Here is a 60,948-nt window from a genome sequence, read left to right as displayed (position 1 = left end):
ACTCTGTTACTCTGTACAAATAACAACATACTTCTTATAAGCAAGGAAAATGGAATACTTACCTAAACACGAAATTGAAATACCTAATCAATCACATAAACCGATTACACATTTCATTGTGATTTAAGAATCATTAATAAAAATAGCTTATTTGATTTACTTCAAAAGAAAAAGGGCTAAAAAACCATTTCAGCAATCAAAACAAATGCCAAGCCTACAAAAAACTTCTTAACTCACGGTAGAGCAAAACTAGATCGTAGAGCTTCACGATAAAGCAAAACTATGCTGTTAAAGTACTTATACTTCTTCAACCTGTTAGATGTTATCCGATAAAGCCTAATAAACAACTTAATTAACGATCACAATGTCACGGATATTACCCAGTGATTATAAATGGCATCTCCAGTACCATCTGATTATTATCTCTCGTATTGCCCACCTACTAACTATGAAATTACACGCTTTATACGCAAAAACGATCAGGCGTCTGTCATTAAATTCTAATTAACCTTATCATAAGGATCTGCGCGCGCGCAAGGAACCTCCTTCGCAAATCGCGTCATAACGACAATATCAATAACTGTCACTGCGCCCAATCATTATACTTTCGTCTCGTTTACCCGCCGCGTAATTACAACAACGTTACCTACGTCTCCCTCGGACTCATTAATCTGACCGCAAGCTCGTAACGAAACGATCATTCCATTTCTTTCACACGAAACAAAGCGGAAAAACGCTACGAAGAACTATACGACCGTCTCTGTCACACTCTAGCTCATTACGCGGAATGAAGCTGTATTTCAGACTTTTTTTTTATTTATAGCCAGTACTATTTTCAAAATGTCCATTTAAAATTGGAAGTTTTCAAAAATTCTCAAATGTTTTTTTCGTTGAAGGACTGGTCGAAGCGCCGAGCGCATGTTTTCGTCAAAAAAAGAAAACGAGTCTCGCGGGAAAGAGAGGTTTAACGGAGGCTTTTTATAGTCGGTGCTGCGATGCGCTAGCGCACGGAAGTATCGGAGCTTCAGGATCGAGCCTTAATCTCATTCTAATAAAAAGCTCACGCATTGACGCGCTGTCATTAATGTTGAATTTAAACAGTTTTTTTTTATTGCGCGCCGAGGCATCGCGCTGTGAGGTTGTATAGGTGTTGAATATGTGTGACACGTGCGGTTTATTGTTATTTTTATGGCCGACTTATTATGACTGTATTTTGTGATGTGCGGTGTAAAGGGTTGTTTTTCTTATTGACTTATCATTAGAACTTGGCCGGTCGAACTGTGTGGTCGTGTTTGTTTTGTTTTATGATGGATTTTTATCAGGAGTGTTAAGTGATTTATTATTTAGTTTTTTATCTTTGCTGATATTTTGAGTTATCATCAAGATGTTTCTAAGGTATGACTGAATTTATTTTCATCACGCGTTTTTGTTATTAATTATTTTATTTTACTATTTACATTCTAACTTTAATTTAACTGTATTTTTTAATTTTTCATTCTGGTCATTCTACGTAACTCAAACAACTAGTTACCTATATTTCAGCCTCCTCTTATTTGAATAGTGGAATATTTATGCAATTTTTATCATTTTTCAATACAATTAACAAGTCATATTAATTCAAACACTATATTACTTTATACCGAAAAATTGTCTCTCAATGTTAAACACCCTCATGCGCGTACGCTCGATCACTTGAATTTCAGTAAATAGGTACCTACGTCACAAAGACACATGCTGGTACTACATTTGAAAAACATACATATCTGTCGATTTTCAGGAATGAATATGACCTATGATAATTTTGCTTACTTATTATGCTAGTATTTAAGTATAAATAATAGTAGAGTAGGTAAATTGTAGAAATGATATGCGTCTGTTATTCGTTTCAAAAATCTTACCGGTAGTTTTGGTAATTATAACTTATACTTATAAGTACATACGTATCTTAGTACTTAAACTACTAACAAACAAATAGTATAACCACGTTTCTTATTTAAATACAGAATTTCCAGAAATACATACTATACTTAATTGTAATTCATAAATTAAAATTGTAAAATTTATAAAAATAATATTTCTGAATTCTACTGGATTTTCAAATAAGACCTTGGCAGATTTTAGAGGAAAAGTACAGTTTTACGATAATATGAAGTTATTGTTTCCAGTTTGAACTGGTTTGATCTAACTTCCAAATTATTGTTCGATTCACACTTCACCGATCCGGAAACAAAGTACCCACTCAACGAAATTGTATAATAGGTACTAACAAGTAAGTCACTTCTTGACCTTAAAACTCAAGTTACTTATGTTATGTCACATTATTTCCGCAGTTTAAAACGGATGATTTTTTGTAAATAATCCAGCTGAAAAATGAACTGAAATTGTAAAGAAATTCTAAAAAACTTATATTTGGACCTGGTAGTAGATCTTATTCTATGTAATTAATAGGTAAGTAGGTATAAATATTTAAATAACGATGATTGAAATAAAACGAAAATATTTTAATTATAACACGAGGCTAAATTACAAGTTTCATAAGCTTTTTATGGTTTATAAGTTTTGCCAAAAGCGGCTTGTTGCTTATTTATATTATTCACTTAAGTTAATTTTTTTAACATTTCCAATATACATTTTCCTTTTAAAGAAAAAGTTTTAATTATAATAACCTTCTCGTTATTTAAAGTGTAGTATTCAAATGAAGTTTACATAAAATACGGCGTCATCCAAAGCCTTTTACGCGCTAACATTCGCTGAAAAATCAAACTCAATGCTACACAGATAAACACAGACACTACAAAAACATCCAGTACTTGTCTGACAAGCGACTCTAGCTCTTATCACCAAGGGTTAGACATGTTAAAGGTGTTCAGCCGATTCGTGACGGATCGTTTAATATCTTTGACAATTTGTTATGAACTTTACGCAGTTCACTACAGTTTGTACAGTTGAGTGTAGAAATATGTGCACTGTAACAATCAATATGAGTACATTAAGGCTGAGTTGCACCAACTTGCTTTAACCGTAACTATGACAATAACCGGTGTATTTTGTATGGAGTTTGATAGATTTTTGACGTTTGTTAAAGCTAAAGAAAGATGGTGCAACTCAGTCTAAGAATTTTGGTAGAGACGCTGCATACATTTTCTCATCATAAAAATAGTAACATTATTACCTAATTTATTAATAGTAAGTTTAAATAAAGAGTAAATAAAAAAAAATACTCTAAAAATAAATATTTTTATAAGATAAAATAAAAACAAGATTAATAAATTAATGTAAAAATTAATTATTAATAATATGAAAAAATAATTCAAACCATGTTACTTAAAACCATTAGGGATTTTTTCTGATACCTGTATTATATTATCATGATATTTGTTCTGCCACTACCACTCTACCCGACAAGCTTTCATTCGGCATTAGGTTTAAAACATAAGAAAATGCAACATAGGAACGCTATATTGAGTTTTCTTCTAAGTAAGCAATTGACTATAATTTTCGAGTCCGACTGTATGAGAAACGTGTTACTTACAAGCCATATTTGGTTTTATCATTTTAATAAACCTATGAATTCCGATGCGGCAATTTAAGTTGTGAAGTGTCACAAATGAGAGCTCAAAGTCATTTCAATCATTCAAATATCATTTTGCTAAACTTTCCGACGGATCCGAAGAAGTAAATTCGGTTAGTAAAGATAATTTGATCGTAACTTTAGTATTTCTGAATTTAGTATATTCTCTGAATCAAATTTCATAATTACCACAAATAAAAGTTAGCGTATGATAGAAGTGTTAGGTGGTTTTCTGTTTTGTGAGTTTGCTTTGAAACGCTCTACCTACATAAATCTAAACTGAAACATTCGTGTTTGAATTTATAGTTTTTACGTGTAGTCTAAAGTTGTAATTAACTAATGCCCATTTTCACCATCAATCCTTAATTTTAAATTACCCCCATGATAACACATACAAGGAATTTTGTTTTCATAGTCACTTAAAAATTAGGGATTGATGGTGAAAACGGGCATAAATAGTCTAATTTTTAATCAGCGATGCTTTGAAAATTACTGGCCGAATACGCTCTCGTATACTATATGTAATGTAATTGGTAAAATACCTACGTCTACAATAGTCTACGTTATGGTACAATCGTAAGACTAGTCTTTTCCTCTAAAAAACATAAGAAATGACGTTATTTGCTGAATGGAGTTGCAATTATTGGCATCGCGATTGCTACAGGATTCCTTCTTTTTCTAATAAATTGTATAACCAGTACCAATATTGTTACTAACGTGCTTTCTGACAAAATCTCTATCTTTTATTGTACCTACCCTTAAAATAACCAGTCGATTAAAAACCGTCCTCGCCCAAAACATTTCCATCCAAAATGCCCATGCTAATGCATGGAATTTGTACGGCTTACACCGTGAAATGTCCACGTCGGCCCCAGTATGTATGGAATGCGCTTTTTGTACGTAAACGATTACCTATAGAGAATACGGATAATGCTGCTTGATAGGCAAATCGAGGGAAGAATGCTTAGCACATGAGGAAATGATTGTACACAAATGTCTTCTTGATTCGGTATCATTATCTCAATCAGGATTTTATCCATTATGGAATTGAAGGAATGTTTGTACTATGAAGAGAATTGGAAAATTAACTCAAAATATTACACAAGACTTTGTGTAGTTTATAATCCAAGGATTAAAGCAAGCTTTGATCTTCAGTCGGCAGTTTTTAAAGTTAAAAAAATAATCAAATATTAAATAGTTAGTTGTATTAAAAAGCTTTAAATCGCAAAGCTTTCAAGCCACAATTTTTAGCTACAAAAGAGTTACATTCATGGGAATTAGAAACAGTTTTCTTCACCATTGCTTCGGTTAAATGCTCGTTTGCTAATCAAGAGATTCTAACTCACAAACGTGGCTTTGTCTAGTACATGAACCGCAAGCAATTTCAAAAATATTGTACCGATGACATCTCATGAAACTAAATACTTTGGTATGTAATATAGTTGTTATAGGACCTATTTTGCAACAAAAAGTTACAATACAGGGTGTTAGGTAAATGGGTTTAAGAGCCGACACTAGCCCATGTTAACATATGCATATAATTGGTATGGTGAAGTCAAAAAATTTATATCATCATTCTAATTATTCTAATTTTCATACAAATCTGGTTTTATTTTGTATGAAAATTTAAAAAATCAAAATTATGATATCAAACTGACTTCACCATACCATTTATATGCATATGTTAATATGGGCTAGTGTCGGCGCATATATCCATTTACTTAACACCCTGTATAGAGTGCGGTCGACTGTACATAAATAAAAGTCATCGTCACCAAAAAAAAACTAAAATCAATCGTTGTAACCAACATTAATCGTAACAGCCTACGGCCGTGGATTCCCGAATCGTCAGCAATCACTCAACGCACAATCAAATTAACTAAACGTCAGGGAGCAATCATCGGTGGTTCCCACAATCATACTTAAGTTGGGACAAGAATGAGACCAGCCTTTCTCACCGGGTTCCGTATAGGTAGTAATATAGAAATATCGGTTTATACGAGTGGGTCTCCACCAATGGGGACATCGGGAATTTGATTAAATAAAAGTGTGCTTTACTTTACAATTTTGATGAGAGCATGAGAGTAGATTTTTTTGTTAGCGACCTTGTTTAAAAGGTTTTGGTTTTGTAAAGTAAGGGGGCTCCAATTACTTAAATAATATGAATTTCACCTGTATCTATTAACGAATAATTTATTTGACGTTTGCCTATCTCCAAAAAGATTTTGAATTAGCCATTTCTATTTAACGTTTCTATTACGAGTAATTTACTCTCTTACACTAGTTTAAAATTTAAATTAACCCATTTCCCTGTCCGCAACCGTTAAAACTTATTGTAAAAGCATGTTGCGTGTAGCCTATCCACAAAATAACAATTTAACTTTATTACGGAACCACAGAGCCAAATAACAAACAAATAAAAACAAAACGAAGCCGCCAGGACTCCCAAAGAGATGAAAGACGCGCGCGCGCCGGTGCCGGAACGAAACTTCCTTTGTTTTTTGTTACTAATGAATCGGTCTTTGCTTTTTGACAGTTTTCACCGGAAAAAATATTTTAATGCTCAATACGATTGTTTAATCGAACCGATTGATAAATATTTATCATGAATTAGTAGATAGGTGCCCAAGGAATTAATTACTTTTAGTGGGTTAAAAATTAAAATGTTTATCTATTGGATTAATTTCTGGATTATTTGATCTAAGAATGAAAACACAGCGGATTTCTAATTAGGTAGGTATACGTTTATATTCCTTCCTCTAAGTCAGTTTTACTGAGCTCTCATTAATTTCTAAATTAGCTTAGCAGTCAACAGTTTGTAATCTTTACACTTATAATATATTTATTGCGTCATTTAGACATCAGAGAGTTTATGAAAAGTCAAAATTAGTCAATCAACTTACAGTCGAAATAAAGTTTTGAGCTTTCATATGAACCTTTTTTAAACTAATACACCTAACCCACTAGCTAATATTATTTCTGATCTCCGACTTCTAAATCTCTTTCAAAACTCTCAACTAGTTAATTATTATACAATAAAAGTCCAAATTAGCATAATATAGTTCACACTCTCCCCAATAAATCAACACATCCTTCCAAGATCCGCGACTGCGCCGGCGCAACTCAAAGTACATCTGTCCGGAACCCAGTATCCGCGCATTGTCTACGAATCCTAGAAAAACCATCGATTCCATTTGAATATCCTTATTTTAAAGGATATTGTAATGACAGCAATCTGACGTTGGATCTGAATGCGTAAGCGAATGCAATTATGTTGCAATTGACGATGACGTATAAGGAAAGTGTGAGATGATATTGTTTAAATAGGTATCAATGTAGATCGATTCCTGCATTCATGTGAATAAAACTCGTTATGAATGTAATGCAATGCGTTCTACTAATTACTTTAACAGTGACAAAATGTCTAAAACTTTGAAATTTTAATAATATTTACGATTCCAAGAACTCGTAGTTGCAGCTCACACTGCTCAATGCGAAATGTAATGTGCGAAAATATCTCATATTCTGCACTCCTGTAGTGATGGGACGAGTTTCACAAAACCAATGGCACACGTGTTAATGTATGAATAGACTAGCTTTTACCCGCGGCTTCACCCGCGTGCAATTTATTTTGTCGTCGATCGTCATTAATTATAGCCTAATATGTTATTCTTGGTTATAAACTATTGTTTATTATATAAGTATTATTATACTGTAAAGTTTCATCAAAATCCGTTCAGTAGTTTTTGCGTGAAAGAGTAACAAACATCTATCCAGACATCCAAATTTTATTAGGATTCTGCACTCCTGTAGTAATGGGACGACCCTCTTAATTTACCATTGACACATGTGTTTAATGTATGAATAGATAATTAAAGTTACAATTAAGTCTACTAAAGCACAACAACAGACCTAACTCCCAAAATATTCCAGGTTCGAACCCACAAAATCCACCAAAGGCGCGAGCAAGATGCGCCGGGACCTCATCAACGCGGAGATCTCGAACCTCCGGGATCTCCTGCCCCTCCCCCCCTCCACCAGGCAGAGGCTGTCACAGCTGCAACTCATGGCTTTGGTCTGCGTGTACGTTAGGAAGATGAATTATTTCCAGCAAGGTAAGGTTTCCTAAATATCTGGAACCTAAGATCTCAACTTTCATATCTGTTAAAAACATCATTTAAACCCTTGCTTTATTTTCCCTACTATTTTGTATAACAACTGTGCTTACCATGAGTTTACGTTAGGTGTGCTCGCTAGCGACTGCGTAAAAAAATGTCATTTAAATGTATGACATATTGTGCAGCGCCCCTAGCGGCTACTTTCAAGTAATAAAATCTTCATAGATTTTTTGACGTATTCGCTAGCGAGCTCACCTAACGTAAACTCATGGTAAGCACACTGATCATCTGTTAGATTAAACAAGGTACCAAACCGAGGTTTTCTCATTTATGAATATGTATTTATTTATCTCATGTATTTGATGATAATGATAAATAAATAAAAATATTTTTTTCTAAGTACACAGCGCATGACTGTGTTGTTATATAGTTAAGTAAGTTATAATAACTTTCCCTCATAAATAAGGACAACCGATAGACTATTATTAATTTTAATTTTTCCTAACTACACTATTTTCCTGAACTTATGCAACAGTTCAAGGAAATAATCTACTACTCGTAAATAAACCAGATACTGGACCGATAACTGAGTTCCTATGTTTTAATCTTAATACATAGACAAAATGTACTGTATTTCAGATTATATCAGAGCCTTTTCTAAACGTTTAGCGCGCATCTAGATAACATTACATGGACCCATCATTCCCATCCCCGAAAATTTTCCCCGAATCTTTCCCATGCTCCAAATTTTATACCCATCACGTTTTTATCCGTCACATCGGTCTCCCAAACCCTGGCAGTTCACCTTCTGTCACGAATCGTCGTATTAAGACGTTTTAAATGCGTTTAGTTGTTTATCTTATCGCACTTTGCTATTACTCCGGCCATAACAAAGTCTTTCTTTTGTTTTAGTGTTCAAAAGTCACGACTTCAGCTATCAGTATCAAGAACAACCAACACCCACTCCCAATATTGGATTTTCAAAGGTATTTTTTTCAGTTTACGAGCGCCATGATAAACATTTTGTAGTGGAAAGATAAGAAGGGTTTTTCAGTACACTTTTAAAGATATCTGTACTGAACAGATTTTGTGATCTGTTACAATCTGTTTTCTCAAAAGATTTGGGTCCCAAAGTTTTGAAACTATAAGGCTGAGTTGCACCACCTAACTTTAACAGTAACTATAACGATAACCGGTGTTTTTTTGTATGGAGCTTGACAGATTTTTGACGGTTGTTAAAGTCAAAGTAAGATGATGCAACCCAGCCTAAAAGTGTATTCTTATAAATAGAGTGAGAGTGGACTTAGATTAATTTGGTATCTAAAAGATCTAATAACATCATTTACTTACACACATTTATGTAGTTTACACAATTAAATGCAAGGTTACTTGAATGTGTATTATAATGATTTAGGTAAAAAATAGCCTGTAAATCACAATAAGTGAAGCAAGGAAATGTTTTAGAAAAATAACAAACCGTGAAATACAGAAATATTCTATTCTTTGCTGAAAATAGAGTACAGTCAGAAGCAAAAGCATGAAGCATGGGTACATTACGAACATTACAATATTTACCACATTGAGTGTTTGCTTCTGAATTATTAACTCTTTCAGAAGTGTAGACTTTACAAGACCTAAATGATTAATTGACAAAATAATTATGTATTTGAATTACTTTATTTATAAGATCAAGATTTAGTAAAGCTTTAGTATCAAGCTTTTGCAAGTATTATATAGGACCTGATTGAAAAAGATTTCAGTGTCAAGTTTTAGTGCTTTTTCGGATGCTGACTGTCCTACAAACGTAATGGCCGTGTGAATTTGTTTATTTAAGTGCTACGTATTATTTGCATTTTAGTTAGAACTGTATTATATTGCAAATGGAATCACGGTCACAGTTTAATAATATCTACTGTGAAGTTTGCTCTCAGTCAATATTCGAGATTTTCATACTTTTTAACGTAATGCCTAGTACAGAATTAATGTATATTTTTGTGCCAAAATCGCAACAACTACAACTTAGATAAGGGGCCGCACTGCTTAACTTAAAGTTAAAATAAGCTTTACTCTGTATGGAACGGAACTTTGTTAATAAAATATTTGTTGATTAAGATGTCGAGCAAATAGAGTCAAAAGATAATATTTTGATCCGGGCTTACAAACTTAGCGATGAAAAAATTCTACTAGCGCAGTCGTGCTATTATGATTGGCATTGACGCTAACGTATTCAATATTTTGTGACAGTCATTTATTCGCAGAGCATTTTTAATACTTTAGTATTAGCGTACTAGAAAACTTACTAAACTTACTAAATCAATTATATATCTAAGGCTGGGTTGCACCATGTTACTTTAACTTTGACAAACGTCAAAAAATTGTCAAACTCCATACAAAAAACACCGTTAACGTCATAGTTACGGTCAAAGTCAGGTGGTGCAACTCAGCCTAAATGTTTGCTGTTTTGATCTCAATTCAAGTTGATTTATTTAAATAATTACAATGTATGTACTCATTACGCTATAGCAATGATTTTCTTTCAGGCAATGAACGGGTTCATGATGATGATGACACAGAATGGAAAACTATTGTACATATCGGAAAATGCGGCAGAATATTTAGGACACTCTATGGTTTGTATATTGATTTTAACTTGGTTATTTTTATTTATATTAATATTTTTGATGTTGTGTTTATGTAACTTACTTATTATGGTAATGACCTAATGTTCCTCTGAATGATGTTTTAGTGAAATCCATAAGTCAGTCTCCCTAGATAAAAACATTCCTGAAAAGGGCATACAGGGAGTTTGAGATATTTTCCGTTCTTTGTTTCATTAAAATTAATTGAAAATAAAGTGTACCTAAATTAAAACACTTTATGAACATACTAATGGAAAATTAACTAACCCTCTCTTTCCCACGATTGGAACCCAGATTTTCAGTTTGACATAATATAGATTAAATAGCTCGGGGGGACTAGCTACTAGCTTGGAACCCGCGCCCAATTTAATAAGAAAACTATAATTTAAGGAAGTGTACTCATACACCAAAAGTACATATTCAATGCAAATCAGTGACACATGTCGCAGCATTTTCATGCTAACTTCCTTTCCAGGAAGACCTCCTTATCCACGGGGACAGTGTGTACGACATCATCGACCGGCAGGACCACCAGACGGTGCAGATGGAGCTCAACAGAGCTGACAACACCGAGACTGACAACGAACCAAAGAATAGACATTTTTTCTGTAGGATGAACGTCTCTAGGAACGCCAGGAGACAGATGCGATTTGGGGACCAGAAAGTAAGTATAATTCTAAGAATAAATTTGAAACTGAAAAAAAATTTATTCCTGAAAATTGGCAGCGTCTGTAACATCAGGGGAATATTAATATAGATTTACAGAATATTAACAAAACTGATGAAATTTTAATCAATCACATATCGCATTTACATTTAAATTTCTACTTTATTGGATTTATCCTTTTTATTAGTCTGCCTAATTTTAATTTACCTGACGCAGAGCATGTTACTAGCTCCCGCCCAGTCTGTTACATGGTGCCTCTCATTACTTCTACATAACATGTACCACAATCATCATTTCAGTCACAGGACGTCCACTGCTGAACATAGCCCTCCCCCAATGATTTCCACATCGCCCGATTGCTTGTGACCTGCACCCAGTGCCTTCTTGCTTCCTTTATGTGTTCCTCGATCCACCTTGTGGGTGGACGTCAATAAGTCTAGTGACCAAGGCCAAGGGTAAATGTCTAATCTTTAATTTATTTGTAGGTGGTGCTAGTCCGAGGGCACTACGTGTCATACCTGCCGCTGTGCAGCCGCAACGAGCCGGTGTTCCTGGCCGCGTGCACGCCGCTCGCCATGCCCGAGACGCGCGAGTGCGTCGTGCACGGCGCCACCAACGTCTTCACCACCGTGCACGCCGTCGACATGAAGATCCTGCACATCGACGCCAAGTAAGTCGCTCTTGATGACAATGTCTGTGGGTAGTCCTGCTCCGAGGGACTACGTGTCATACCTCCGCTGTGAAGCCGCAACGAGCCTGTGTTCCTGGCCCATGAAGCCAGTCGTGGACATGAAGATCCTGCACATCGACGCCAAGTAAGTCGCTCTTGATCGACAATGTCTGTAGGTAGTCCTGCTCCGAGGGACTACGTGTCATACCTCCACTGTGCAGCCGCAACGAGCCGGTGTTCCTGGCCCATGAAGACAGTCGTGGACAAGAAGATCCTGCACATCGACGCCAAGTAAGTCGCTCTTGATCGACAATGTCTGTGGGTAGTCCTGCTCCGAGGGACTACATGTCATACCTGCATTCATCATCATCATCATCATCGTCATCTCAGCCATAGGACGTCCACTGCTGAACATAGGCCTCCCCCAATGCTTTCCATGTAACCCCGATTGGTAGCGGCTTGCGTCCAGCGCTTTCCTGCTACCTTTATGATGTCGTCGGTCCACTTTGTGGGTGGACGTCCCACGCTGCGTTTTCCGGTACGCGGCCTCCACTCCAGAACCTAGCTATGAGAACCATACCTGCATTATGAGGGGCTATCTGACGGCAAACGCATCCTCATCACGGTCATCTGGATGTAAGCCTCCCTCGATGTAAGCTCCTATCTTTTTTGACGTCAGTCCCCCAAGCAGATTGCTTTCCTACGCTGTTTACTGAGACGTTCTAGAACTCGTTTATTCCACCTGTGCCACTTGACCTTGCTAAATTATTGGACTATGTCCTGGTGTTTTGCCGGTAATCCTGGTTTCGGTTTTAATAAGATTCTCCGATCTGATTTATTTGTACCAGAGTTTTTTTAATGTCAAAAAATTAAGTACTTGGATCAGCCCTGACGGTCCCGTTGCGAAAGTTGTGCAGAAGACTTCATTGAGATCTACCACTGAAGACGGCAAAATCCGACCCGAACTAATAAAGCTTCAGACAATAACCAATGACCTCTACCTGTGCAATTTCTAACTACCTATTAGTTTAACATAAAACATTTCCTACCCATATTTCAGTGCATGACAACTATTACGGCGTATGAAATGCAATAACTCATTCTGAGGCCGCAGGCTCTAACCTCTTAGAGTGGAGTCAAAACGTTTTTAATTCTTGGTATTGGACCCGATACCTGATAGTTGTGAACCGGTAATATTCGAAGGCACAAAGGTCATTCGGGCTATTACTCAGTTTTGATCTCGTTTAAACTCGACTCAGCAATTTCACAAATAGAACAGCCAGTTTTGTAAATGTAAGCGATCATTTGCCGTATCTCTATGTCCGGAATGTACATCAATAACGTCTCTAGAACTATCTTTCTCATTATTTGGGAGTAACTCCAATTTTCAGATACCTTAATACCAATCTTAAGATTCTTATTTATTTACGCTATAGGAAGTTCTAAAACTACATCGCTATCAGACAGTTATAGTTGGATAGTGCATAATAATAAATTTAAAACTTTAAGTAAACAAATTTCAATTAGGTTATTTAGATTGTGACTTAGCACCAATTTGGATAGCTTTCTACGTCTTAATTTAAAAATTTGTATGTAAAATAGCTAGTGAAAACGTGTGGCAACCCTAGGCTTGACTGTATTGTTCAAAATCCTATTCAAAATGACTTAGTCTCGGTTTTATTAAACAGATGTGTTGTTTGTTCTCATTGTCCTATGCTCCTGTGACTTACTTGAACTAGATCTATCAGAAAGCGTTAAAAATATTGATATGTCAAGGATCTTTAAATGTAATGTGAGTTGGACTTCAATTCGATTTTGTAGTTAAAAAACCTGTTACTTTTTGTTACAAAATTACTGGACAATCCAAAGGATAAATGTTAAATAGCAAGGATGTTGTTATAGTTAAGCAAACAGGATCTTACTGCACAATCATGTTAGTAAATGTCGATAGTATCTACTGAGGTGGACCGACGACCTGATAAAGGTAGCAGGAAGGCGCTGGATGCAGGCCGCTACCAACCGTGCGATGTGGAAGTCATTGGGGGAGGCCTATGTTCAGCAGTGGACGTCCTGTGGCTGAAATGATGATGATGATAATGATCTACTGACATAATTTTCGCTAAGACAATTTTAATTTATACAATTTGAATCGAAATTTTTAAAGTTTTGTATTTTTGCACAATTATTCAAATAATTAACGGAGAAATTGCTTTTTGACGCTTTAGTCGTAAATCTCTCCTGTACAATTCCAAAAATCAAATATTGACTCCATAATTTAATCCGAAACATGAAAGTTTGATCTATTCATAGATTCGTGCACCCGGGCTATAAATATAAAAGCGGCCAGTAGCTCGTCCGTCTGTCATTGTATGCAAAGCCAGCTTCCGACCAGGTGACGAGCTGTTACCACAGACGTATTGCCCTCCAGCCGGTGGACATCAGAATATACTCACATTATACATGTGTATAATGACAGCTGCTTCTGATTTTCTGACACTATTTCAAAAAAGCCTTATATCAGTTCTACCTATTCTTAAACTTGTGACCCAGAGTCCACGAATTTACCAGACCAGTAATAGAGTTAATAAAAGCTTGTAAAAGAAGACAAAACCTGGTTGATTAATGCAATCACCCTCCGGATGTATACATATAAAAAAATATAAATTAGACAGGTACGACGAAGAAGTACTGGGGCTGAAACCAAAGTTCACGAACCTTCCATTCGTGCTTCAACCTGATGAAGTGTGACACAAAAATTGATTTAGCACATGTGCTTAGAAAAAAATGAATTAGAAGAATTGATAAGACATTCAAAGCAGCAGCGTGAGGAATGTAAGTCAAAACCTGCACTTGCCTCGCACCTGCAGTGGAAAATAAAGTGATGATGAAGACAATGAAATATATCCAATAAAATAAGAAAATGTTGCTATAGTTAATATAAATTACTGCTTCATACTAAATCATAAAGGACATCATATTAAATCGAATGTCTTCGAGCAACATTGTAACATGATAACCGTTCAGCATTCAGAGACAAACGTATTTTTCTCTTATTACTTATATTAATGACTGTGAAATATATTTCCTCGTGACTCCATAACTTTCAGTTATTTCTTTACAATGAACATCTTATTTTCACTTCGTTAAAGTTCAGAAAATAACTTATGACAGATGATGGGGTTCTGTACCCAACTACCATATTTTTAGACATCAACGTTTAGGTAATAAACGATATTTTAATATTTAGAATTCAGGTTTTTGATTTGAGCGTATTTATCTTCTGATTATCTAAAAAATAAGACAAGTAAGCTCAAGCTGGAAATCTCAATTCAGAAACCAAATCTTAGAGCTTTGTTTTGGTCCTTATTTTCTATTTCGTTTGGCTTTTCGAAACTATTTTCGACCAACAGACAGACATTATTCAAGAAAACAGGGTGGTGGTTCTTGCAATACTACGGAATCCTCTTTCCATTTTGCTGTTTTTTGTCACCTCGCTCGTTGTATGAATATGAAATGGCTCAATAGAGCCGTCCCATCTGCTTTTGATGGACGGGCTCTGGCGACAGCTACAATACCATTGTTTATTGTGACTTCAAATAGTCAGCTCAACGCTTAGATTATACGAGTGACGTGTGTATGTATTATTTTTATTTACGGTGTGTAAGTTTGTTGCAGAATTTTATAATGTTGAGCGACTTTTAAAAAGTAAATGCTAAAGTAATTGCTTACGTAATTGTGTCTTTACTCGAACAATTTGTTGCAGTGTAAGGATTTTGGACTAAATAAAAGGACATCATCCACGTTTCGTATACTTTTGGTCCAAAATCAAAAGTGCCGGCCAACAAAAAAAAAGTGATGTATTCTGACAAAATACGTCTGCCTTAGCATTTGTTACTATGGCACCAAAGCTGTAGCACCACTGTGCGTCGAGTATTTGAGATCTAAAAGTTATCGACGATTCATACTTTTTTGTTCAAAATCAAAAGTGTCGGCCAAAAAATAAAAAGTGCTGTATCCTGACAGAATACGTCCGCCTTAGCATTTGTTACTATAGCACCAAAGCTGTAGCACCACTGTGCGTCGAGTATTTGAGATCTAAAATTCATCGACGATTCATACATTTTTTGTTCAAAATCAAAAGTGTCGGCCAATAAAAAAAAAGTACTGTATTCTGACAGAATACGTCCGTTCTAAAAATATATGAAACGTGGATGACTTTAATCTCAAATACTACGATGCACAGTGGTGCTACAGCTTTGGTGCCATAGTAACAAATGCTAAAATGGACGTAATCTGTCAGAATACAGCACTTTTATTTTTTGGCCGGCACTTTTGATTTTGGACCAAAATGGATGATGTCCTTTCTTTCTTTCAAATGTATTAAAACTTTGATAGGCTTCACCATACGATTAAAATACTATGGTAGATCATGTTGACACCACAGTCAATTGACGTACTTTTTAAAACTGTCAAAACGAAACTCTCCCATAGATTTTGTATGGCACTACAAGCAAGTGACGTCACTATTTTGTCAATCCAATTAAACTACTTTTTTCAATTACAATTCGAACAAAAATCGAAATTTACAGGTAATTTAAAATAAATTAGGTTTTTAAGACCAGAATGAAGAGTCTTTTTAAAACAGTTGTGGTTTCGAATTATTGGGGTATGGTGTCAAACTGTCTATTGATAAAGTTCGTTTTCTTCGTAATTAATTATTGTCACGTTATTCTTTCAGTCCATGTTCCAAACTTTGTTTTAGTACCACATGGCTTTTCAAATCTTAATGTATTCTAATCTTTCGCATCTTGCATTTTTAAATTGTCTCTCATATTGCACCGCATCCATTACTACGAGAAAAACGTTACAGTTATAGTTTATGTCCTGTCGTCTGTCTATCTGTTTTATTTTCCACTAAATATAAATTTACCATAGCAATTTACAAAGTACCATAGATTACCTGACTTATTAGGGGCATCAGGCTCAAATCCGTGGGAGTGGGGCGCTATTAAAATATCTGCACTGTTTATTGCTTTACAAAGCAGCTGGAATTAATGTATTTACTATCTGCCGTGCACAGTCTTTTATTTTGCCTTAGAAGCGGACATCCCTGTTTTATTAATTCAATCGTTAGATATTACTATTATGTATACAATTGATGAAGGAACTAGTAGTTGTATTTGTTTAGTTTCGAAGAAATATTCGATTTTGTGATTTTATAAAAAAAACTGTTTTAGAAGCATATTTTCTAAAAAAAATACATTAAGTCAGAATTTTGTAAATAAATTTACCTATCACTATAACGTCTACCTTTATGTAAAAATAAATGGTTATTGCTGCAGTAATTTAGGAATTATTTAATAATTTATGATTTTCAGAAAACATTTTTTTCTCTGTTGTCCTAGAAAAATGGCAGCTAGACTTACTTTATATTGATGCATGATATAATTATCTATAATACCTGAAAATATTACTTGCCTATCCCGTGGAAGTTCGATGATACGACTAGAAAAATTTGTCAAAAGTAATATTGACTAAGGCCATCGGTCAAAACCACTATTAACTGAAATTTGCAGTCAAAAGTGGTTTTGATCGATTATGAGTTTTGACTGCAACATATATATCGATGTTTCGAAAACGATAGGATTTCCAATAAGCCGCCACAGGGCCAACTCTATAATTATCAAACTCGACCAGACAAATTAATAATGGTAAAAGCAATGAATTTCAATAGTTATCTAACAAAGGCATTAAAACCGTATTGTTACGGACGGCATTTAAAAAACTAAAAAATATTTAGATGACAACCCTATTTACATATAAATCTTCTAAACTCATAGAAATTAAAATATCTTCGAACTTCCACGGGATAGGCAAGTAATATTTTCAGGTATTATAGATAATTATATCATGCATCAATATAAAGTAAGTCTAGCTGCCATTTTTCTAGGACAACAGAGAAAAAAATGTTTTCTGAAAATCATAAATTATTAAATAATTCCTAAATTACTGCAGCAATAACCATTTATTTTCACATAAAGGTAGACGTTATAGTGATAGGTAAATTTATTTACAAAATTCTGACTTAATGTAATTTTTTTAGAAAATATGCTTCTAAAACAGTTTTTTTTATAAAATCACAAAATCGAATATTTCTTCGAAACTAAACAAATACAACTACTAGTTCCTTCATCAATTGTATACATAATAGTAATATCTAACGATTGAATTAATAAAACAGGGATGTCCGCTTCTAAGCCAAAATAAAACACTGTGCCGTGTCACCAAGAAGCCTATGGTGATAGCAGACTCCCACAGGGTGAAAGATCAATGTTTGGGGCCTTTACACGATACGCTAAAAGTACGATTTTTTTCTTGCGCCACTTCTCAGCACTAGACCATTTATTGTGCCAAAACAGTGGTAGCGCTAAACACTAGGAGGTATTAGAGCGCTTTTTAAAAGTGTATTTGTGGAAAATAAATGATTTTTATGAACTTTTTGGGCTTTAGCTAACTTTGAACTTTTATTATTTCGCTCTTAAGAGTAGGCGCACACCGTTGATTTTTCGTCGGTCGATAGTTTAGTCGGGCAGTTGATTAGTATGGGCATGTATGGGAGTGCGCACACTACGCCGATTCGATTTGGCCGATTCTTCATACAATTTAAAATCGGGCACAACTATCGGCCAACTAAAAATCAACGGCATGCGTCTACTCTAAATCTATTTCAGAGTGAATCGATGATCGCTCTCGATTCCCGCTAGGGACAAGTGTAGGTATAATTTATTATCATTGTCATATATGATGGTCGTTTATCTCTTATAAAATGTGTATATTCAAGACAATATTTAATACCTTATATTTGATAGACCTTGGAGATAGGTAATCGCCTATCCTGTGATTTTTCGAAAATACAAGTTTGATTTGCAATTTAAAATGCGCTTTTGCTCAAACAAGTCATGTCGTGTAAAAGCTCGCATCGCTCCCCGATTGATGGATAGTCCAGGAGACCGGCTTTTCGATTAGATGGATAACTTTATGATGACATCAATTCAGCTACCTACAGACGTAACGTCTAAGAGATAGAACGAAAATGCGGAATTCTAAGATCCCGGTCAAAATGGTGTCGTGAGACATTTAACGCAAACTACACCTAGTCAGCTTCAATTTAATAAATTACTACAAGATTTAAAAATCATGCTTTATATTGTTGGTTATCTTTTTAATATTAATAAAATCCGAAGAATCAATCATCATATTATTGAATTAGAAATAATCGACTCTGAACAGTTGTCAGTAATATTTTTTATTAAAAATTATTTCATTCACTCTACAATACCATATGAAAATTAAATTTAATCACATTTATAGTAACAAAGCTTTTACACCACAAAAAATTAAAGCTCAAGTTTAAAAAACAAGCGTCATTTACACACTCAACGGCTGACCCTGGAAGCGTTTACCGGCGCCTAAGTGGTTATTATGTATCGATAAATTGGCTAATCTCCTTGTGATTGTTTTCTTTGCCTCTGTCTTAAGCATTATGACCATGTACAGTCGATAACATATCAGAATATAAATTTTTGTAGCCGAAATAGCCCATATTTTTACAAAAAATGACACTTTATTAACATTAAAAGTAATTCGTGGATACGTTAAAGCCCATATTTATAACACAAAAGATGAAGGAGAAAGTATATAGGTACGAGACTAATGTCCGTTTTCACCATCAATCCCTAATTTTTAAATGACCCCTTTGAAAACAAAATGCCTGTTAGGTATGTGTTACCATAAAGGTCACTTAAAAATTAGGGATTGATGGTGAAAAATAAGCTAATCCCACTTCTCTTTTTCCGCATTTCAACTTCTGTTTAACCAATACCTACAAGTTAGCCTTCATTGAAACCCAACCAATGAAGGTTGAGTACTCCCAAGGATAGGTTACTATCTTGGAACTAGCAACGAACTCGATCAGAAAAATATAGCTGGAGTTCAAAATATAATATCGACTTGCCTCCGTTGCAAGATTTAAGGTTTTAAGCTTTTTTGAGAATGTGATATAGGTAAATTATCGCCAAATGTGATATTAAATTAAGGGGAGTTATCAGGAAGAAGTAGTGATATTTCGATTTAGTTATGATTGCGGATGCAATATTAATAAAAACATTTACCTACTTATTAAAACGATATCAATTATAACCTTACCGAAGCATACGCACGACTAGTTCGATGTACTAGGATGAATCAACAAAACGTATAATAATATTAAGACCACCATTAACAAGGAGTTACCAAACGGTTATTTAATAATCATTTAAATGCTCTATTATTTTTTAAGTGTAAGCACTTTAGTACAGCATAAGAAAAATGATGATTGACGCGCGTGGTATAACAACTGTCTGAGCTAAAACGTAACGTAGTTTTAAGGTATTAATATTATTACACCTTAATTGTAAAATTGATTGAGAACAAACCAATGCTCTCTAACAATTTAAAGAAAAAACGTTTAAAGAAAAAGAGAGAAAAAACAATGATGGTTTTAGTAAAACATAGCTATATAATCAAAAATATTATTCATAACAGTTAAGTTAACAGTAAGCTGGACTAGTACAAAATCCTATACCTATCAAGTATGCGGTTATAAGTATAGATAAGTTAATAGGTACATACTTATAGGAAGTAGGTAGGTACATTAAATACTTATTTATTACAACTGGCAATGATATCTCCAAACAGGCAAATTTGAGAAACGAGGACCGTACTATGATTAATAGTGTCTGTGGCCCAGTGTTTGTTTATGTCAAGTTCACTATAATTACATCAATCATTTTTGATTATTATGTTCAAAAATAGATCAAGGCTAATTATATTTTAAAATAGCACGTGCTCGAATGCATCTTTGGAATGTGTATCAAAGAAATATATTAGCGACAGCACATCAAGCTCCACACTGAGACACTTTATGTAGTTGACATAAGAGTGTTTTTAGAACAAAAAAGTAGTTTGATGTGCTGGCGACTGATCAGTACCTCAATACTATAACTTTAAGCTTAGCGCTTAATGACGAGGTCTTTTTAACGTGTAATTAAGTAGGTACTAGCTTTAACTGTTACAACTGTAACAATTTAGTTTCTGCCCGCGGGTTCGTTCGTTCTCTTTCCTTGATCTAACAAAAAGTTGTGAGCTATACCGAAACTTGTGTTTAAGACTAATTTTAGAAATTTTACGTTCTCATACTCAGTTGATTACTCATACTCGTACTTCCATTTCTCAATCAAATAGTTATATCCTGCTCTATTTGCCTCTAAAATAAAAATACATTAAAATTAGTTCAGTGTCTTAAATGAGAAAAACAGCAGTCAATCAGTCATTTACTCTTGCATTTATTTCATGAGTGGAATATTTACTTACAACTGGATAAAAATAATAATGACACACATTGCAAAACGTTTGGCTATTTTTAAAAGCTTTTTTATTTAGACAGCCATCAAAAGTTGTCTGCTATGAGCTATTATGACCAACTTGACTGTCAGTTGATATCGTATTGTATAATGCTTAATTGCAGGTTTGTAAGTGTTTAATATATTTCCTGAACAAAAATTAAAAATGAAAACGTTAAAAGCTAAAAACGCTTAGCAAATTAAAGATCGATTATTATTAGGACGGTGCCAACCGGTCAACATGGAAATCATTGGGGGAGGGACAATAAATTCAGCAGTGGACGTCCTATGGCTGAAATGATGATGATGATGAATACTTATTATTAGCAGTCTCTTACTCTCTTATGAAAAGTTGTATCGAAACTATTAAGAGAATCTGTTTTTCTTATGCACCCTGTATTTTTTCAACTTTATGTTTTTGATCAAAATCTAATATGATTTCCATACCTATCATAGATGGTGGTACGAAAACGGCTCACTTTTCAACAAAAGATCTGCCCTAGTAGCCCCCATTCGTAACATTAATAGGTACTAACTTCATGTCTGTTTGTCCAGTAGCGAATGGCACCTGGGCTGGGAGAGGAGTTCGCTTCACGGCGTCAGCTGGTACCACCTGCTGCACCCTGACTGCTGTAAGGAGGCGCAGAGCAAGCATCGACTAAGTAAGTCACTTACATTCTTACAACTAAGAGCGCTTTCACTTTTAGGCGATTTAGCAGCGCGACAAACGCGCGATAAACGCGCGACAGACGCGATCCCGAAAATTTCATACTATGTGACAGCGGATGCATGCCTTCACATTATAAAAACGCGCTGCAGTCGCGCTACTAACGCCCTAATGTGAAAGCGCTCTAAGGCTGGGTTGCACCATCTTACTTTAACTTTGACAAACGTTAAAATTCTGTCAAATTCCATACAAAACTGGAACTGGTTATCGTTATAAATACGGTCAAAGTTAGGTGGTGCAACTCAGCCTTAGTGTTAAGTCCTAATTTAATTACTAGTGCAGGTGCCTGAAAGTAGAGCTTAGAAAAAAGTAGAAAAAAAAAATCGAAAATATTTATTCAGTTTAGACCACAAGTGGCACTTATGAACGATGGGGTAATAAAGCTCATGAAAAGTCAGATAATTTTGCAAGGAAAATTTATCAAAAAGTACTAAAGTTACTAGAAGTAGGATTAGAGAGTAGAGTAGGTTTAATCCGCGAAAATAGACTTGGCCAATGTCTAACAAGATGGCAATGACTGGTCGTGAGTTCGATTCCCGCCTTGGATAGTTCGATTTTTTCAAGTTATTTATAATTAAAATGACTTCAGACTTTACCAAAGACTTTGGGAGATAGGCTTTCTCAGATCATTAGAGACATACATAGAGCGAATGAATTTGGTGTTATAGCTACTACATATTTTGTAAGATTTAGTACCTAATTCTCACGTTGATATGCATCTACACTCTACCGCCATAACTTATCTATAGAACATACCACAATGTTTTAACCATAAACAATCATGTCAAACATTGCAAAATTACAAAGGTACTGCAAATAAAGCACGTTCAGATTAAGCCATCAACACTTACGATCATCTCGATAACCTGCGACAGAGTTTCCCAAACTTAGTCTAAAAGGGAAAATAATAAGATCATTTATATGGGTAGGATTATGTCCAAAACGCCCACTGTTTTAGTAGCAGATAAAAGATGAGGAAAAAACATACATTTTCCAAGAAAATACTGCAGCTGATTTTTTTATCTCAAGACAGGAGTTGCACTCACAGTTTTTTGCAAACCTGAAAATGCTCTTTATTATAATTCCGTGTATTCTAAATCCCTGGATAGATCTAATATGACTAGGAGTATAATGATAGTGGTGAGCAGTCAAAGTATTTCTAGGAAAGCGTTTAAAAACAACTACGGAGAAAATTACCAAGTAAAGTCTCTTACTAAAATTGGTCTTTATTAAAAAAGGTTGGGAATATCTGACCTACGACAACATAAACGCTTTTAAGTCACACGTTAGAGAAAGTTAACATGATGATCAAACGTGACGTCCGCGTGTAGACGCTTTACCAACTACGTGAGCGATTAAATCGGGCGAATCGAGTACTCGCAGTTCGCAACACTAACTGTCAAACCATAGACAAACAATTCTAAACTTACGTCGAGGGCGCGAAATTCTAAATTTGAAATTCAAAACGTGACTCGTGACTCGGTGTGGCGGGAATTTAGTGCTTTGGACAAATTCAAAATTGGAACACTTTCGAATGAAGCCGTGTGAAGATGGCACGAGTGACGGGTGACATGGAGATTGCATGTGTGATACTACCCACAGCGGGATAAAGCGCTGTCAGACCGTAATGGCGGATATTTATTTGTCACGTTTGCGATTTCAGAATACCTGATAAATTAATTACAGAAACACAAAGCGGAGACTATAATGATGCTGAAATTGAGCAATTGGATGAGAAATAAATTAACTGCCTTCTCATTATTGTCAACTGCTATTTCGTTGTCATTATTTTGAATTACGACATCTTAAATATTCATGACTTTAAAGCATTGTGAAATGAGAATTAAACTCGCCGAATGCTAAAATGTTTTGGTGTTTTAAAATTGTTTGTGAATGCGATATCAGGCCAATTTGAGCCATTACATTTCACACGAGAATTAATTATTTCTATTTACATTGGTATCATTATATCATTCGTTTAAGCCGAGCGTAGGCAGAGCACAGTAAACGCGCTCACAAATCAAACCCACTTTACACACGGACAAACAAAATAACCGCTCTACGATAAACGTACGGGGCTGTTAGCATGGCGCAAAGAGTACCGCCAGGTCTTTTAACAGATGAAACAAATGTTGCTGAGGAACGTGTAATATTTTAATATTTTGAAAAGCTCATAAGAATCAAGAGAGGATAGGATTACGACTTGGTGATTGACTAGATACTGACTTTGCTGTTATTTTTCTAATTATAATTATTGCTATGATTTTTGTCATAGTAGAGAAGAGTAATGAAAAATAACAAAAACTGAAAACTTAGGCTTTTCTGAAAATTCTACTTCAAACTCGAACATTAATCTTATAAAACTATCAATTTGTTAGTATTTGTCTTCAAAACTACAAAGAATTAAGCTTTTTTGAGCTGGTTGTTTCCTTTATGCTGTCCCGTTAGCCAGTCTCAGCACAATCACAGCGTCGTCAATCTCCCGACTCTAAAACCAACAGTCGAGAACGAAATTGCACGAATAATCGACCAACATTAACCCCCATTACTCTCGGCAACGTATTTCAACGATTCCGAATGTCAATCCATCGACTTCATACGTCGGCATAAGACGGATATTCCTTTGCCTGTCTTTTTAAAAAGTAAAAATTGTCGATGGCAAATCGAGACCGAGTTCGAGTCATCATTCGAATGATTCGATAATCGGAAAGGCAAGGACGAGGCCACGTGCGTTGACCTTTAGTGATGTGACTAGGATTGTCTAAGAAATAGAACAGTACAATAACATTGATAGACGATCTGCTATTTTTATGAAGGCCATGTTTCATTATATCCCAGTTTTTGCAATATTCTTTTGAAAGGCTCGTACTGTTCAACTGCAAAATGTTTTCTTAGAACGTGTTATCGTTATTTAAGAATTACATATTGATTGGTATCGTACCTAGTTTCGGACGACCTCATATTATAAAGCTGAAACAGAGTGGCATCTTGTGCAGTTGTAATAATTATGCTATTTTACTACAAAATTGTAAGTATAAGATTATATGATTTCTATTTTTACAAAAAGTGTCCAGGCAATTATTAAAATTAATCTCGAAGGTTATTTCTATGATTCATCATACGTGAAGAAACTCATCTTTTGGGTTCCTAATAGTCATGAGATCGCTCCTGATTACATTACATTACATCATACTTTAATAAATGACTTATTAGTAACTTGCAAGAAAACACGTAGTTCACATTATTACGGTAAATTCAATAAGTAAGTAAACTATCAGCGCGGATCATAAAGAGTATTAGCCGCCATTTCTGAAGTAATTTAATAGATTATGTTAAACTAATTGCAATTATCATTGAGATCGTTAGCATTTTCCATTCTTTGTCTATCAAGTGTCAAACGTCGTTGGATTTATTTCATCTCCTAATCTGATATAAGATAAAGCAAATATAATATTATTCAAACAGTAATATGCAAAAGTAATAAGGATTTGAGAGTAATATGGCCATAATATTTCAATGTTTTTATGACTGAGACCGCTACCAACCGGGCGATGTGGAAATCATTGGGAGAGGCCTATGTTCAGCTGTGGACGTTCTGTAGTTCTGTGGCCGAAAAAGGGCCGAAATTATGATGATGACCGACACTAACTACAAAACAAAACTGAAATATTAGGTTTTTTGAGTTATTTTACCTACATTTGACAGTCACTATCCTGTTTCGTGACTCTCCTAAGTCGGTTTAGTATTATAAATAAAGAAATATCTAACCTAATTCAAATATTTTTATTGCAAAATGTAAGCACACAAGGGACCTAAAGTGCAGCTACATTCAGGCACTAATATGGCATGTTCGTACAACATGCAGTGTTTGTAATACATACTAGAACATTAAAAGATTAAGAACATTATCTTCTATATCTATATATATAAAAGAAAGTCGTGTTAGTTACTTCGCTTATAACTCAAGAACGGCTGAACCGATTTAGCTGAAAATTGTCAGGGAGGTAGTTTAGAGCCAGGAGAAGGACATAGGATACTTTTTATCCCGTTCGAAATTAAAAAAAAAAGTCTGCTTATTTATTGCCATTAAGGCGGAACAAAGTTCGCCGGGTCAGCTAGTCTATTATATAAAAGAAAGTCGTGTTAGTTACTCCACTTATAACTCAAGAACGGCTGAACCGATTTAGCTGAAAATTGTTAGAGAGATAGTTTAGAGCCAGGAGAAGGACATAGGATACTTTTTATCCCGTTATTTATTGCCATTAAGGCGGAACAAAGTTCGCCGGGTCAGCTAGTATATATATAAAAGAAAGTCGTGTTAGTTACTCCACTTATAATTCAAGAACGGCTGAACCGATTTAGCTGAAAATTGTCAGGGAGGTAGTTTAGAGCCAGGAGAAGGACATAGGATACTTTTTATCCCAATCGAAATTTATAAAAAAAAGTCTGCTTATTTATTGCCATTAAGGCGGAACAAAGTTCGCCGGGTCAGCTAGTTTATTATACATTAAACTTTTTTGCTAATATTAGTTTCCCATCCATGACTCATCATTACAATCACTTACGATACATCTGGTAAGTGGTAGCATTATCTCGATATGAGCATGCATATTTGACATTAATTAGAATCACCTTTAGATCTCGTTCTATTCAACGTCGATCGATCTACGTAAAAGATCGGTGTGTACCTTTTCAGCTAACCAAACTTAACTGACAGATTGGTATTTATGGGTTCATTAGCCTTTCCATTTGCCTGTATAGTATTTTTATTGATGCACCTAAGGAGGACAGACTTCAAGGCAAAAACGATGACATCTTATGTATTTGTCATGTGCTATCTTGCAATTTACATATTTAATCTAATATACAGGGTGTTAGGTAAATGGGTANACTTACCGTTCTGCAAAGACCCATCTGTATTGGGAGATTCCCGTTCCGTAGCTTATAGACGTTTTCAAATGCTTGAACGAAAGTTTGACAAAGTGGATGGCTTACGTCAAAACTATAATAAAACCATAAATGAATATATTCAACAAGGTTATTTATCTGAAGCCCCCGAGGCAGACTCAGATGAGGGTTACTACATTCCGCACCACGCTGTATTTAAAGCTGGAAAGGACAGCGCTCGCGCCGTGTTGGACGCCAGCTGTAAAACTCAATCTGGTTTGTCACTTAACGATATTCTTTACGTTGGGCCGAACTTACAGTCTGACCTATTCTTACTGCTAATAGACTTCAGAATATTTCCTGTTGCAGTCACTGCTGATGTAAAACAAATGTTTCTTCGCGTAAGTGTGAATGAACACCATCGCAAATATTTGAAAATTCTCTTCCGTTTCGATCCTCAAGAACCTATACGCACTTATCAATTTAGTAGTCTACCCTTTGGACTCAAACCAAGTCCTTATATAGCTATGCGTACGATACGCAAGTTAGCGCACGACCATAGCGACCGCTTCCCTGATGCTGCTAAAGTAGTAAATACTCAATTTTTCATGGACGACTTTGTCTATTCGTTACCCGATGTACCGACCGCAATTAATTTATCCCGCGATTTAATTGATTTGTTCAAGTTAGGGTCCTTTGATCTTATCAAATGGACAAGTAATTCTCCCGCACTGCTTGAGGCTCTTCCAGACTCACACCGCTCACCTGTCAGTTTCTCTGATACAGGTAATAATAATTTTAAAATACTGGGATTGTCCTGGGAACCTGCTGATGACAATTTTTCCTTCACTACTGTCGCAGTCGACAGTAAATGTACAAAACGCAGTATTCTTTCTCTGGTTGCTCGCTTATTTGACGTTCTCGGCTTAGTTGCTCCCGTCGTCCTGTTTGCCAAGATTTTGGTTAAGGAACTTTGGTTAAGCAAGATAGACTGGGATGAAGTGCCTCCGGAATCCATTCAAAATCGTTTTGCTGCTTTTCTATTAGATTTGCCCGCTCTTTCGACCATGAGTATTCCGCGTCATATAGGTGTTAACTTGGATTGCGCAGTAAACATTGTTGCTTTCTGCGATGCTAGTCTCAATGGCTATGGTTCCTGTATTTATTTACACATAACTGACCCTGCAGGTAATATTGTTGTCAGGCTTCTATGTGCTAAATCTAAAGTCTCACCAAGTAAAATCCAAACGCTAGCACGCTTGGAACTCGTCGCTGCTTTACTTCTTTCGAAACTTGTGCGAGTAGTCCGAGAGAGAATATCCGAGCGCATTCCAATTGTAGGAATCTATGCTTTTTCTGACTCCACGATAGCACTTTCTTGGATACATTCGTCTCCTCATAGATGGTCTATTTTCGTTAGTAACAGAGTAGCCAAAATCCAAGAAAATCTACCGCCTCATTGTTTTCATCACGTGTCGGGCAAAGAGAACCCCAGTGATTGTATATCTAGAGGGATGTTACCTTCTCAGCTGATTTCTCATTCATTATGGTGGGATGGTCCAGTCTGGCTTCAAAGACCTGTCAATGAATGGCCTATCGATATATTTACTCCATTAGAGAGTGAAACTCTGCCAGAGTTTAAAGATAAAAGCAATACGCTTATTGTTGCTGCTCCTTCTGAGCCTTCTTTAATTGATGAAATATCGAACCACGTTAATTCCTGGAATAAGCTTCTAAACACGTTTTATTATATTCTGAAATTCACAAAAAGGTTGCCGAGTAATGAGCTCGTAGCCAATAGAAATGCGTCGGAGATTTTTATACTCAAAAGCATTCAGAGCGTTCATTTTAACAAAGAAATTGAATTGTTAAAGGCTGGTGAGTTGCCTTCGAAGCATCTCCGTGGCTTATCACTTTTCTTAGACCCTCACGGTGTAATTCGCATTGGAGGAAGACTGTCTAAATCAGACCTTCCCTATGAAGCCAAACATCCTGCGCTTCTACCCAAACGTGACCGCGTCGTCGAACTTCTTATCGATCATTATCATACCGCTAATTGTCATACTGGACCTGGATTGCTCATGTCTATTCTTCGTCAACGCTATTGGATATTAAATGCCAGATCTACTATACGCGCCCGCTATAGACAATGTAATGTTTGTTTCCGCTTGAACCCGCATCATCCATCTCCCAAAATGGCAGATTTACCCGCATTTCGCATTCAAGCTTTCGTACATACTGGTACTGATTTTGCAGGTCCTATTAGCTTCATTCCCACTAGACGAAGGGGACAACATTCTCAAAAGGCATACATATGTCTTTTTATTTGTCTAGTTACGAAAGCTATTCATATAGAATTAGTTTCTAATCTTAGCACAGATGCGTTCCTTTCCGCCTTTAAAAGATTTATATCTCGCCGCGGTCCAGTATCTGTTATGTATTCAGATAATGGCACCAATTTCGTCGGTGCTAAAGCCCAGCTCGACGAAATATATAACGTATTAAATAATAAACAGCGCCCCCTATATTATAGCCGCCCTAGGGGGCGCTGTTTAATTTTTCATACAAAATTTTTCGATGACACTTTGAATACGCAACGAAACGAACTCGAAAGTTTTTCGTACTAGAGGTACTGAACGTTCAATCGAACTAGGTACGGTTGTAATAATAGGCAATGATAATGTACCGCCTTTGCATTGGGTACTTGGTGTAATTACCGAAGTTTTTCCCGGTTCCGATGGTGTGGTCAGAGTCGCTTCTGTTAGATCCAGTACTGGTGTCTATAAGCGCCCAGTAACTAAATTATATCCGTTACCTACACAATAACAACTTATAACGCATGTATTTATTACATTAACTACTCATTTATTGCCTTGTTTCAATTTATTCGCATTATTATTATGCATTAATTTAAATACTTTAAAGCTCTTCGATGTGAGGACTTTATACATTTTGTTTTCTTTAGGGAATTGATTCTTTACGATTTCCTGGATGTATTTTGAAGTTTTTTNAAGTTTTTTCCGGTTCCGATGGTGTGGTCAGAGTCGCTTCTGTTAGAACCAGTACTGGTGTCTATAAGCGGCCAGTAACTAAATTATATCCGTTACCTACACAATAACAACTTATAACGCATGTATTTATTACATTAATTATTATTTTATTTCTTGAATATTATTCGCATTTTTATTATGCATTAATTTAAATACTTTAAAGCTCTTCGATGTGAGGACTTTATACATTTTGTTTTCTTTAGGGAATTGATTCTTTACGGTTTCCTGGATGTATTTTGAAGTTTTTGTTTATACCTATACTTAGCAAATTGCAATAATACGTCATGTTCCCCCTTTTCTTTCTCTTCTTATTATAATTTCTTTATTGAAGTCCTAATGAACTTCAAGGCGGGGAGCATGGTTGGGCCTATGTCCAACTTTCTTATCTTTCTTATCTTCCTTTTCTTCGGTGGCTCCAACTCTCAAAATTATCTAGCTGCATGAGATGGTTTCCCACTAATCTGTTTATCGGATTCGGGGCCAGCACCTTCGCAGGAGCCAACCTTCGCGAAAAACCTCTATGGAAAATTAAGAAGAAAAACTCTATGTTGTCTTGGAACGTCTGTCAAATGAAGTCAATGTGAAAAATCCTAAGAAAAATCCGCTGAATATTTGCTGAAGATATTGAAATAATCAAAACCGCAAGAAATATCGACGGGTCGACCCTCGAAGCCTGGTCTCCGTCTTCTGATCCGCAGGTTGGTGGTTTCCGTTTTATGCAGCTGTATTTTTGAGTTGTTTGGAGTCACCAGCCGACCCCCGCATCATCTTTCTTCCCCGCAATTTTTTTATTTCCTGGTGTGGCTATTTACACGCCACACCAGGTATATACACTAGCCCATGTTAACATATGCATATAAATGGTATGGTGAAGTCAGAAAATTTATATCATCATTTTAATTATTTTAATTTCCATACAAATCTGATTTTATAAATTTTATTTTGTATAAACATTTAAAAAATTAAAATGATGATATGAAATTTCTGACTTCACCATACCATTTATATGCGTATGTTAACATGGGCTAATGTCGGCTCATATACCCATTTACCTAACGCGCTGTACTGTTGAATTTTAAGTAAAGTATCAGATGAAATTAAGTTACACGAAACTACGATAGCCAAACGGGTCGGATTAGCCGACTCGAGATTCGAGGAACGCGGGTTCGAATCCCACTGCTCGACTATTGTGGTGAGCCCACTCGTAACACAAGCATATTTAGCTTATCAAGAGGGGCTCACGGGAATATTAGTAATTTGTGCAATGCAAACTACTAATAATCTTTAAAAAAATGTTCTTAGTTAAAGTTGTTCGTAATCATGAGTAATGTAGTAACAAACCTCTATGTATTTTACACTAATACTTCACCATATATTGTAGATGCTTTTAAAAGCTTTTAACGTACATTAAATTGTGTGCAGTAAATAAAACCTGACCTTGCCCAAGGCCCACGCTATCAAGTGGTGTCACTATGAAATATAAATCACCACTCAATACGGATGTACGACAATTAGTATGCAGTTAATTACAATTTTACAATCTAAGACACGTTAAGGGGTCTACTTCGCAAAGTTATGTCTTACGAGAGTTAAACAAGATAAATTGAGCTTAATAATGACTTTTTAAGGTTCAGGGTTTAAGGGTCTCAGGGAGTATTCGACTTTGAAAATTCAAATTTTGGACGTACCTACTTATTTGTAATCTGTAGGCTTGTAGTGGTAAGAACTAGATATGGGAATTTATATATTTCACCTACATATTTTTATCTGCATCGTAAAAATATGAAGTTACAAGTATAAATGAGTAAGAGGAAAATGAGTTAGGGAATGTGTTACGGTTAAATCCAATTCCAATTTATGCTAAAAGTTCAATACGACTTTGATTATTTTTACGCTTAAAAGAGAAACAAAATGAATAAACATTGCTTCTATGGTTACTATTGACCTACTCGTATCGTTCGTTCGTTTCAGCCGAAAGACGTCCACTGCTGGACAAAGGCCTTCCCCAAAGATATCCACAAAGACGGATCCTGCGCCGCTGGCATCCAGGCACCTCCCGCGACCTTCACCAGATCGTCGGTCCACCTAGTGGGAGGCCTGCCCACGCTATGTCTTCCGAGAACTTTCCTGCCCCAGCGGCCATCAACTCTACGAGCTATGTGCCCCGCCTACTGCCACATGATTTTAGCGATTCTGCGGGCTATGTCAGTCATTCTGGTTCTCCTACGGACCTACTCGTCCTATCTAAAGCCTTTATATTATTGTAGCATTGACAGAGCGACCTATTTGGATTACCATAATCTTGATTAAGATCAAAATCAAAGTACCTTCAACTAAGCTAATCTGCATTTTGTACAAATTGCTTCGATAAAGCCCTTCTCTCACACCTAAGAGCCTTTTCTTTAATTTATGCATGTAGTATATTAATAGCAGTTACCATACTTGTTAGTAGATCCGCTTACTCCACGCGTAAATCTAAACAAGATAGTATATCTTTTGTTTGTCATCGGATTATAAATATAGATGTGCGCAAGAGCACTCGATCGGTTACTATGTTTCAAACGTGATTAAAAGTTAACACAATGTTTTTTATCCACAATGCGGAAGCTCTCGACCTGCATCTCATCTGGTAGAAAGTGAATCTTATAGGTTTAAAAAACTGTAAGAAGACAGACTTATAATGTTCACAATTCTTTCTAATCCTAAGACTTAATGATGGCTCAACCAGACCATCAGCTTCACCTGCTTACTACAGCAGCCATCAATGATAACCAAATGACAATTATACAGTGATTTTTCGATTATAATGTTTTGAATTGAACCCAATTTGAGATCACCCAATAGGCAGGCTCCCACTATGTAATCACTAAGCCCGGGAGGCGTTGTAGTCTCTTGTATGCACTTATTTAAACATTCTTAACAGACAGGTGTCTCTACAACCAATCATTTTCTATTTACTCCCATGATCACCATAAAGAGAAAAACTAACCATCGCTAATTAAATAACACCTACCAAAAGGCTTATCGTCTAAACGGATCGACAAACTAACAAACTGGCCATTTATGACGGCGATTGAATCGGAATCCGTATTTGGGCATGCGCACGCGCCTATAGCCCATACTTGGAATATGTAAATTAGTATCGAAACATCGTTGTCAAAACTTCAACTTCTATCCAAAAATGAACCCTGAGTTGGAAAAAATTAGACACACAATCAATTGGTAAAGAATTCTCGATAATCTTCCCATTACCACCACCAAGTCGATTGTCCGAAGGTGTCAATGATGATTGGTTGTTAGTAAAATCAATTCGAACAATAGCTTTTTTGTTGACCAAATCAATTGTGGCGACAAAAAACCGTATTACAACGGGTTATTAATATCATTAAGGTCTACCAAAGGTCGGAAAAAACAGTATCTTAAAAGGATGTGCTAAAAAATGACCTTCTGTCATCATGAAGACATGTAACCTAATCTAAGATGACCTTTTTGTTAATTGTAGAGTGTTACAAAAAGTAAGTAGGTAGGCACCTGATAACAATGTATTCTTTTAGAATGACTTAAGTATTTTGAAAATCAGCTTGTTAATGTTTTATAAAACCTTTCAATGCCGATGTTTTCATTGATATTTAATTGGGATTGCCAACTAAAGAGTCTTCTTAAGAATGCCATAAAATAGTAAAAGTATACTATCAGTAAGCATAATATGTAAGCTTCTAAGTTCCGTTTGTATCTGACGCCGCCACACGAAAATGTAGGTAAATATGCCGGTGGCTGCGTTTTGTAGATATGACGTGAAGCCCATGTCATCATCATCATCATTTCAGCCATATAGGACGTCCACTGCTGAACATAGGCCTCCCCCAATGCTTTCCATGTTGATCGATTGGTAGCGGCCAGCGCTTCCCCGCTACCTTAATTTGCGTCCCACGCTGCGTTTTCCGGTATGCGGCCTCCGTTCCAGAACCTTGCTGCCCCATTGGCCGTCAGTTCTACGTACTATGTGCCCTGCCCATTGCCACTTCAGCTTGCTAATCCGTCGGGCTATGTCAACCCCATGTGCCCGCCAATAACACCCTTTTTCGTCGTATTGAATCACTTTTCAAAGTCCTTACTAGTGTCAGTAATTATAACTCATTGTTCTGCTTGATTGATTTATAATCATCATCAAACTTCTCTAACGATATCTTTTGTCAACAGTAACACAATCCGAGCAAGAGAGGTCGTGCATAGCGCTGCTCAGGCTACAGCGAAGGTGTGGCCAGTTCCTATGGGTACACGCGGTATTGCAGCTTAAGGACAACCTGGAGAACTCACAGCGGCCGGTTATCGTGTGCACTAACCAGGTGTTGAGGTAAGTCCTGTCATTTTATGTTTTGATCTGGCATAATAATTATGACTGACGGGATTGCTACCATGAACCTTAATTTTGAGTTTCCGATATTTCGGCACTGTTGCAAGCGCCATGGTCACGGAGTAACTGTACATGGTAGCAATCCCGTCAGTAATAATAATTATGATAGTAACCATGAAACTTTAATCTGGTAGTTCCGTAGTGGACTACTTTTACTATAGGTTGCGGGGTCGATCCCTGCAAAATACAATTTCATGTGCGTGAAAGGATCTGTTTAAATTTTTTTTATTAATTTCAGCCAAATGACGTCCACTGCTGGACAAATTCCTCCTCCAAGGATTTCCACAACGACCGCACGGAAACCTCCCGCGACCTTCACCGAATCGTCGGTCCACCTAATGTTTCATAGTCAGACAACATTTTTATTTAGCCTTATTTAATTCATTAATTCAGATTTCTAGATAATCAAAACTCGAATAAATCTCAAGCAAAGGTTCAAGGCAAGTTTGTTTCTTCAATCTCCAATATTTAAACCTATCACAGGCTTTAATGTGTAATAAATCAAGAATCATACAATTTTCATTACCTCCACAAAACATTTCAACGTTTTCATGTTATTGTCAGAGCAATCAATACCATTCAGTTTTAAATAAACTGCCAACAAATTAACCAAGCTTCAAATGCTAATAGTATAATTTATAGTGTTCACAGCGCACCGTGTTTTCGCCTACGGTTTCCCAAACTTAGGCATACATAGTAACTGTCATTTAGTTTAACAGAAATATAGAAGCCGCATTATGTGAGTTAAAATGATGAGACAAAAGTCAGTCAAACTTTCCCCTGGGATTTTACGCCCGTATTTACAAACATTACCATGAGGTCTCATAGTGCGCGTGGACGCACAGGGCGACACACGATCCAATCACAGAGCTCTATTCAACGCTGTGCGTTCGTTTTGCTGCTTCACTTAAGCAGGCATCGTTTGTGAATACGGGCGTTAGTCTTCGCTATAATAGATGGGTTTTATTGGCAGTCAAGCTGTAGATTATGGTTATACAGAAGATGCAATGGAACGTAAGATTGGCATAGTCTCAAGGTGGGATTCCGAAATATTGTGTTTACTAGCTGTCTAACATAGAGTTTAACCCCACCTCGGTGCTAAGAATGCAACATACCCTGAGATATTAATAAATTAAGAGTAAGATAGAGCTTATATTGGTCAAACATACTTTCTTAATATTTTTAGAATGTTTGACCAATAATACTCTCTAGAGGGCGGCATACTTCCTACGTGAATTTATTATGGTACTCGTATATTGACAGTTGATATGCTCTTTTTTCTTTGTTTTATAATATCCGCAAAACCTTGCCAATACAATAGTTCTGGCAGCTTCTATTCTATAGTGCTATTTGTCTGTTAAATCAGCGAATGCAAATTGGCGATAAATCGATAAGATAAACGAACTTTAGATGCGGGAACCAATGCGGTTTAATGAGAAACAAATGGTATTTAGTATAAATTAAAAGGATCATTGATAAACTCTGTCCTCTGGTGTACGCCCCTTCTAGGTCAATCTACAATTACTTTTGTCTATCGAATTGCATTTCATATCATTTTAGCTGTCACAGCACAACTTGTGTTATTTACAGAATTTTGTATGTTGCTCCTTCGCGTGTTTTCCTACTGAACTAATTACTCCACCATGTGTCCAAATATCTATCCCTAAGCTCCCCCAGGCTCTATCATGACTCAAGAAAAAAAATCAAGTCTCGATCAAATTCCAAATATAAAAATTAGACCAACAGGCTCAAATATTATGCTCAAGCTAAAACACGCGTGTAATTTTTCGGATAATAACATCTTGGGTCGATAAAAATCTTTAGAATATGTAGAATAGGCTAGTTTCCAAAAAAAATTGATTAGTTCATTTTAATATTAAAAAATATTGGACACGTATATTTTTAATTGTCAATCAAACAAATAATTATAAGTTATGGTGCGTTGAAGTTCCGCGCGCACCAAGTGCTGCACTTTTAAGCACTCATTGACGTCACGGCCCTCTTCTTTTGAACTTTGGTGCCCTTTTTCTTTTTAAATTTTCATTACTTTGAAAAAGTGAAAAACAAGTGTCGAGTATTTTTTGATAAGCTAACTGACGGACTAATTAAAACTCATGCTTTTTTGCCCAGGAAACATCCCTATTGCAGACTTAGATATTGACCCTTTCGTCAAACAACGACTAGTTGACCCAAATACCAAGCCTTCATCCGACATCCACCTTTATCTTCACAACAAGGGCACTTCGAGATCAATAAAAGCTCACTAATAAATCGTATTCAATGAATTTTCACATAAAACCAAGTTATATTTGCTATACAGACGTTATAACGTAACAAATCGTCGTGTAGGCCGTTTTGTGGGCAATTCTTAGTCGACTATTGCAGTTTACATCATCCGATGGAAGCACTGATATAAACATAAAGTTTTATGTGGATTGAGAAACGGACTACAAGAACCGATAAATGATTTTGTAGTAAAACATCGGAATACGAGCAGTGCTGAGGGTTTAAATAAACCTATACATTATTACATAATACGTATGTATTGACTTGGATAGATGTACACGTAGATAATTACAATAGTAAACTAGCTTTTGCCCGCGGCTTCACCCGCGTAAATTTAGTTTGTGACAGATCGTCATAAATTATAGCCTATATTTCGCATTTATAATATTAGTAGGATATATTATTCTGGGTTATAAACAACTAGCTTTCCGCCCGCGGCTTCGCCCGCGTGGAATTTTGTCTGTCACAGAAAAACTTTATCGCGCGCGTCCCTGTTTCAAAAACCGGGATAAAAACTATCCTATGTTCTTTCCCGGGACTCAAACTATCTCTATGCCAAATTTCATCAAAATCGGTTGCGAGGTTTAAGCGGGAAAGCGTAACAGACAGACAGACAGACAGACAGACAGAGTTACTTTCGCATTTATAATATTAGTTGGGATTATACCGTTATGTTTTATCAAAATCCGTTCAGTAGTTTTTGCGTAAAAGAGTTACAAACATCCAAACATCCTGACATCCAAACTTTCGCATTTACAATATTATTAGGATAGCAGCAGCTACTTTACATTTTCTAAGCTAGTATGGCGATGCGATGTTTATCAGATTTTTTATGTGACACTTTTGAAGTACCCAGGTATTGTCTTATTCTTCTTTATTTGGTGCCAAAGGTAGAGGTCACTACTTCTTGTAAAACAGAGTTAAACATTTAGCAAATACTCAGTTGATAATGAAGATTACCACGATTAGTACCGTTTTAAAGATATATCAATAACTAATTCCATGCTTTTGAAAGTAAGTTAATAAAGGTACCCTTACATTAATTAATACAGTTAACCCCAAACATTGAAAAGATTGTATCGAATTCAAACCTTACCACATTATTATAAGATTGAAGATTTACAAAAACTTGCTATAAAACAATAGAGCCATCCTCGTACGCTACGAACAAGATATTTATCGTCAACGACGAGCGCAATTATGATTACGACTTTAATCCCCGTCCCATACTGCATTTCGTAATTATGAATTGGCGTATAATTGGCCTTCATTTTGTTGGGAATCCAGCAAGGCATTGCAAGGCTGCGGACATTTTTGTGAGAATCTAGGTTTTTTATTTGTAGATTTATGTACTGGTTTATCAACAGCCGCCTTGATGATTTATTTATTTACGCGTTTATGCCATACAATTGGAACATAAGGCGAACTTAATGCCATAAAGGCATTCTCTGCTAGTTCAAAAGCGATTCACGCACTGCACCGTCTAGTTCATGACCCCATAAATCCACATAGTTAGGTCATATCAACTTCTCATTAGCCCAGTGTAGTAGTTTGAGTGTAGATCAATATTTGAGGGTGAAAGTTTGAATGCCGTCATGCAGGCAAGTTTTTAGTTTCAATTTAATTCAAACATAGCAAATTGCCCAGCTCCTAACGACCAAATAAAAGTACAAGCCAGTGAAATACCAAGCCCTTATTTTCGCACTAAACAATTTCCCAGTATTCCAAAGCAAATAGATCAGCATCTAAAATAGCACCAGAATTATCTCGTTCCATTGTCTAGCGCTGTCGCTTAAAAAATATGCTAACAGCAAAACTTTAAAATTAGCCACATTTTCGCCCATTTTGTGTAAAATACGGGCATGCCTTTGCGGCCATCGATCAAGCTCGGTGCTTGTTATACACCGTTTCTCACATCAGTACAATGCTCGTTGGGGGCATATTTCAAAGCTATCCAGATACACTGGACGATCGCCGCGCGCCAGAACTTAATAAATCACGCGTTTACAATATTTATTAGCCGGGAGACCCCACTACGGGTTCGCGATGGTTTTGGCGAAAAATTCAACAGATGTCAGATATAGGATATTCCTATTATAGATGAAACTTTCCTGCAATTTTTGTTGACACGATATTTACGCAGTTTGCCACAAACTAGCTAAGCATTGATATAGCATCTGCGAGTATGTCTCCATCAAAATTCATTCATCAAAATTGAATGTTGGACTGTTAATTTTCTATGAGACTTAACCAAATGATTTTAGTATGTATCTAGAATTATTTTCTTGCTCTCAGTAACTCTGATCAGCTTCTATATGCAAATTAAGTGTCTATCACGCAATTGCATTCAGTATGACATACTTATTAGACTTGATTGCTGAGGAAGAGCTTGAGACTGAAAAAAAAGCTTGCCATTCGTTGAGTTCCACACTAACAATCAGGGTTTCATTTCTAATGCCCGTTTTGACCATCAATCCCTAATTTTTAAGTGACCCCTATGACAACAAAATTCCTGTTATGTGTTACCATAGGGGTCACTAAAAATTTAGGGATTGATGGTGAAAACGGGCATAAGTCACTTATAATAGGGGTTGATCCCACAAACCCTCGACACCATAGTACGGGCCGTGTTTACGCTCGCGTACGTCGCGTCATCTAATATTGATATCTCAATAGGGAAGTCTGTAAGTGACCGCGTTAAATTATGGCCGCCATTTTTCATGTCCAGCCGCGTCGGCCCGCTGAACATTATCGGACTTAATGGTACCGCTTTGAGCCAATTAGTTGGCTGTGTTTTAGGGTTAAAGGATATAATTGTTGGGTATTTGTTTTGTGTAGGTTTGGTTTATAGACCACTTAAGACAGAAATGCGGGTTTTAGTAATTATCTTAAGTCGTCAATTTTAAAGCAACTTAATAAGTGTACTTATGCCAAGCCATTTTGTTTACTGCATCAAAGTGTCAAATGGTCCTTGCAAATACGTATGACGATTCACAACATCGTACTTAAACTTCTTCTTCTCAGTCTTGTCATAGCGGTCGTGGTCATCATTGTGAATACGATGAGTGATGTTCCTCGCAATACGGCACCATTCCTCGCGGACTGCAGCTTTCCGGGCACTTTCGTTAACCGAACACTTAGTTGCGGCCTTGATCTGGTCCGTCCATTTCATGTAGTTTTAATAATGGAAGGATAAAAGCTAAAAAAACAAACACTACTTATACTAGGTAGAACACGCAATAACTTACGCCCTTCTCGTATTATTTTATAGGCACACATCAGCACTGCTAATTCAGAGCGAAGTTCTTATAGGGTGGTTTCAGATTTAAGACCAAATCTAGCTTCAAGTTTTTATTTTGTATAATTGTCACAATCGCATACAATCCCGGTGTTCACCAGCTCTCATTGTTCGGGGGATTACACAATTTGTCACAGCCCTGTTGCGCAATTCATGTCGCTTCGTGCTCTCCACAGATAGGGTTGCCAGGTGTCCGGCTTTAACCGGACATGTTTGGCTTTTTACGGGTCTTGTCCGGCCTGTCCGGCTTTTGTTAGGCTTTTTATGCGGACGCGCCAGGAGAAAGTCGAGCTACACAATAATATCAAGAACACTCTTCAGGATGTTGGGCAACCGATGATGATAGTACTCACTCGTGAGCTAAGTATGACACTAGAATTAGTGTGCAATCATTAATGGGTCCCCAGTTTTTAGGCTAAGTCCGGTTTTTAGGGTAAAATGTCCGGCCAAATGAAGCACAGAGTCCGGCTTTGGACTTGGCAACCCTATTCACAGACAAACACAGTACGCTTTAATAATGAGACCGGCTAGCGAGGAGGGTTTAATGGGGTCCTTACTTTGCTATTTTATGGCCGCCGTTAATATTTTGTGGGTCAGTTGGAACATTTTGCACTTTTAGATAATTGGCAAAAGTAGGTAGGTAGGTAGGTAGCCTAACGTTTACTTCTCCTTATAACTTTAAGTAACATTTTTCAAAGTTGCATTCAATAGGTTTGTTTTACGTCAGGCTAAAAATTTACCTTAGACCTCATACCAATAACCTCATAAACAATCAGCGGAAAAATGCATGAACATATTATTTAGGAATAGGATCAATGTGATGACACTCAAAATATGAGTTTCATAATAATATGAGTAGAGATAGACTAGGTACTTTTGTTCGTGTTTTGTTGTTAAGCTTCAATCATCTGATCTTAGCCTAGACGCAGACCACCAACTTTTTGTCGGCTGATCGTTTAGTCGGGCCGTTAATCAGTATAGACATGTATAGAAGTGCGCACATTACACCTATTTGATTTTCATACTACATAATTAGAATCGGGCCCAACTATCGGCCAACTTTAAAGACGGTGGTCTGCGCCTAGGCTTAAGAGTATTCTGGCACAACGATTCTGTATTCAAAAATCAATCAACTGAAGTATCACTAAGAAATTAACTGAAAAAGTAGTTCTAGACCCTATATTGTAATATTGTTAGTACTTACATCCAGTGCATAGCGTCCACGTCAAACTCCCTCGTACTGCTACACTGCTTTCCATTTATACATCCAGCAACAAAAAGCCTTTTAATATTTCACCTCGTTACTCCGGTTATGCATAACCGAGTTAATGGAATGTTTGAGAGCGCCGTCCAATTTGTGCGTCTGCGCGCGCGCATAAATCGCGACGCGACGTAGGCGGCGGACATGTTGACAATTTGTTGACTGTTACCGTATTTGTGGTATACAGGGTGGAATTACAGATATTATGTACCATCCTAGACTGCATCCCACTTAACATCGGTGCGATTGTGGTCAAATTCCTGCCTTGTTATGCATAAAAAATAAAAAAAAATTTGTAATGCCACCTGGAGGGAAAGTACCCTTAATACTGTAGATAGAACATTTTATTCAAAGAAAACATTCCTTTATTTTTAAAAAGAAATAGAACTGCATTCAAAGATTTCCAAAAAATTTCCTTACCACACCCGGGAGTCGAACCAACTAAAATTTGCTAAAAATTACACCCTGTATTTTTATAGCATCGATCGATAAGTATTAAATCTCTCAACCGTTGTGGCTAAACGCAAACCGCGAAAGCCAAGAAAAAAAAGTCTCTAATAAACTTGACAAATCAAATGAAAGGAAAACTATGAGATGTTAAGTTACTTTAATTATTTACAGAAAATTTTAAGGCATGGTGGTGAATTTTTGAAAAAAATTTGGAAATCTTTGAATGCAGTTCTGTATATTTTCAGAAATAAAGGAATGTTTTTTTTTTAATAAAATTTTCTATCTACAGTATTAAGAGTACTTTCCCTCCAGGTGGCATTACAAAATTCCACCCTGTATAGCGCGAGTTAGATAAAGCCATGCTAGTGTTTGGTAGATGGTTTCACTTTCAGAGAGGCTTTCTTTGATCTGTGTGAACTAACAAACATTTAAATTTTAAAATAGGTGATTTTGTGTCGCCGTAGTAAAGACATCAACGCGTTAGCTGACAATCGACTAATAAATAAATCAAAAAAATTAAATATGATAGACACAAGCATCTTATCCAAGATAAATGTTTGGATTTCACAAATTTACGGGTTTTTACAAAATAGTTGACATCTTTAGTTGACACAGTGCTTCCGATGGGTACAATCCCATCGGAAGCACTGTGTCAAATTCAGCGATTGATCAAGTCACTTAGTTTTTGTTACTTTTTTACATAGTTAGTTGTTATCTAAGTTTTTGTTCCAATTGATTGTCGTCATTTTGCCTGATGACGATACTTTAATGCGAATTCAAGTAACTAGCAAGTGGGTCTTAAATTACCCTAAAAGCCTTATCGCAACATCCGCGGCATACGGGTCAAGTGTACCGCGACACATTTACCCTTTGATTCAGGCGGCCCCTATCTGCTCTTTCCCAATGTGAATGCTAAAACGATTTGTCGTCGTCCAACGTATATCTAAACTTGATGTACACTCGCGTGCACTAGGTTTTGGTTATTGAAAGATTGTTCAAAAAATCAAGATTATTAATAATTTTGATAATGTGAAGCTCAGTGTCCAGCAGTGGACGTCTTTCGGCTGAAACGAACGAAGCTCATAATTCTGACAGCATAATCTAATTCCTAATGTTCCTATCCTATAGACTACGAAAAGTCTAAAGGGAGAAAACGCCTAATACTTATTGAAAAATCTATTCCTTTTTCCTCCAGTTTATGCATCAAGGAGTTTATGGTAATTTAATAGGTTTTAATGAAAGAGTACACCGTAAATACACATGACGCTTAATGAAAACTAGGTACTTGATAAATACGAGTAAAAGGTTGCGAATGTAATAACTCTTGTTTATCAAACCTCATCGTACCTTCAATCAAATACATTGCAACACAAGAACTGTCTGTAAGTAGGTACGTGAGTTGTCGAAGCTAAATCCACATGATAAACGTCGTTGTGTCACTAATGACAAGAGTGATGCGCTTACGCAGCCCCTGCCATGGATATAGTTATATCTATGCCATTCGTATACATACATGACCTCGAATCATTCATAATTACACTCATCATAGTAGTTCGTTTTTATTATTTTATCAGATGTTAATTGTTTTGTAAATTGTTAAAAAAGTGATACATTTTAGGTGCACTTAGGTACTCGTAACTTGCAAGTACAATAAATATGTACTTAAGATAATCAAAGAATCGCCAAACAATTAGATTTTCACAAAAAACTAAATTCTAATTAGACGATTTGAGCAAACTATAACACAGTTGACATAAGCTACCTTCAAGTGCCTTCAACTTGTAAATAATTAGAAAAAAATCGAACTGCCTAATGTGAGGTGCAACTCTTGATACACTCAACTTACTCTACAGTCTAGCTAGACGCTAGAGTTTTAAGCATTTATGCAGAAACTATTTTTACCAAAAAGATAATACTGCTTTCTCTACTTAGTACTTTCTTTCCCAGCACTTTTCTCGCCGACCGTCCCTATGTAGGTCCAGGCCCGAGTCCAACTATGTGACATTTCCCTGCATCCACTATCTTAAAGGTTGCTCGCAGCGAGCCGCTAAAGGTTACGCTTACAAATTTATACTAGGCATCTTGCTGATTGAGCTACCTGTATGTTTCTACCATTGTTCTATGAGTGGGACAAATGAGAGGCAATTTTAAGGAATATACCAAGGTACTAAGGATTTTTTTGGATTTTTTTATAGATTTTTTTTTATCATCATATAAAAATACAGCACATAACATTAACTTACAAGCTATGCTGAAGAGGCGTCCGCTCTCAGCAATATTCGCGACATAACAAGCGCCATGTCGAGAAGCTGGTTTTCAGCAGGAACTAACACATGATAAGGATTGCGGATTGCGCGCCCTCTTGACCTAAACAATATCAAGGCGGTTTGATGATGCATAAATAGACAGAAACAGACTAAGGGTCTTTTAATATACCTACCTAAATCATCTAATGACACATGAGCAAAGAAGAATTAGGCGCCTTCAGTTACATATTTTACGAGTACACACTTGCCTCATCGATGAACCTAATGTTAAAATTAATTTGCTTAATAACCTTATGGTCGTGCCTTTAAATAAATAAATACCTACTGTCACAACTTTTTTAATGAAGGAAAAGTCCCCTGAATATGCCCAGGGCCCTCAGTAGGTGAAAGACTTTTCTGAAGACAGCACATAAATCGTGTGTGTGTTGTGTAAATCTGTACCACCCATTTAAATAAAAATTACCTAGCGAGATATTACCGCAATTCCCATTACACTGAAGTACCAATTTGACCAATGTTCAGGTCCGCAGATAAAATCATTAGTATAAACATTAAACTTTAGTACTTACTTTGGACCCATTCCAGATGCTAATGGGCAAAGCATGTAACCTGCATTATACAATGACAGCCGATTCTTCCTTGTAAGAAATGACCTATTAAAAATGGTTTAATTGATTTTGTATTCATTACAAAACACGTAATTGTGCTTTGAAATCACATCAGCATAAAAATCAACAAATGAGACGCACGGTACAGCACACCAATGTAAAGTAGTAGTAGTTACGATTGCAGCAGAACCTAAGTATGCCATGAAACTAATGTTTTGTGTCTCAGAAAACAAAGTGATATCAAGATAAAGTTGATCTAGCATTTGATAGTATTCTACCACCTTTATAAGTATAGTTGCAATTCACGAAGGTGAGTGAGCTTTACATGTGTGGTGGCTCGCTACTGTTTGTTTTTCAAAAGTTTTGATAGTAATGACAATATGTGACACTATCGTTATGTGCATGTACACGTAGGTACACACACAAGTAAAGCTCACTAGACTTCGTGAGTTGCAAGAACTTATAATTGTGTTGACTGGAACAATTAGTCTAATTTTATAATATTGTCAACAGTGAGCAAGAAGCAGCAGTCATGAAAGCCAACCCCTGGCTATACCACTACTACGCGGTCCAGTCCAAACTCCACTACGGCCTGGCCTACGAAGCAGCTTCAAGGATGTACGGGCCACCCCCAGGCCCAGACGTCCAGGTCTACCCCCCGACGATGCAGTACACAACCCCACCCGTCTGCATCAACGGGAACCAGCCAGTGATGATGCCCAACCCAGTACAGCCTCATATTCCACATGTTCCTCCTCACATAGCTCCGATGCACTACGCGTATGAAAGGACCGACAACGGACCAGTGGACTACTCGGTGTCATTGCAGGAAAACAGGTATTAATATAAACAATCTTCTATCATAAACAAAAGATAAGATACCATAACACTTTTCCACTTGAGATTTAAATTTCGAAGAATTTAGTCAGTTGCTTATCTACCTCTATACGAGAGCATAGAATTTATGAAAAAATACACATCAGGATAGCCAGCATCATAGCAAAACCGCATGTGTAACTTTAGCTTCCTCTTCCAGGTACCACAATATACGGATAGAGGATACGAGAATCCAACCTAATGCGAAACGGAAAGCGAAAAATTCCGACGAGAAACCCATCACCCCAGTTCCCAACATGTCACCGCGCTGCACTCCTTCCACAGTCACGTCTGGAGACACGTTAGTCGCTGTCCAAGCTGGGTCCATCACGAGCAGGCGACCAGGGTCCAAGAACTTCAACATAACAGAAACAGAAATGGTTGATCAATGGAATCCAAGTCCAACGTGGTCGGAATCAGCATTGCAGAAAGTCCCTGACGTCTGTCACCAGGACTTAAGTCCGTACGTGACGACGACGCCTCCAACGCCATCTGGAACTCCCTCAGCTTACACTCATAACTGTAGTCACACCTTTGTGTTCGACTGGTCACCAGAGCAATATGTTCCTCATACTAACAATAGATGTAACACAGTAACGACAGAAAGTTCCTACCAGCAGACGTGGAATAGAAGTCAGAGGGCGTACGCCGCTGGAGACAGTTCGGTTGATGAGAACTGCAATCCTAATAGATTAAGCTTACCAATGAGGGTCAGTAATCCACCGCCAGCGTATAACGCGAATAGGGAAGCAGACAATATTCTTAGGAGACAAATAGGTGAGTATAGTCGGTAAATATTTACCTACCTTCTTAGAAAATACTGATTTGCTGCCTCAAGTGACTTCTCGTCGATTTGACAAGCCCGTGGTCAAAAAGTTAAAGTTGATAACGTATCTTGGAGGTCCTGGGTTCGATTACCAGATGGGGCACGTAGAGTAGTAGTAGCAGTAGTAGTAATAAATAAAATTCTGTTAATATTTTCTAATGAAACTGATTCCCTCGAGCGTTAACTTTTTCTACCCACTTACTAACAGAAACTTTCCTATTATGTATTGAGCTTATTTTAAATGGTTTTCTCATTGTTATAGATCGTCCGCACCCAGATTCGCCGGACGCCAAAAAACCAGCATTATAACTAGCATATTAATAACTTTCTTTGAATAATGTAGTTAATTATTTGTTACCCTATAAATAATAAATTTTATTTTATATAGAAAAGCTCTGGAACTCTCCTGTGATCTTTGTGTTGATAAGTTTTGTATATTAGCTAGATTGTATATTGTCAAATTGTACAAACTAGGTTCACTGTTAGATAGGTAAAGCAATGAAGCGTCACATTGAATGTGATCTACTGCGTATACGAAGTTATGAGGTAATAAAACAGGAATTTTGTACTAGAGTTTTAGGCTTTGAGTAATATTTAAAACTAAACCTACACTGTTTGAACGTAAAGAAATCACACAATCAGTTGCTTCAGGTATTGTATAATATTCTATACTTGCAAATGAATTAAAATTGAGTGTCCACTTACTTGCAATGTCAAAATAATAACTAAGTTCATACGAAGAAAGTAATATGGTGCTCGAATGCCGGCTTATCTCCGAAGCGGCTGGACCGATTTTGTCTATCTTTCACTGAAAAAGCTAATGTCTGTAGCAGAAAATTTATTTTAATACATAATTATTATGTATGTAACAAATGGCAATGCCAGATTTTGTATGGAAGGTGGCTTCTTTTTTTTTTTCGCGCGGCCATCGACCAAACTTTGTTTTTTGATTTCAAAATAGTGTTTTAAACCAAACTTACTACAGCATGTATACCTCTAAACTCAGTCTGAACTGAGTTACGAGCATTAGAAGTTTAATTATTTTCATACTAGATTTGCTTTTTGCGCGCAAGTTTTGTAAGAAATTGCAACAAAAAACGATGGCCGCGCGAAAAAAAAAGACGCCAATTTCCGGCATTGTCTTTTAAAGTCATTTTATTGGAAGTCCAAGGTAAATAAAAGAAAAGGAGTGATTTCAATATTTCGTGATCATAATTATTCCCCTTTCCAATTTTTTGGCGCGAAAATATAAAAATCTTGCGACATAGTTTACTACTTTTATTTTACTGTGTATAGCAGAAATGGTGTACCTACATCAAAACAATAACTCTCAGAATAGGTACCTAATTTTATTTGTAGTTGTCTGTAATAAAAAAAACCTAATGTATTATTTAATGTAAACAAACACATACCAGACACCAGTATTTTCAAATAATTGTATACCTACTTGGAACTTTTCCGTCCAGTGTTAAGTAAGTCTGAAGTGATTATGTAAGTAATATTTCATTATTAATTTGTAAACAATTTACTTCATGGAAGTTAGAATAGTAAACAATTGTACAAATAATTTTATTTTATTGTAATATATGAAACAGGAATTCCTGAATGGTTAGAAATATTATTAGTATTAATTTATAATTTGTGCTCTTGTTGATTCAGTTTTGAAAAGTAAAGATATTAATGGAAAATATTTGTGTCCAATTTATTTCAAACCTCTATAGAAGTTATAATAAGAGCAATAAAAAAGTGTGTAGTTGAAATAATTAATTTATTTCAAAATTCCTTAATCTTAGAACAAATCTTTAAATCATTCACTAATTATTCTTATTCTAATTCTGAGAAATCATGTCTAAAAATACAAAATGTTGTCTACCTAAAGAAATTTAGAACAATTTTATAAAATTATAATTATGTCATTAGTTATAACAAATGTAAGCAATTTCCTGATAATTATTAATCAGGTCTCAACCTCATATTTCTCAACAAACATAAGTCTCTAGCTGTATCTTTTCTACCATAGGCAGTGGATAAATCATACAGTCTAAGTATTAGGCTAATACTAAAGCTGTCAGGTAATGCCTTTATCAGTGTAGGAACAAGTTCACTGGGCATCTTCTGGAGAATAATTTGAGCTCTATCTTGGCCACACTGCACAACATATACCAGGAATTCCAAAATAAAATGAGTTTGTGGAGTCACCTCACCATTCTTTCCAGCCAGTTGCGAGAAGGACTTGAACAAAGACTCCAAAGCAGACTGCAGTGGTTCCTTCAATACCACACCAGAAACAGAACCCTGAGAATAGTACATACTGTTGCTATCAGATGTATTGTCATTCAGTCTTCTGACTTTGTTTGATGAGCACATACTATCCAAATCCTCTGAGTCATCATGGCGACGTTTCCGAGCATTGTGCCCTTTGTTATTCCAATTGCTTTGCTCAAGAGCTGCATACAGGCAATATACTGCTAATTTAGCCAATATGGCTGACTGAGGCTCCACCAACTCCTCACATAATTTTGCATTGTACAAATATTGAGGCAGAACATGTAATAACAAAGCTTCAGTGCACTTCTCTATATCCAAGTGAAACATAGCCAGAACAATATCCACAGATCTGTCCAGGTCTTCTTGGTATCTGAATTTGAGTGTCTCTTTGACCAAGTATGTGACAAACCAAACAGCACCAGTTGTGTTCAGTAAACTTTCAATAACATGAGTAGCATCAATATGCAGGTAACCTCTAGTTTTGATATCCTCCCAGACTATTTGCAACTGCTCCAAAATAGGCTGACGTGAGATAATATTTCTAGAAAGACCCACAGTTTTTGTCTTAGGAACAACTGTAGGGTGGATGTCATACTGCATTTTCCTTATTATCTGGCACATAAGAGTGGCTCTCTCTTTGAAATTGTCTATCTGAGCTAACTCAACCTCAGTTAGAGGAGTTAAAAATTGCTGAACCATGTTTATAGGTTTTAAGAATGCATCTTGATGAACAACATTTATGTATGAACATAACCATACTGAGGCACAGACAGCCAGTGATGCCATTTTCTGCCTCAATGAGTCCAACATACGCTTAACATCTGCAGCTGAAAGTGAGCCTTGTTCCCAAGCAAATAAGATTTCCTTTACTGCCCCACTTACATTTACAGCTAGATCATGAGGCTTCAAGTTAGTGTTCTTGAAATCAAAATCAGGAGCACTCAAATGGTGAATGAATATATCAACAAGTGGCTGGTCACACTTCTGCAGGATTTGCTCAGGTGATTTGTGAACTCCTTTATGCACCATACATTCCCTTATCCACTGTTCAAAGAATGAGTCTCCATTTTCTTCCAGAACTGCATCAGCACCATAATCCTGAACTATTGAGCATAGAATCAAGAATGAAATATCAAAAATGTATACCTTGGATTGTGTGGCACCTTTTTCGCTGGCAGCGTGCAGTGCAAACTCATTAAACTTTATCAGCCTTGAGACTAGTAGCTTTAGTTTTCCTTCCACGGTGGCTACAGCCAATATGGTGTCCAATGTTGCTCCACCAACAATCTGGCACAGCATTGTGTACAGCGACTCTTGGGTCTTGTAGAAGTCACCTCCCATGGTCTTCAGGATACCAGTCAATGTTGGCTCTGCTCTTGTTATAAAAGTAGGCACTGAACCTTGTAAGCCAGTAGGCTCCAACTTTTGAAGCTTCACATCTTTGCTCTCCCTTTTCTGGTTAAAATAAGACAGATGTGTTTCAGATAGTATATTCAATTTTACTAAAGGCTCAATCAGTGATATAATGCTATTGCAAGAATTTTTTGTATCAACCACATCTAGTAATGGGGTAGATTGAAGCAGCATTTCAAATGCTTCAACCAGTTCCACGGAATATTCGCTTTCTTTGCTTGTAGATCCAGATGTGTTATGCAGGTAGTGCATGACTTGCGGTATTTTGAGAAAAGTGAACGCAGCCCAAAGTGCTTGCTTGGACGCATCCTTACTGGAGTCGTTAAGGGAGATGAAACATGCCCTGATCAATTCACAATAGAGTCGAGCAAGAGAATAGCCTTTGATTCTTTGCACCATCATCAATTGACTTGAAAGTTGTTGCAAATCAGCACTCGGATTCGCTAAAACATTTATAGCAACCAACGCCTGTAGACAATGAGCTACATTCTCCGGCTTATTGTTTAACGGTGCAATTTTATCGATGTCCATATTGCAAATCTTCTGCAACGTTTCATGAATAGTCACCGGAGCTTTGAACTGAGTATTCATCATCATGTAAGTGGTGATCTCTTGGCACTTCTTGGTAACCTCATTGTACTCATCAGGGTCATTTTGCTTAGCTAAATAAAACATTGCCAGTAGGAAGTCAGTGTTAACAATAGAGTTGAGTAATGAGGTAGACTTCTCTAGTAGTTCCTGACTCTGGATTGGGTTTGATGATGGGTACTTGCTGAGTGAGTAATGGTATACTTGCAGAAGCCATAGAATGATTGAAGACACGGAGTAAGCGAGCACTTCTTCCTCCATTTTGCCTCTACATGTAACACTGTCGAGGAATCCCTCAAGGAATTCCAATAAAGCAATAATGCAATGAGGTTTGTGGAACGCGTCGAATTTGGAGATTCTCTGAAGAACCGCAGCGTATGAGACCAAGTGTGACGCTAGAGAATGTTTCAAATATGATATTACCAGCTGATTCGCACCGCATCCCACCATGGCTTGCTGAAGTATACAATCGGCTAGGTTATACAGATCTCCGCTGACGCCTCTAGGCAGGATCGTCTTTATGTTGATACCCCACTGAATATCCGTCCATCTTTCTCTCCAAGCCTTCAGAATTAACGCCTTCAGGGAGCTAGTTTTACTTGTTATTTTTGAAGCATCCATTTTCACCATTTTCACTTGCACACCTTATAGTTAATTATAGTTTTCGTCACTTGATTTAGAAAGGTTCATCGTAAGTTATATTTTGCTGCACATGTACTTCGTTTATTCATTTTTTATTTCTATCAAAATTCTGATTTTTACGAAAAATTACCGCAAAGCAAGCAATGCAATTTGATGACGACAACGATTTGTTTTCGTTTACGGTTGTCAAACAGCTGTCAAAAATGGGCTAATACGATTGGCCAATACAAAAGCAACCACAAAAGGAACCAATGAAAGACATTACAAACTGAAATAGAAAACAAAGCGAAGCTGCTTTGCCTTGTTTCGTTTTACGTAATCACCAAAACTAAGTGTCAATTTTTAAAGTAAAAAAGGGTAATGATTAATCAAATCAAGTAGGTATTGCATTTAATTAATTTGTATTAGAATAGAAACATAATATCTAATAACAATTTAACATAATTTATTTAATTACATTATGAGAAACGAAACGTAAACGTCAAACTGCTCCGCCCGCCCCGCACCGCATGTTTGTTTACAAACTTTTGAACAAGTAGCTATTTCAAAATGAGTTTCAAAAATTATAAAGATAAAATAGATGAGGGTGATACAGTTATTTTATACCTAAGTAACAATTTATACGCTATAGATGTGTGTCGTGAAATAAAAAATAAAAAAGGTGAAATGGTAGATAATGTTTTTCAAACACCTTTTGGTGCCTTGAAGGTTAGGAATCTAATTGGAGCTGAATATGGTAGTCGGGTAAGCTATTTTCCATAATTTATTAAACTAATAAACATTGAATTACCTGTATAATTAACTTCGCTAAAGTTTCATTCAAGAAATGTATAGTTTTTGATAAAACATTTAAGTTGATAGGTTATGTTATGGTATCAATTTTAGAAATAAATTCTCAAAAAGAGCATAATTTAATATTATGATACTCATGCATGATCTGAGATTTAACTCTTTTTTATTAAGTTTCAATAACTTTTTTTTTAATTTCAAACGTAAAGTCCACACCACAGATAACCATCACCGTCACTAAAAAGTATCTTTCAAATAGGTGGAACTATCTAAAGGCTGGGGCCATGTACTGCAGCCTACTCCAGAGCTGTGGTCTCTGACGCTGCCCCATCGGACACAGATTATCTACACTCCGGACATCAGTATGATCATGTTGCAACTTGACTTGGTGCCGGGGAGTGTGGTTATTGAAGCAGGTAAGTACTTTATGTTATAATTTATATAACATTAATTCAACATACAGTTTTTATTGGTTAACTAAATCTAATTATGTTCTAATACCTGGATTTTGAGGAACCTGAAATTACTATTTACTAGTTTCAATTGAGTTGCATACATTGTTTATAAGGAAAAGTTGCCTCCGTCACTATACAAGTGTACCTTAAAAGTCAAAAGCTAGGTATGGGATGAACAAATATTTAATTGGACTACCTACTTTAAATCCAATTAAATATTCAATAAAATAGTTATAATTTGTTTTAATAAGTTCATAATTTTTTAGGCTGATTGAAAGATAATTCCTGGCCAGCGCCAGCGGCCAATATTTTTTATAAATTAAATTAATTATTATTAAGGTTTAATTTATTTTAATTCTTCCTAGGTACTGGAAGTGGGTCACTGACTCATGCCCTCATCCGTCGAGTGAGGCCTCATGGGCACATCTACACCTTCGACTTCCATGAGCACAGGGCCAAATTAGCCAGAGAAGAGTTTGAGGCCCACGGGATAGCTGAGTTTGTTACTGTGAGTAGTAAAACCTACCATCATTATTTACTTAAATTAAACAAAAAAATGTAATTGTGTTCATGTTTAAGTCAGCAAAAAAAAAATTGAAATAACTTTTCTAAACCCTTCATATCTCAGGACAGCTTTTTGTATAATATATTTTGGATAAAATGTATCCACTTTTTGTACCCTTATACCCATTAGCTGAATGACGTCCACTGCTGAACAAAGACCCCTCCCCAAAGGATTTTCACAAAGACCGGTCCTGCGCCGCCCGCATCCAGGCACCTCCCGCGACCTTCACCAGATCGTCGATCCACCTAGTGGGAGGCGTGCCTATACACTACGTCTTCCGGCTCGTGACCGCCACTCGAGAACTTTTCTGCCCCAGCGGTCATCAGCTCTGCTAGCTATGTGCCCGGCCCACTGCCACTTGATTTTGGCGATTCTGCGGACAATTATGAATAAAACTAGATATTTCGTCTCAGGCGCAGCACAGAGATGTCCTGGCCGAGGGTTTCGGCGAGGAGCTCAAAGGCAAGGCTGATGCCGTCTTCCTGGACCTGCCGAGCCCTTGGAGCGGGGTGCCGCATGCCGTGGCCGCTATGAAGGACGGAGGTAAGTGACTAAACTAGAGTGTATTCTATTCACTTATTTTTTAACCGACTTCAAAAAAAGGAAGGGGTTCTCAATTCGGTTGGTATTTTTTTATTTTTGCGAGCTTTGTTCTTCAAGCAGTTTGGAGAATAGAGACTACAATTTTTTATTATTAGTAATATTCTTGTATGATAGGTATGTGTGTAACAATAGTTCCTACTGTTAAATGTAGATGCAGTTCAGGCAGTCCAGGCTCCAGTAAGTTCCTATTCAATCTTGCCTTGAATGCCCTAGGTGTCCACTAAGCGCCGCTCTCCCGTATTTTCAATCTTTGTTCCACATTCTGGCGTGGTTAATATTTGTTTAACGTGGTTCGTGGTCAGTAGGTAGGTAAAAGATACCAAAGGCATTTATTACATTACCTACATAAACATATACCTACTTAACTAAGTAGCATGCATGGTCAAGTCCTAGAAAACGAGTCAAGTCCTACAATTACTCCAGTACAAGATACAAGGTTTAATAGGAAATAGTTATAAAATATTCGATTTCATTGGCTGTCCCCAAAGGCCATTAACATTAGCCCGGTTCTCTCTCATTGTGCTAAAACAAACCGCGTTTATAAATGCTCGCCCGATAACCATTCGTTTGCGCACAAAGCAGGAAACTCGATAGATCCTTATAAATCGATCGATAACGATCTGATCGCTGGTGTCGATTATTCAGATGCACTTGTAAGTTATCCGATTCTATTCATTAATCTGTGGCTAACTAGATAACACGTTGGAATCGATTCATCGATTTGAAAGCGCTGCGTATTGTGTAAGGTTGTCAAATATTGGTGTATTGTGCTACCCAGAATTCTTTCCTTAGCCATTGTTATGTATTTTTTATCATTCATCTAAATTATTTTTAGTTTACTTTTATGGAGTTTTTTACTTATTAGCATGGACTTTACATATCTCTTGAACAGAAAATTAGAGCACTATCTTATTCATGACATTATCTTCCTTGAAGAACGAATATCGTCATTAACATTTGGTGACTGAGTCATTCCAGATTATATTCCGGCCGTGGACAGTTGATACCTAAAAAAAAATAAAACCGACTCCAAAAAACATACACTAAAAAGTAGAAAAATAATCACTAATTACTTATTTATTAGGACGAATTAATATTTATGTATACCATGATTGATACTTTTGGAGTCGGTGCCAAGATTATGAAACGTGTGAAGTTTGCCTGCACCGACTTATAAAAATTAACTTATTTCTTGCTTTTTAGTTAACTAATTATTACCTTGGTGTTACCACTGAAGGTAGGCAGTATATTCTTAATGTCAAGTGAAAAATAATATTCCCTACAAAATACAGGTTACCATATCGACAACCTAAAAAGACCTTAAACCGTCAGCCCACCTTAAAAACATGAAAGAATACGACTGTTAGGCTATTTGTACCTATAATATTTAAAGAATTATCCTCCAACTCCTAAGCGTTAAGGAGTTGTACCTACCATGACCAGTTCATCGTGATGAGATGATGGCTATCTGATGCAAACACTTGAATAACTTTAGAAACTATACTTATCTATAAAATTAAAAGAATTATCCTCCAACTCTTAAGCATTAAGGAGTTTTACTTTCTATCATCAGCTCATGAATTTGAGATGATGATTTCCATGAGCAAATACTTGAATAACTTAAGAAAATGTTTGAAAAACGATATACGTGCCTATAAAATTTGAGGGTTGCAGTCGATTTCCCTAGGATCCCATCATCAGATCCTGACTTGGTGACAATGGGACCACCTCAGAAGTGTACCCTATCGAACAAAAAAAGAATTTTGAAAATCGTTCCACAATTGACGGAGTAATCGGTGAACATACATAGAAAAAAAAACATACAGTCGAACATAAAATATGACTAAGGCCCAGAACAGACGGTGAAACGCAACTGCGACGAAACTGCAACTTTCTGATTATTCTCATGAATGAAACTGAAACTGAAAGTTTCAAACTGGTCGCGTCATGTGTGGTCTCTCAACGGACGCTATGGCAGAAACTTAGATGCAACTCAAAAGTAACTAGCAGTTGCAGTTTCGTTGCAGTTGCGTTTCACCGTCTGTTCTGGGCCTAAAACGCGACAACCCTGTCCATTTGGCTAATTAGTAACTACGTTATAACTAAGTGGTGATACCCATCTAATCGAACGGCGACAAACGGTGTACCCTGGGACTAAGAGCCCTATTGTAGTCGTTTGTGTCGCTGACGTTACGGAATTAATTAGGAGATCTAATCTTTGTGTGTCAAAGTCTCAAATGGCTAAGCCGTTGAGTAACGAAGAACATTTAGCTGTGATTGAAAAGTAGGTACTGCTGCTATTTCAGAAGGTTGTAATTTGCTCACAATTCTTACACTGTACTCCTATAATTTGCCTCGTGATGGGTAAGCTACGATACTCACCGATTTTCCATTCCCTATTCAGTTACGTGAATAAGCCGGGTTCATATCTACAGCTTCCATTTGGAAATTTGGTTGGATAAATATCAGGCTTTAAAAAGTTTCTGAAGAACAACCTATAGGACCCATAGGACCTAATTTTATTGTCATACGTAGTGTAGGCATCTGGGTCGACTTCACTCGTAAGAGGCTTACTTACAGAATCTTAGTTGTTTCCACACCAGTGAGAATAAGGGAATATCTAAAGTTTAAAGGTTTAATGCCTGTTTCTACCATCAATCCCCGATTTTTAAGTGACCCCAATAAGAACAAAATGTTTGTTATGTATTACCATAGGGTCACTTAAAAATTAGGGATTGATCACAGATATGGATTAGAGTAGATACAGCAAGTTGATCGTCAAAGCGTGCCATTCCGATATGTCCAAATGGACATACATGGTCGAGTGATGTTCATGTAATCCGATTACAACAATCGGTTACGATGATTTTACGAGAACAGTAGTACGAACACGGTAAAAAGAAGATATTATTTACGGATTGAGAATTGTAATTAACAGCACAAGTAGCAAATAATTAATTAGAATAAAGTAGCAGTAGAAGAAGTATAAAGTAGCATTGTTTTTAATACATATCCTGCGATGTACTCTTAAGAGATAAAACCATGGTCCCTGTATGTGGTGCACTCATACCGATCCCAAGGAACCGTACTTACTCATAACAATAAGACACACACTGATCCATGTATTCATGCACTTGACAAATTTATGTCTTGAAACGCTGGTAGGGTAAAAAAAATAACGAGATTTGACGAATTGTAAGAATTACTTTATTTTAAAAAAGTAAATAAAGATGTTTTTGGTTTTGTATTTAACAAATTATCAGTTTTATCCGAATTAATTAATTTTCGAATCGAGTCACACGATATCTTTCGATGACTTTGCGAATGCAGTACGATGATACGATTACTTTTACGTTGCGGCAATCACTAAAATTCGCTAAAATGACACTAATGACGTTTAAAAAGTGGCACGCTCGGCTTCATACAATTTTTATATAATAAATATTGGTGCGGAGTCGCGTTTATCCGCCGGGCTAAGTAAGAGTTGATAAAAACTAGCTTTTCATGCTATTTAACTTTGCAAGTAATAGGTAGATATGTGTGTATGCAACATGGACTAGCTTAGACCGCATTTATAAGTGCACTGCCTCATAATCACCGCAGTTAAAACAGTAACAAATGTAGGACGTCACACTCTATCTGGCGGGCCCGGTGGTCCTTGCTGAATACGCTTTACTTGCCTGTCTCAAGAGACACTATCACCCCATGAAGAATGGCTGCCCTTTGTCCCATTAGCGTTGCATGACGTAGAAAGTTGCGCGTGTCAAAACTTTAATGCTAAACACAGTTCGTACCGCGTCAAATTACGTTTACATATTTGTGGGATTTGAAAAATGTGGCTTCAGGGTTTGTTACGTAAATCGCGTCAGGATGGATGATAGACAACAATTTATTTAGTCTTGACCTTTCGAGCACTCTTAAAGCACTTTCCTTTCTTGAAATGTTTTTACGAGGTTACCTAACAATGTTTTAGGGATTCTCAATCAGCTGCTAGGACGTTTCAGTTTTTTTACAGAAATGTGATCTTAAATATTGGTCCTAAAATACACAGTTAAAATCATGTTGCATCAACTTGATTTTAACCATAACTTTAACAATATCCTTTGTTTTTTATAGAGTTTGGCAGACTTTTCACGTTTGTTGTAGTTATAGTGCGTCCACATTGGGCGCACGGGCTCGCGCGGCACGCTGGTCATCCTGCTCACCCTGCTCTTGAGTGAGCAGGATGTCGAGTTTGCCGCGCGAGTCCGTTTGCCCAGTGTGGACACACCATTAAAGTAAGATGGTGCAGCCCAGGCTTAATTTTCTTGCTATGATCTTATCAAGTTCGTCTCATAAGCAACCACGAGGTGACTTCATTGAGTAAGTGGCTAGCCACTATCGATTCACTAGTATCACTAAAAATATACCGTTATAATCGAACCTGGAACTCTCTTTACACTCGTTCAGTGCCATTCACCGCGGCACTAAACCATTCAGGACATCATATTGTGTACATAAAAACACTGAACACTACATAAACATTATGTATGATATTAATCTCCTCACACATTCCATACATCCACAATGGAGCGTTAGTTTCAAAGTGTGGACAAAAAGAGTGCATTTCTCATACATTTGTTACACGCATTGTGGCCGGTCGGGACGTGGTGTATGGAGTCCATTTATTAATAGGACATATTTGGACGAGGCTGACGTGTAATAAATAATGCTATTGAACTATGAAATTGTGCGATTACGTTCGTTAGCTATGGTGTTGAGGTTTGGATGTTTTGGCAGTTAGTACTTATCGAACTTTACAGTTAACTCCTAATAAGTATCTATGACATTATGACATCCTCCTTGTGTTTAGCATAACAATTTTTAGGTTTTAATATTATGACAAAATTTTGAGCTTATAAAATTCAGTTTGTCTCAGAAAAAAACGATTTGACTTATTTGTTACAATTTGGTCAATCAACTCAATATTGTTATAATTAACAGCATATAATATGTTATTTTAGTAAATCTAGTGTACAAATAATAATAGCATTATGTTTCAAAATCCATTTAATAAGAGTAACAAACATCCATCCATCCATAGTACCTAGGTAGAAATCGCGAATACATCATCTTATAAAAACAGTAAAGTTTGCCACAGTGTAAAATGTATTAAATCCAGTGGCTTAACACAAGTAAGTAGCGATTTGAGATCTCGAATGTGTGTTCTCGTCATAGATCATGCGCGCGCGACAGTTGACAACATTATCGACGCGCGCGACCACTTGGATGGACACGCGCCTCTGTCTTTATGGTACAGTGTAAATCTGAGTAGTAAGCGATATACATACAATTTTATTTACAAATCCAAAGTAAAATGTAATTCAGGCATTTTTATACCGCGACATCTAGTCACAAATTAAGCAAAATTTTGTATTTGATTTGGTACTTGACTATTTATTAGAGATGAAACGGATATCCGGTAACTATCCGGTAGGCCGGATATCCGGCCTAAATTTACTATCCGGCCGGATACCGGATAGTAACTCACTATCCGGCCGGATACCGGATATTAAAAAACGACGACAATTTCCTATTAATAAAATGAAATACATTAAATCTTTGAGGTAAACATCAATAAAATGGCATAATATAATGACGGCTTTTATTTAAAGTCCAAAAAGTTACAAAAAGCCATTATTAAGGCCTTTAAAAAAACTAATTTCTTTTTCTAGGTTATTCACTCTAATGATGAATAGATAAATAGTAAACATCTGTTAAGTCGAAATATTGCCAAATAAAATAGGTGAAATCGCCTTTGATCACTTTGATTACTGATGGTTTGAGGGCTGAGTGTGAGTTTTTTTTCAAACGCGCTCACAGTGAGAGCATCAAAAAATGACATTAAATGTATGATGGATTGTACAGCGCCCCTAGAGGGAAACTTTCAAAAACTTAAATTTTTGTACATTTTTCACTAGTGAGCGCGTTTGATGTAAACTCACACGCAGCCCTCTAATGTCAAGATGCAGTTCAGTCAGATTATGCAGCAATTAAACTTATTTAATTTTCGCTATTCAATCACACACTCACGATGGCAACCGAAATCGCCCGAATCGATCTGCCACCTAGGGTAGCGCATTTTCTTACATAACTTTTCAATTCCTATCATTGGAGGTCCGAAAATATTTCTCATACAATTTGATACCATAATGATCATTCTTCATAAAAAATTTAAAACCTACATATTTAAAACATAATAATTGATATTCATAATATCACTAATCATACACTTAGTTTTTACTAATATTTGTTTTCATATATTTTTCTATACTAATGATCGAAACTCATAATCATTCGAATAAATAACTATAATATTCATAAATGTGATGTATCCTAATAATTGTTTTCATAAATTTATTACTCATAAGTGTATTTATCCATATTATTGAAAATCATGATGTCTACATTCGTATTAAATCGTATTTTAACATTAAATTAATGGAAATGGTCCAAAACAGGCAATATTTTGTGCCACAAAACTAACGTGACAGAAACGAATCGCTGCAAAACCGACTCCATGTAGTCTTGTCTGCCCTACCCCTAGAGTGTAATTTAAAAGCCGGAGGCGCGGAGGGAGGGCAGCCCTCGCCCGCTGTAACGAGGCTCAGGCGCCCGGGTGAGCTGGAGCGGCTGAGGCTGGTCGCCGAGGCGCCGATGGTGATCCAAAAAGCCGAAGCTGCGGAAGCAAGCGTGGGCGCCTGAGCCTCGTTACGCAAGGGCGGAAGGGCTGCACATCCCGCAGCGCCGGAGACGAGGAGATACCAATGCATGCTGCATGCTTGCTTTCATGCTGCATGCTCTGCATGCTTATTTACTTTATTAAATTATATATGATTTTTTTAAAGATACGGGTATGTCTGTTATAAAGTAAATTATTCTGAACATTATGAGTTGAAGTATGTTCTTAGTAACAACATTATTAATTAAAACAATATGATCAATGAATTATGAAGAAGTTATGAAGAAAAAAGATCTGAAAATAAAAATTATGTATTTTAAATGGTTCTTGGCAGTAACAGTATTGATAAAAAAATTATGATTACTAACTGTTATGAGCTCCGATGGTAGTAATAAAAATGTATGAATAAAAAAAGTATGAAAAATAAAATTATGAAGAGAGATTATTATGAACACAAATCGGTAGTAAGACAAAGAATAGGATTTAGAATTTTATGTGAGCCAATATAGAACCGCCCCCTAGACAAGTGGCAAAATCTGACATTCTATTCGGACTGATTCGATTTTCGAAAAATGTGACTAGTCTAGTCTACTAATAGATACTGATCGCGTCACGACATGCAACGAGACAATGGGCCAACTATCCGGCCGCCGGATATCCGGCTATCCGGCCTAGCAGCTGGCCGGATATCCGGTATCCGGTATCCGGCCAAACAACTATCCGTTTCATCTCTACTATTTATGTCGAAATGAAAATTTCTGATTAATAAAGTATAAATAAAATCCTTGTCTCCTTCATAAAGTTTGTTAATAATAACCTTTCTTCTGGCGCAGTCGAGCAACGAGAGGA

General features: G+C 36.5%; 3 protein-coding genes across 3 annotated transcripts; 2 read left to right on the top strand and 1 right to left on the bottom strand.

Annotated features, from left to right (window-relative positions):
* Positions 1–1,022: 1,022 nt before the first annotated feature.
* Positions 1,023–46,589, top strand: LOC114365211 (neuronal PAS domain-containing protein 4B). Its single transcript, XM_028321745.1, has 11 exons — positions 1,023–1,395; positions 7,505–7,686; positions 8,602–8,675; positions 10,230–10,319; positions 10,804–10,992; positions 11,481–11,665; positions 21,661–21,767; positions 33,970–34,123; positions 44,867–45,190; positions 45,390–46,006; positions 46,318–46,589. Exons 1-11 carry the CDS (start codon positions 1,385–1,387, stop codon positions 46,362–46,364), a joined length of 1,980 nt encoding a protein of 659 aa, XP_028177546.1. The 5' UTR covers positions 1,023–1,384; the 3' UTR covers positions 46,365–46,589.
* Positions 46,590–47,840: 1,251 nt separating this feature from the next.
* MED24 (mediator complex subunit 24) lies at positions 47,841–51,142 on the bottom strand. The gene has a single exon (XM_028321740.1). The coding sequence runs from the start codon at positions 50,952–50,954 to the stop codon at positions 48,009–48,011; it is 2,946 nt and encodes a 981-aa protein (XP_028177541.1). The 5' UTR covers positions 50,955–51,142; the 3' UTR covers positions 47,841–48,008.
* A 327-nt stretch (positions 51,143–51,469) lies between these two features.
* Positions 51,470–53,326, top strand: Trmt61 (tRNA methyltransferase 61). Its single transcript, XM_028321741.1, has 4 exons — positions 51,470–51,710; positions 52,015–52,171; positions 52,576–52,718; positions 53,189–53,326. The coding sequence occupies exons 1-4, from the start codon at positions 51,516–51,518 to the stop codon at positions 53,324–53,326; spliced, it is 633 nt and encodes a 210-aa protein (XP_028177542.1). The 5' UTR covers positions 51,470–51,515.
* The last annotated feature ends 7,622 nt before the right edge of the window (positions 53,327–60,948 follow it).

This window comes from Ostrinia furnacalis, unplaced genomic scaffold (genome assembly GCF_004193835.3).
Source record: "Ostrinia furnacalis isolate ACB-3 unplaced genomic scaffold, ASM419383v2 OfSCF7574, whole genome shotgun sequence".
Taxonomy (NCBI): Eukaryota; Metazoa; Arthropoda; class Insecta; order Lepidoptera; family Crambidae; genus Ostrinia; species Ostrinia furnacalis.
Note: the sequence above shows the minus strand (reverse complement) of the source record. Positions and strands in the feature narration are given on the sequence as shown.

Bases quoted from the DNA above. Each gene is read 5' to 3' on its own strand.
- LOC114365211 (XM_028321745.1), top strand. The intron at 8,676-10,229 runs GTATTTTTTTCA...ATTTTCTTTCAG, and splicing joins CCAATATTGGATTTTCAAAG to GCAATGAACGGGTTCATGAT. The intron at 10,320-10,803 runs GTTTGTATATTG...CTTCCTTTCCAG, and splicing joins AATATTTAGGACACTCTATG to GAAGACCTCCTTATCCACGG.
- MED24 (XM_028321740.1), bottom strand. From the start codon at position 50,954: ATGGTGAAAATGGATGCTTCAAAAATAACAAGTAAAACTAGCTCCCTG.
- Trmt61 (XM_028321741.1), top strand. From the start codon at position 51,516: ATGAGTTTCAAAAATTATAAAGATAAAATAGATGAGGGTGATACAGTT. The intron at 51,711-52,014 runs GTAAGCTATTTT...TCTTTCAAATAG, and splicing joins GAGCTGAATATGGTAGTCGG to GTGGAACTATCTAAAGGCTG. The intron at 52,719-53,188 runs GTGAGTAGTAAA...ATTTCGTCTCAG, and splicing joins GGATAGCTGAGTTTGTTACT to GCGCAGCACAGAGATGTCCT.